The 72,089-nt window shown below is 34.8% G+C and overlaps 1 protein-coding gene across 1 annotated transcript; it reads right to left on the bottom strand.

The window, feature by feature from the left end:
• Nucleotides 1-21,302: 21,302 nt before the first annotated feature.
• Nucleotides 21,303-44,998, bottom strand: LOC149221558 (uncharacterized). Its single transcript, XM_089387410.1, has 3 exons — nucleotides 44,755-44,998; nucleotides 37,375-38,301; nucleotides 21,303-21,634 (listed from the first exon to the last, which is right to left on the bottom strand). The coding sequence occupies exons 1-3, from the start codon at nucleotides 44,996-44,998 to the stop codon at nucleotides 21,303-21,305; spliced, it is 1,503 nt and encodes a 500-aa protein (XP_089243536.1).
• Nucleotides 44,999-72,089: the final 27,091 nt, after the last annotated feature.

The following is a 72,089-nucleotide window of genomic DNA, read 5'->3' as shown; positions in this document are numbered from 1 at the left end:
TTAGTTTCATTCATTTCATTAAAGAATACTCCATCAAAATCTGTGATTGCAGCCCCTACCTCATGTCTCTCATGGTAGCATGAATAGAAGGATTTATAACCACATACCAAAAGCATTATGCTTATGATTTCTTGGAAGAATATTTGTGTTAGTACTATTATTTCTCAAGTGCTTGATGTATATTATGTGTTGGTTTATTTATTAGATCAAATTTTTGTGATATATTAGATAGAATTTAAATTCAACTCATCTTTTCCACTACTAGTTGTTTCATCCTATTGATAAAAAATGGATGTATGCATGTAATGATTTCAGGGTTGTTGAAATTTGTAGATAAGGGAACCTTCACCACCTCTATCTTGGACTCCCTCACCTTCTCTTATGAACCCCAAATTTTGTCCCAAAAATTATGTTTCATGAGATCATTTTGCTAGAGTCACCAAGAGCATCCCTTCTAGTGCAAAACATACCTTCAAAAGGCTTTGAGCTTGGCTAGGATCTTTGGCCACCCTTCACTCATTTACCTCAACCTCCATCCACATTTCCATACCCTTAAACCATCATTTTCACCTCTTAAACCTTATTAGCATCCCTCTTGTAGCATTACAGGCCCTCTTGTAGCAATACAGGGCTTTTGTAGCAGCCACCTGTAGCACACCTATAGGACCTCTTTCTTCTACTAGTTTTGATCCTTACTGCAACTTGGATGTAGTTTATAAGGTTTTTGACCCCCACATTTGATTTCATGATTAGGGGAAGCTCATAGGCCACTCCAAACCCTCCTTTTCCTTCACTGCAAAACATAATAGTATTAGTTTCCTTATAAAAAATTTAGCACAAATAGAACATTGATTTCCATGAAAGTGTGAGATAGCTAGATGGTACATAAAATCTTCAATTATGGATTCATATGTTATGCAAGAGAGATTAGATTCCTTTCTGCAAGTAGATTTGATAGCTTGATAAGTGTTGCAAGATAATGTAGTTTTCTTTCTACAAGTCACTTAGCTTTGGCTGTTTCATGAATTATTTCAATAGCATTTGCAAGTTGATGTTAAAAGCAATTTACTTTTCATAGTTAGAAGTAGTTTCTAAATTGTATCTTCATTAGCTAGCTTTCATTCTAATTCAGTAGGAGGAATGGTCCTAGAGCACTATTGATCATATGCCCTAGTTAAGGGTGGCATGAATAGAATCCCATATTCTGTACATATAGCACTGTCACCTTGAAGTTTGTACGAACCCCGAGTTGATAAATAGAGTTGAGGAGCCCTTGGTAGTTGCAGCACTCTTGGTGCAATACTATGGCTCACCACTAATAATGAAGTTTGGTTTTATTTTCATCTTCTAAGGTTTGGTTTCCTTCATAGGACTCTGAGTATCCTTGGGAATGACCATCTTAGGAGCCTTAGAGCCTTGTTATACATTTTCTTTGTCTTTTTTTTTTTTTTTGTTCACTTACATATCTTGTCCTTGCATTTGCTATTTCCGCATTTAGTAATCATGCTTCATTTGTTGTAGGTTATATTGGTTAAATGATTGAAGTGAATTTTTTTTTAGGTTTTTTATAGATTCAAAAGTATTATGCATCCCTAGAACAACTTTTCAAAGTCATATTCATCATTGAGGTACTTGGATTGGTTTACTAGTTCACAATTATGGAATTTCTGGAAGATTCCTATAGCAAAACAATAGTAAAAGTTTGTTGAATTTTAGCACATGATAATAAAGTCATTTCAAGTTCATTATACTTGGATCGAAGTCTAAAATTATTCAACTTAGTAAAAAGATTATTCCATAGAATTTCCACTTGATTAGCTTAGCCATTTGGTTACATAGATTGGCTTACTAGTTCATTTTTTTGAACTTTTTGGTTTTAGTAATAAATTTATGTTAAATTTTTGCATGTGTTAATGAGTTTATTTCAAGTTGATTCCACTTGGATTGAAGCCTGAAAACATCCAAATTAAGAAAAAAGTTACCCCATAGCATTTTCACTTGATTAGCTTAGGCATTTGGGTTCTTAGATAAGCTTACTAGTTCATTGTTCTACAAGCACAAAAATATATTATTTATTTTATGCCATAGTTAGAATCTAGTTTAAATTCAACTCATCCTTTCCTTTGCATTTTGATTTCCCGTAATTAGCCTTTTAGCACTCCTTTAAATCATGATGTCTTTGTTAGTTGACTAATCACTTTGTGTGAAGGTAAGATCTATTGGTTCATAGGACAAGAATAGAATCATATTCTGTCACCAACACCATCTCTTTCAACACCTTCCTTCCACTTGTTCCTCCAAACTATCTGTGCACAAAATTTACATTATAGGGTTACAAGTGACCATTAGTTTTACTTTTTCCCTTGTGAAAGATGGGCTATTGAGTAGATATAAGCTTGGAAAGGTCCTCTAAACTCTATCCCAACCTTCCACCATTTTTCCCACCTTTAAATCACTTCTAGAGTCCTTACAATTCTTCTGGATGCAATCCTGTAGCATCCTGTAACATCCTATAACACTTTGCAAAATTGCCAAAAATCGGTTAGAACTGCTTATTAAGCCTATTTTTCATCTACCATCACGTTAAAACATCCCCTAAGCCTTGGAATCCAAATGTAAGAGACTAGATACCCTTTGTGCATCATCCCTCCATCATTGTAGCTTTAAGTATGAAATTAGGGCTTACTGTTTTGATCATGAGTTAACTAGCATAGAAATTATTTTTATTGGTTTCTTTTGAGCACTTGATGTTTTCTGCAAATAGAATATACTCTATCTTGATTGCAATAGTATAAATTTGATTTCCTGCAAGATAGATTAGAATCTCTAATTCCATGCAATTAGTTAGGGTTTGCTTTCCTTTTATTTATCTTCTGCAAAACAAGTTTGGATTTCTTTTCTAGCCTTTCTTTCCATGCAAGTATATTAGTGTTTCCTTGATGCAGTAGGGAAAGAAATGCTTCAATTGTCTATTTTCTTGCAAATTTAAGTTCATTAATTTTCCTTCTTTGGAATTTTGCAAAATGGTATATATACATCTCAATTCACTTCATTGCATCATATCAACAAAGGAACGACACATTGCGTGCTACACACATAGTGCCGACACCTCTTATGTTTGGACAATAGATTGATAGTTAAAGTTGTAGCCTTGGGAATTGCAACACTCTTTTCGCAACACTGGGTTTCATCACTAGTACCTCTATTTTAATTCTTCTAGTTCTTTTCTTATGTGTGGTGCCATGACTCCATAATAAGACTTCAATTATCTCCGCCAATAAAATGACATAAAAAATAAATTTTAATACATCAATAAAAAAACTATATCTTAAATTTTGATATGTCATTCATCTATATCTATATCTATATTTATATATATATATATATATATATATATATATATATTACCATAGTGAATCATAAATGGTTGGATTAATTCAAGCAAGGTCCATGATCAAATCTTGTTGTTTCCACTATAACACCAAGAGTATATATGAGAATACAAAAGCTTGATACACTAGGAATTTATGACTTATAAAGAGTTAAGACTCCACTAAGGTTGGGGAGCTTCCTCCTTCATCCTTATCACAATGGCCAATTATGTCCCCGTCATATTTGAAATCAAGTGGAACGGATAATATCCCATTGTGCAATCATCCCACAAATAGTTTGCTTAATGTTTTGTGTTAACAAATAGATAAATATTTAGTTGAGGACATATACTATGACCTAAAACTATTTTTTGATTGATTAAAGGCTCATGATCCTCAAACATACATAGGAAAACAAATTAAAAGCCAAAACATTAAATTCATCTAGTAAGAGTGAAGTCTTCCCTTATGAACTACTAATGAGTTATTCGACACGACATAGTTTCACTTAAACAATAATGATGAATCAAAATGCATTCACTAATAACAATAAGTGACAATTATCCCATTACTAATTAAAAAAAATAAATTATAATAATTTTTTTCCATTAAAAATAAATAAATATTTATTTAATATATTAAATTTTTATTTAAATTATATCATCTATCCACAAATATATAAATTTTATATTATTATTACAAAAATTTTACTATATTGGTAGGGAATAAATTCAATTCCCCTGCGACCCTTATCTACGCAAAACAATCCTTATATCTTTTGGGTTTTGGGTGAGAGTGAACGAATGTGTTAAATCAACAAAACCATTAATCATATGATTTTAGTGTTAAATTATTTTATTTAAAATATAAATAAAAGTAAAAATATATATATTTATACTATTATTTAAAATAAAATATGGTGAATATTAAAATAAATCTTCTCATTGTACGAAAATACTAAAATTTATATAAAAATATAATGACATTTAACTTATTTAAAATTCTGTAGGGAATAAATTCAATTACCGTACCACCCTTCTTTCCACAAAACAATCCTAATATCTTTTGGGTGAGAGTGAACGAATGTGTTAAATCAACCAAACGATTAATCATGTGATTTTAGTTTTAAATTTTTTTATTTAAAATATAAATAAAAGCAAAAAAATTATATATTTATACTATTATTTAAAATAAAATATGGTGAATATTAAAATAAATCTTTTCATGGTATGAAAATACAAAAAAATTATATAAAAATATAATGACATTTAACTTATTTAAAATTCATTTGTTTAAGAAGTGTTTAAACTTTAGAATAACAATAAATTTGAAAAGGAAAGAAAAATCATAATTATATTTGGTTATGTTTAAATTACAATTATATTAACTATATAAGAATTAATTTATAAAAGTTGACAATTTTGGATGACCCAAAATTAAATTAATTTTGGGTAGGACTATATTTTCATCATGCCTAATATATCATTCTAATTGGAGTGAGTAATTGAATTGGTGACTTCACATCAAGGAGTGTTTTAATAGAGCACCTGATCACCGTCTATCCAAGGTCCCATGGACAAAATAATTCTATGTTAAAGTAAATTGCTTTTATTAATTAATAGTTCAAAATCAAAAAACAAGTCAATCAATAATCCTCACTTTCGTTATCCATGAGTAATTAAATTATAAAGCATTTTTCCACCTAAATAATAATGTCATTTCTTCCGATTATTACTTTCAATACATCATATGTTATCGCATTTTAAATTATCAAAATGCAAATTATACCCAAGAAATTTATCAATATAACTATAATTATGCGTGTGGTTCTTGTTTTAAGAGATTGCAATAAGGATATTTTAAAAATCAACAACAATCGTAAAATGGTTGGAAACTACATCAATTATATGTTAAGTTTGTTTTTTTGAATGAGGAACTAAAAGACGAAGTATACCATGTTTAGCAAGAACGGTTTGTTAAAAAGGCTTAAGGGAACCTTGTTTGCTGCAAATTAAAGAAAGCTTTAGATGGATTAAAATAGGCACCAGGATATTTCATTCGGAGAATTTTGAGGTCTAAAATGGGCCTTATAAGGAAAATAATAAAATAAGAGTTATGAGCTTTTAATGAAAAAGAAAGGAAACTACTTTTTTATTGTATTTTCAACTTATCTCCTTGTAGGTTTACTCAAATTTTGAGTGTAGGCAACCATTGGATGTGGAATTAAACACCACATCCAACGAGTACCCGCTCTGCACACTTTTGAGTAAATCCACATAGAAAATGAATGAAAATACATGGAAAAGTGTGTTCAATGTGCATTTTTCATGTATTTTCAATTTATTTTTTATGTGGGTATACTCAAAAGTATATAGAGAGGGTAGTTGTTAGATGTGGAATTTAATTTTGCGTCCAATGGGTGTCTACACTTGAAATTTGATAAACTTATAAGAGTTGAGTCAAGAATACAAATAAAAAAATAGTTTATTTCTTTTCCCTCCAAAATATTTACTTGAGGGGATGACATAATCATCTTGAATGATATTGGTTCTCTTAAAGTTAATTTTGTTTGTATACTTTTTGTTTTTTAGGCTCACTTTAGACCTAAAAATTCTCCCAATAGTATGTGAAGATCAATTCTTTGTTTCTTCAGATAGGTTTTATGAAAAGAAAGAGTGACACTAATTTGTATATTAAGTTATATCAAAAGGGGCATGTTAGTATGATTTCCATATATGATGATGATCTTATTATAATAGGAAATGCTTCTAAGTTTATTGATGAACTTAAAAGACAATTTTCACATGAGTTTGAAATGAAAGACCTTAGGGAATTGAAGTATTTCTTAGATCTTGAGATATGGAGAGAAGGTGGACATGCAATGGTTATAAAGTGTAAATATGTTATAGAGCTACTCATAAGATTCAAATTAATGGATTGTTTCATAGAAATATCAATACCTTTAGAACATAATGCCAAACTCTATAGTGATGATGAGACAACAAAGATGAATGGTACATTGTATCTTCAAAAAGTAAATTGTATATGGTACATTGTATCACTAGTACTTTTATTTTAATTCTTCTAGTTCTTTTCATATGTGTGGGGCCATGACTCCATAATAAGACTTCAATTATCTCCGCCATTCAAATGATATAAAAAATAAATTTTAATACATCAATAAAAAAAACTATATCTTAAATTTAGGTATGTCATATATATATATATATATATATATATATATATATATATATATATATATATATATATATATATATATATATATATATATATATATATATATATATATATACATATATATATATATATATATATATATACATATATATATATATATATATATATACATATATATATATATATATATATATATATACATATATATATATATATATATATATACATATATATATATATATATATATACATATATATATATATATATATATATATATATTACCATAGTGAATCATAAAATGTTGGATTAATTCAAACTAGTGAATCATAAAAGGTTGGATTAATTCAAGCGAGGCCCATGATCAAATCTTGTTGTTGCCACTATAACACCAATAGTATATATAAGAATACAGAAGCTTGATACACTAGGAATTTATGAATTATAAAGAGCTAAGACTCCACTAAGTTCGGGGAGCTTACTCCATCCTTATCACAATGGCCAATTGTGTCCCCGTCAGATTTGAAATCAAGTGGAACAGATAACATCCCATGGTGCAATCATCGCACAAATAGTATGCTTAATGTATTATGTTAACAAATAGATAAATATTTAGTTGAGGACTTATACTATGACCTAAAATTATTTTTTGATTGGTTAAGAGCTCATGTTCCTCAAACATACATAGGGAAACAAATTAAAGGCCAAAACATTAAATTCATCTAGTAAGAGTGAAGTCTTCCCTTAGGGACTACTAATAAGTTATTCCACATGGCATAATTTTACTTAAACAATAATGATGAATCAAAACACATTCACTAATAACAATAAGTAACAATTATCCCATTACTGATTTTGACAAATAAATTTTGATAATTTTTCTTCCATTAAAAATAAATAAATAATTATTTAATATATTAATTTTTTATTTAAATTATATCAAATATATACATTTTATTTTATTATTACAAAAATTTTACCATATTTATAGGGAATAAATTCATTTCCCCTGCAATCCTTCTTTACACAAAACAATCCTTATATCTTTTGGGTGAGAGTGAACAAATGTGTTAAATCAACAAACCCATTAGTTTTAAATAAAAGTATATATATATATATATATATATATATATATATATATATATATATATATATATATTACTATTATTTAAAAGGTGAATATTAAAATAAATATTCTCATTGTATAAAAATACTAAAAGTTTATATAAAAATATAATGACATTTAACTTATTTAAAATTCTGCAGGGAATAAATTCAATTCCCCTACAACCCTTCTTTACACAAAACAATCCTAATATCTTTTGGGTGAGAGTGAATGAATGTGTTAAATCAACAAAATCATTAATCATGTGATTTTAGTTTCATATTTTTTTTATTTACACAAAACTATCCTTATATCTTTTGGGTGAGAGTGAACGAATGTGTTAAATCAACAAAACCATTAAATAAATTTAGACTATTATTTAAAATAAAATAGGGTGAATATTAAAATAAATCTTCTCATGGTATGAAAATACAAAAAAATTATATAAAAATATAATGACATTTAACTTATTTAAAATTCATTTGCTTAAGAAGTGTTTAAACTTGAGAATAACAATAAATTTGAAAAGGAAAGAAAAATCATGGTTATGTTTAAATTACAATTATTATTAATTATATATAAGAATTAATTTATAAAAATTGACAATTTTGGATAACATAAAATTAAATTAATTTTGAGTAGGATTATATTTTCATCATGTTCAACATATCATTTCAATTGGAGTGAGGAATTAAACCGATGACTTCACATTAAGGAGTGTCTTAATAGAGCACCCTATCACCGTCTATCCAAAATCCCATGGACAAAATAATTCTATGTTAAAGTAAATCGCTTTTATTAATTAATAGTTCAAAATAAAAAAACAAGTTAGTCAATAATCCTCACTTTCGTTATCCATGAGTAATTAAATTATAAAGCATTTTTCCACCTAAATAATAATGACATTTCTTCCGATTATTACTTTCAACACATCATATATTATCGCATTTTAAATTTTCAAAATGCAAATTATACCTAAGAAATTTATCAATATAACTATAATTATGTGTGTGGTTATTGTTTTAAAAGATTGCAATAAGGATATTTTAAAAATCAATAACAATTGTGAAATGGTTGGAAACTACATCAATTATATGTTAAGTGTGCTTTTTTGAATGAGGAACTAGAAGATGAAGTATACCATGTTTAGTAAGAACAGTTTGTTAAAAAGGCTTAAGGGAACTTTCTTTGCTACAAATTAAAGAAAGCTTTATATGGATTAAAATAGGCACCAAGATATTTCATTAGGAGAATTTTGAGGTCTAAAATGGGCCTTATAAGGAAAATAATAAAATAAGAGTTATGAGTTTTTAATGCAAAAGAAAGGAAACTATTTTTTTATTGTATTTTCAACTTATCTCCTTGTAAGTTTACTCAAATTTTGAGTGTAGGCACCCATTGGATGTGGAATTAAACACCACGTCCAACGAGTACCCACTCTGCATACTTTTGAGTAAATCCACATCGAAAATGAATGAAAATACATGGAAAAGTGTGTTCAATGTGCATTTTTCATGTATGTTCAATTTATTTTTTATGTGGGTCTACTCAAAAGTATGTAGAGAGTGTAGTTGTTGGATGTGGAATTTAATTTTGTGTCCAATGGGTGTCTTCACTTGAAATTTGATAAACTTATAGGAATTGAGTCGAGAATACAAAAAAAAAATAGTTTATTTCTTTTCCCTCCAAAATATTTGCTTGAGGGAATGACATCATCATCTCGAATGATATTGGTTCTCTTAAAGTTAATTTTGTTTGTATAATTATTTTTTTTAGGCTCACTTTAGACCTAAAAATTCTCCCAATAGTATGTGAAGATAATTCTTTATTTCTTCAAATAGGTTTTATGAAAAGAAAGAGTGACACTAATTTGTATATTAAGTTAGATCAAAAGGGGCATGTTAGTATGATTTCCCTATATGTTAATGATATTATTATAATAGGAAATGCTTCTAAGTTTATTGATGAACTTAAAAGACATTTTTCACATGAGTTTGAAATGAAAGACCTTGGGGAATTGAAGTATTTCTTAGATCTTGAGATATGGAGAGAAAGGTGGACAGGCAATGGTTACAAAATATAAATATGCTACGGAGCTATTCATAAGATTCAAATTAATGGACTTCTGCATGGAAATATCAATACCTTCAGAACATAATGCCAAACTCTACAGTGATGATGAGACAAGAAAGATGAATGGTACATTGTATCTTCAAAAAGTACATTGTATATGGTACATTGTATCACGAGTACCTTTATTTTAATTCTTCTAGTTCTTTTCGTATGTGTGGGGCCATGACTCCATAATAAGACTTCAATTATCTCTGCTAATAAAATGATATAAAAAATAAATTTTAATACATCAATAAAAAAACTATATCTTATATTTTGGTGTGTCATTCATATATATATTACCATAGTGAATCATAAACGGTTGGATTAATTCAAGCAAGGCCCATGATCGAATCTTGTTGTTGCCACTATAACACCAAGAGTATATATGAGAATACAGAAGCTTGATACACTAGGAATTTATGAATTATAAAGAGTTAAGGTTCCACTATGGTAGTGGAGCTTACTCCTTCATCCTTATCACAATGGCCAATTATGTCCCATCAAATTTGAAATCAAGTGGAATGGATAACATCCCATTGTGCAATCATCCCACAAATAGTCTGCTTAATGTATTGTGTTAACAAATAGATAAATATTTAGTTGAGGACTTATACTATGACCTAAAACTAGTTTTTGATTGGTTAAGGGCTCATGTTCCTCAAACATACATTGGGAAACAAATTAAAGGCCAAAACATTGAATTCATCTAGTAAAAGTGAAGTCTTCCCTTAGGGACTACTAATGAGTTATTCGACACAGCATAGTTTTACTTAAATAATAATGATGAATCAAAACCCATTCACTAATAACAATAAGTAACAATTATCCCATTACTGATTTTGACAAATAAATTATAATAATTTTTCTTCCATTAAAAATAAATAAATAATTATTTAATATATTAAATTTTTATTTAAATTATATCATCTTCCCACAAATATATAAATTTTATATTATTATTACACAAATTTTACTATATTTGTAGGGAATAAATTCAATTAGCCTGCAACCCTTCTTTACACAAAAAAATCCTTATATCTTTTGGGTGAGAGTGAACGAATGAGTTAAATCAACAAAACAATTAATCATGTTATTTTAGTTTTAAATTTTTTTATTTACACAAAACAATCCTTATATCTATTTGGGGGAGAGTGAACGAATGTGTTAAATCAACAAAACCATTAATAATGTGATTTTAGCTTTAAATTTTTTATTTAAAATATAAATGAAAGTAAAAATATATATATTTATATTGTTATTTAAAATAAAAGTAAAATATGGTAAATATTAAAATAAATATTTTTATTGTATGAAAAATACTAAAATTTATCTAAAAATATAATGACATTTAACTTATTTAAACCACTTTCGGAAATAAATTCAATTCCCCTACAACCCTTCTTTACACAAAACAATCCTAATATCTTTTGGGTGAGAGTGAACGAATGTGTTAAATCAACAAAACCATTAATCATGTGACTTTAGTTTTAATTTTTTTATTTACACAAAACAATCCTTATATCTTTTGGGTGAAGTGAACGAATGTGTTAAATCAACCAAACCATTAATAATGTGATTTTAGTTTTAAATATTTTTATTTAAAATATAAATAAAAGTAAAAAATATATATTTATACTATTATTTAAAATAAAATATGGTGAATATTAAAATAAATCTTCACATGGTATGAAAATAGAAAAAAAATATATAAAAATATAATGAAATTTAATTTATTTTGAATTCATTTGCTTAAGAAGTGTTTAAAGTTTAGAATAACAATAAATTTGAAAAGAAAGAAAAATCTTAATTATATTTGGTTATGTTTAAATAACTATTGATATTAACTATATATAAGAATTAATTTATAAAAATTGACAATTTTGGATAACATAAAATTAAATTAATTTTGGGTAGGATTATATTTTCATTATGCCCAATATATCATTCTAATTAGAGTGAGGAATTGAACTGGTGGCTTCACATCAAGGAGTGTCTTAATAGAGCACCCGATCACCGTCTATCCAAGGTCCCATGGACAAAATAATTCTATGTTAAAGTAAATCACTGTTATTAATTAATAGTTGAAAATAAAAAAAAAAGTTAATAAATAGTCCTCACTTTCGTTATTCATGAGTACTTAAATTATAAATCATTTTTCCGCCTAAATAATAAGGACATTTCTTCCAATTATTACTTTCAATACATCATATGTTGTCGCATTTTAAATTTTCAAATGCAAATTATATGTAAGAAATTTATCAATATAACTATAATTATGTGTGTGGTTCTTGTTTTAAAAGATTGCAATAAGGATATTTTAAAAATCAACAACAATCGTGGAATGGTTGGAAGCTACATCAATTATATGTTAAGTCTGCTTTTTTGAATGAGGAACTAAAAGACGAAGTATACCATGTTTAGCAAGAACGGTTTGTTAAAAAGGCTTAAGGGAACCTTGTTTGCTGCAAATTAAAGAAAGCTTTATATGGATTAAAATAGGCAGCAAGATATTTCATTAGGAAAATTTTGAGGTCTAAAATGGGCCTTATAAGGAAAATAATAAAATAAGAGTTATGGTCTTTTAATGAAAAAGAAAGGAAACTACTTTTTTATTGTATTTTCAACTTATCTCCTTGTAGGTTTACTCAAATTTTGAGTGTAGGCACCCATTGGATGTGGAATTAAACACCACATCCAACGAGTACCCACTCTCCATACTTTTGAGTAAATCCACATCGAAAATGAATGAAAATACATGGAAAAGTGTGTTCAATGTGTATTTTTCATGTATTTTCAATTTATTTTTTTATGTGGGTCTACTCAAAAGTATGTAGAGAGGGTAGTTGTTGGATGTGGAATTTAATTTTGCATCCAATGGGTGTCTACACTTGAAATTTGATAAACTTATAGGAGTTGAGTCGAGAATACAAATAAAAAAATAGTTTATTTCTTTTCCCTCCAAAATATTTACTTGAGGGGATGACATCATCATCTTGAATGATATTGGTTCTCTTAAAGTTAATTTTGTTTGTATACTTTTTGTTTTTAGGCTCACTTTAGACCTAAAAATTCTCCCAATAGTATGTGAAGATCAATTCTTTGTTTCTTCAGATAGGTTTTATGAAAAGAAAGAGTGACACTAATTTGTATATAAAGTTAGATCAAAAGCGGCATGTTAGTATGATTTCCCTATATGTTGATGATCTTGTTATAATAGGAAATGCTTCTAAGTTTATTGATGAAATTAAAAGACAATTTTCACATGAGTTTGAAATGAAAGACCTTAGGGAATTGAAGTATTTCTTAGATCTTGAGATATGGGCAAAAGGTGGACAGGCAATAGTTACAAAATGTAAATATGCTACGGAGCTACTTATAAGATTCAAATTAATGGACTATTGCATGGAAATATCAATACCTTTAGAACATAATTCCAAACTCTACAGTGATGATGAGACAAGAAAGATGAATGGTACATTGTATCTTCAAAAAGTGGGAAGTCTAAACTATATCACTACAACCAAGCTAGACATAGAATATTCATTTGGCATCCTAAGTCAATTCATAGAATAGCCTTTTGAAATCCACTAAACAACTATGAAAAAATTCCTTCGGTATCTGAAAGGAAATGTTAACTTGGGTATTAAATATACTGATTATGTTAATGATGAGTTGGCAGGGTATTCTGATTCAGATTGGATCAGAAATCATGAAGAAAGATCAACTTGAGGATATGCATTTTGTCTAGGATCTAGGATTGTGCCATCTATTAGTAGGATATATTCGATTGTTTCTTTGTCATTCACTGAAGTTGAGTACAAGGTTTTGTGCACTACTACTTGTGAAGCAATTTGGTTGAGGTGAATTCTTGAAGATGTGAGAGAAGTACAAAGAACATCAACAATTATCAAGTGTGACCATAAATGCACCATAAAAGTAGCCAACATTCTTGTGTATCATCTGATATCAAAACACATTAGAACACATTATTTTGTGAGGGAAAGGATGCAATTTAAAGAAATTGATTTAGTCTATTGTAATACTAATGAAAATTTGCCTAGCATCTTAGTAAATCTTCTTCGAAAGGAAAAAATTGAAGTATGTAGAAATAATTAGGTGTGGAAGAAAACACATCTCTCCATTAAAGGGGTGTATTAGAATAATAATGGAGAAATCTAGAAGATTCTCCAAATCAAAGAATTTATGTAGAACTTGTTATCTTTGTTTGGGTCGTTTTCCTAATTAGTCCTTGATGAGTTGTTTAATCATATATTCTAGAAATTTGTTTAACTAGATTTCAATACCATATATGTAAGTCTTTTTCATCCTAGTGAATATAAGTGTGTGAATTGTGTTGTCTCTTGTGTGAGAGATTGTCTCACCAATGAGCGGCAACCCTTCTTCATATTTTGTCTTACATTTTCTAAGTTACCTTTTCCCATTTTCCTAATTCAATTATGAAATTACCATGTAGATTATCAAACAACAAATGGCATCATGTGAATACGTAGATTTATAGAACTAATGGTTTATCGAACTACTCGTTGTGCTAGAGCCATTAGTTTTAAACGAGGGAAAATAACTCATATTAATTGCATTTACTGACGTGGTTGTACTAATTTATTTATTTTTAATTATTGGGCATTGCATCATATATGATGGAACTTTACAGTCTAAAGAAAATGTGAAAAATAAATAGCAATTTTCATTTTCATATATATATATATATATATATGATTTTTTACCTTTTTCATATTAAACAAACTAAAATATAAAATAGAAACTATGTTTTAAACACACAAAAAAGACCTATATAAAAGGAGAAATTAAAATAATAGTCTTATTAGTCCCTTCCTAGGCAGGACTCTAGTAATCGATTGTATGAAAAACCACTATTGGTTTGAACACACTAAAGAGACTTATGTGAAAGGAAAAATTAAAATAATAGTCTTATTACTCTATGCCTAGACAGGACTCTAGTAATGAATTGTATAAAAAACCACTATTGGTTTTGCGGTGACCATGGCAAATTATAATTCTTAGCATTATAAACAATTAAAGTATATTTTATTTTAATTTCAAAAAATAATTTACTAGCATTTCATTGGCTTAAATCTCTATATCTTATTTCAGGGTTCCTCACATGTATACCTTCTTGCCCATTAAATTTGCTCACCAAAAAAACTTGCCAATTTTCAATTCTTAGCATTATAAACAATTAAAGTATATTTTATTTTAATTTCAAAAAATAATTTACCAGCATTTCATTGGCTTAAATCTCTATATCTTATTTCAGGGTTCCTCACATGTATACCTTCTTGCCCATTAAATTTGCTCACCAAAAAAACTTGCCAATTTTCACGAGATCTTATAATCTATAAGTAAACAAACTGATATGATATAATTCAATACATATGTAAACATATATTATTAACTTGAAAATTATAGTCTTCGAGAGTTTTGAATTTAATTGTATAGTTATTTAATTAATGTAACTAAAATCCTATTTTGATTTTATTTTTTACATGAGGTCATAGTGGCTGTGGTTGCACATTCCTACGAAAACAATTTCTTTATTTATTACCGCCAACGAGGCGGAGGAATTGTTCGGAAAGTTATGGAAATTCCGATCATATTTAAAGAAAATCTGACAAGGATTTTTGTAAATTCAAGTTATAGTTGTTAAACTTTAAAATTTAGGTGTTTTAGATGTTTTTGATGGTGCTGAATCGATTTCACCATCAAAAACACTATTCAAACTCTGGATTTACAAGATTTTTTGAAATTTTTTTATGCAGATTCCGGACACTTTTAACTGTAAACGCAATTCCTCGGCCTCATTAGAGGACTCCATTTATTATGCCACACTATATGCCCATTGCGTAACTTCGTTGTAGTCGATGAGGCACTTAAGTATTTAACTTGAAAGTTATAGTCTTCGAGAGTTTCGAATTGAATTGTACTAGAGATAGTTATTTCATTAATGTAACTAAAATCCTATTTTTTCATGTCAATCATGAGGTCAGCGTAGCTATGGTTGCACATTCCTCCGAGAACATTGCACATTGCACTATTTCGCGAAATTCCATTGCGTAACTTCGTTGTAGTCGATGAGGCACTTGAGTATTTTCGGGGCATCGTTGTGTGGGAAAGATGGAAACTTAATTCACGTTAAAAAGTTGCAATTTCTAAAGAGCATGAGGACCTTTCACCGATCTTTACATTTACCTTACAAAGCAGCTCTAAGCGTAAGTAATCCCTTTTAAGTGCAGATTTTGGGTACTCCAAAATAGGTTAATTGTTTGACCTAGTTAGAGTGTAGAATGATCCCAAATATTCAATCAAGTTAGGTTTAGCTCTCAAACTTTCTTTTCCGCAATCTTGTTAACTTCATTATGTGACAATAGGTGGTGTTGCTGAAAAACAAATATTCAGTGTAGTGAACGAAGTATTGTGTTGCAACTTCATGGAACGTTAAACTTTCTTTTACCCAATCTTGTTAACTTCATTATGTGACAATAGGTGGTGTTGCTGGAAAACAAATATTCAGTGTAGTGAACAAGTATTGTGTTGCAACTTCATGGAACGTTACAAATGGATGCTTTGAAGTTACAATAAAGCCATGTACTTATGAGTTTTATGAGCCCCACGTCTTCTTTCTGGAAGGTGGGGATGCGCTTAATTTGTTACTCAATGCATGATTATTCAGTTATATTTCTCAATACATAGTTTACCTCGTGAGTACTAACAGGTTTGACATAACAAGCACAGAAGGACTATTGAAAAAAGTTTTGGAGGAAGACATTATAGCGTTCAACATCGATGTCAAAAGCATTATTTAGGTTTGATTATTTTTCGGACGTTCACATCCTTTCAAGTGAGAAAGCTTGGAGCTGCAGCTCCTAGTTTTCAAATGTGATCAACATCTTCTATTTTATGGTATAAAACCGAAGCCTGCATAGGGATTTTAATGTTGTGATTCTGACTCAAGGTGAATAGTTGTACAGTTCAGCATAAAACTGAAGCCTGCATAGGGATTTTAATGTCGTGATTGTGATTCAAGGTGAATAGTTGTACAGTTCCATAGAATTAAATATTGGAACTGCATAGGGAATTTAATGTTGTGATTCTGATTCAAGGTGAATAGTTGTAGAGTTCCATAGAATTAAATATTGGAACTAATAATATTTATGGAATTAAAATGGGCGTGGTATGTAATTAATAATAATTATGGTATTAAGATGGGTGTGCTCTATTATTAAGCCATAATAATAATAATTTACGTAAGTTTTAAGATTTTCCTAATTTTAATAATGTGAAATATATCATCAAATAAATGTTTTTGATAAGGGTAAACGTTTACCAATTGTTTAATTTTTATAATTATCTAAATATTTAATTAGCAATCTCCCATCGATTTATATTAATTAATAAATTTTAATATTTTAAAAATAAATAAAATTAGCCAAATCAATTTGATGTACTACCATTCCAGATTAACTTGTAACAAATAACAGATTCCATTCTGTTTAACTTGTAGCAGACATTAGATTCCAATTTATAGGCCGATCTCTCCTTTCTCGTGTGAAAAATACTTAGTTTAATAAAGTTAAAAAGAATTGAACGAATCCCAAATTTAGCAAGGCCAATGTTTCTAACGTATAAATAATAACTCCATCGTAGGAACAGCTCTGCATTTCATGTTTCTTTTTTGCATTTTAGAAGATTTCGACCACGGCAGATCATTTTAACCTATGAATCCTTGTTTATTGAAGTGGAACCTAATTTAACAAGGGGAGCTGCGACGCAGCGAGTCCCTGCATCAAGTTAACATTTACAGCATTGTACTTTCAGTAGCTAGTCAGAAAGAAAACTGTTGAAAATTTAGATGCCAAAGAAAATTGCAAGTTGACATTTACAGCATTGTACTTTCAGTAGCTAGTCAGAAAGAAAACTGTTGAAAATTTAGATGACAAAGAAAATTGCAAAATTTTGAAAAACAATCCATATGATTAAGTTATATGACAAAAACATATAACTATTTATTGTGGTTGCGTAGAAAAACAGTGACAAAAACATATACCTAATTATTGTGGTTGCGTAGAAAAACAGGAAAACGAGAGAGTCAAACGCTATTTTAAAATAATTTGCTGCCGCGCATATGCAACAAATAAATGCAAATTATAAAACCCCAGTTGGACCGATAAATATGGTAAATATAACTTTATAAGGCTAGCTAGATAATCATGGAGAGCAGTAATTTATTAAGTTTACAGGTACATATTCTTTGTTTTCCATCTTATCTGACTTTAACGAAATCCATTTTTTTACTGCTTTATTTGACTTGCAGAAGAGACAGGCCAGTATGCAACAAATAAATGCAAATTATAAAACCCCAGTTGGACCGATAAATATGGTAAATATAACTTTATAAAATGCGGAGACTTGCATAATTTGAATTAGAGCATAATACAAGAGCACGTGTCAATTCATCCAGCATATATATATAAACATATCTTAGCTATATTTTAAATTGTTTTTGGAAAATAATTTTTGGTAGCGACAAATGTTACTCGAGGCTTGCATGCAAACCACCTGCCGGTTCTTCAGCGAGCTCAGCTTCAGCAGCTGGGTTCGAATCCAGCTATGGATATGTACAACAAATTGAAAGCTGGCTGGCAAGCTAGCTAGATTATTCATATAGCCCGTACTAATTTGCAAAGTTCACATTTTTATGATGGCGTAAGGAAATGAAATCAGATCCCTGTACAACGAATTGAAAGCTGGCTAGCTAGATAATCATGGAGAGCAGTAATTTATTAAGTTTACAGGTACATATTCTTTGTTTTCCATCTTATCTGACTTTAACGAAATCCATTTTTTTACTGCTTTATTTGACTTGCAGAAGAGACAGGCCAGTGCAACTGTTTCTGTGGTGGCCAACTGACCCAAATGCAAATAATTGCTGCTCGTGGGCCAGCTACATGTCAGACCCCATCTGGAAGGTACCTTTAGTTTGTCACAGACTAGCATGTCACGGATTTGGTCAGAAATTGAATTTTCATTAAGTATAAAAAACAATCGACAATTCCATGCATAATAACAAAATGAATAGGAGTATTGAGTGTTTTTTCTCCTCTGTACTGTGTGACTGTAGCCAGAAATGCAGAATTTCATTAAAGAGAAAACAACAGAAAACAACAGTTAAAGACCCACCGATTAAATTGTTATATAAACTCCATTCCTGGGAACAACCCACAGGAAGGATTCAGGTCTTAGTTTAGCAACAATATACATTATAGTTGAAACGATAAACCGGCGCGACCCAGTTTGGGTCTTGCAGCCAGAAGCTACCGTGAGGCAGCACGAACATTACAAGCAAAAAACCCAAATAGTTTGGCCTGTACTGTGTGACTCTAGCCAGAAATGCAGAATTTCATTAAAGAGAAAACAACAGTTAAAGACCCACCGATTAAATTGTTATATAAACTCCATTCCTGGGAACAACCCACAGGAAGGATTCAGCTCTTAGTTTAGCAACAATATACATTATAGTTGAAACGATAAACCGGCGCGACCCAGTTGGGTCTTGCAGCCAGAAGCTACCGTGAGGCAGCACGAAAATTACAAGCAAAAAACCCAAATAGTTTGGCCTGCGGCCTCATACTCTCTAATAATTCTCTCAAGAAGAACCAGACTCAGGCAAAAGCCTGCAAAAAGGAAAACCCAGTTCGGACATTCAACGGACCCAATCTTTCCATCTTAAAGTCATCCTTAGAGAAATTCTCTTACCCGGAAGGCGGCTCGGGTGATGAAGCCTGAAAGGGTTGCCCACCCGGTTTCGTTGCCATAGCGTAGCACCTGCGGCAGAAGAGAACAGCATATTAAAGATGGAATAAGTATCTGAATGAATTTTTGATGAACCACTGTGCAGTAAACACCAAAAGCACAAGGATGCGCAGGCTTACCGTGACCGCTCTCGGATGGCAGAGTCATAACCCAGCCAGGGAGCCCCTCGACCTGTTGTGGGACCGCGAACTGCTGAGGAGTAGAGACTCCAGAGGCCTGAAGCAGCCGAGACCAGTCCATAGAACAAATGATGTGATGGAAAGCAGGTACAGGCATTGCAGTAATGCATTCGCAGGTAAGAAATTTCATGATGTGAACAGCGACAGGATGTGGGCATCAGAACAACCGGATGGATGTGGGCAGGGTTCAGTATCGGGCCGAGATCAATTCAGTGAATGATACGGCAGAGTTTCACTGAGTTACCGGCAGGTTTCATCGGTCCACAAAATTCCAATGAAAACCGACTACTGGGCACTTCTGATATAGATAGCAGGGTAACAGTATACCAGAAAACACGTGTACCAGAAGATCCACCACATGTTAACTAACGCTACAGCAACGCTGACATTAGTCAATCTGAAATTGAGAGGCCTTAAGTTCCTATGTTATAAACCTTTCCGCCTCTTTCCGGCTCGAAAAAAGGCCAAATAATGCTAGCATTAATACGAAACCGTTAACGGTCAGGGATAATCAAACTGCGCGTAAATGGCAAGTTAACCTATGTTCGGGCCTCTTCCGCCTCGGGAAGAGGCCAAATAAGATGGCAGTCCTTCGGCATCCTGGCGGGGAGGGCAGACAGCCTTGAAACTTTGATATAAACTTGATCTAACCGCCGTATAACAGAGAATGGCAGGGGTGAAGTAATGTTAAGTAGGGGTCATACCGATTACTATAGTCCCTGCCGGATGCCAGATGGCAGGGACTAATAAAGCCAACTTTAATCCGGCCTATGATTTGTAATGTTCTTTTTGAAAAGCCCACCACACATAAATAACGTAATGTATATAGTAACCAGATATGCAAGCGCTAACAGGCATACTATAGTAATGTATATAGTAACCAGATATGCAAGCGCTAACTGGCATATTATAGGGCATTAAATGCCTGGTTATATGAGCCTTTGTCAGTTCTTTAACCTATGTATTTCTGCTAGCTTTTTAACACACGCATGTATTTTTTATTTATCTATCACTTCGCACGAGTTAAAGAGCTAACTAGACGCATATAGCCGGGCATTTAATGCCCTATAATATGCATGTATTTTTTATTTATCTATCACTTCGCACGAGTTAAAGCGCTAACAAGACGCATATAGCCCGGCATTTAATGCCCTATAATATGCCCGCTCTTGCCAGATAACCACATATACAAAATACCAAACCATTTGATCTAATCCGTTCTTTTTTAAACGACAGTGACATATATTAACGATAAAAAGGATTACAAAGCGTTGGCAAAGGTCCTCCGCTTGCAGCATTATTATCATCATCTAGGCGTTGGATACCATGATATTACTACTGAGCTGAAACCAAGACGTAACGAAATACAAAACCATAAATAGAAGTTTCCAGAACTTCATGCACACATAGCTTCATAAACACATCAACTTAGTCGCAGGAGGAGGGAAAAAAGATGCCGAAAACACCCCAACTCAAAATTGTTGCAGTCACGCGGATGGCTGTACGACTTCACTAAACTTAACAGCTTCATTGATGAGGGCAACGACATCAGTCTGAACAAGGGATTCCACATCCTCCCACCTGCTAGTGGCTGTGTCCGCAACTGGCGATCCGTAATTCGACTTGAACCATTTGCTGCTCAGCTTGCATTCCCATCTTTTATTCCCCACCATATTAATCCTGTCTCCTCCTGTCACCTGGGAAACGCGAAATTTGAAATCCTCCGTACAGTACGTTTCAGTGGTTTTATATCGGATATTAATGATCAGGAACCTTCCTGGCGGCGGAAAGACAAGTAACGGGTCAGGGATTCGATCCCCCACGCTTTGTTGGCAAGGGCTAACCAGCCATATATTGAGTCATAAATGCCCTTGCCATCTATGTATGTGGTGCACAAGCTTGGGATGGCATACATAACTCCGGCGGGCGACCTTGCGTTTCCGGTGACATACCCGGGACCCACCAACGAGGGCCCGCCCGCCCCGTCCCTCCGTTCCCGCCATCCACGTTAGCGCACCGGAACCCATTTTCATTTGAAACCCTTCCCTCGCGCCCATTTCATTAAAATTCATTTTCGAACGTGGATTCCTCTACAACCTGCTCTGCGCATCCGCTGCTAACAACCTCTGCATCCTGCTCTTCATATCCTCTGCAACCTGCTCTACGCCTGCTCTGCGCATCTGCTGCAACCATCCGCTGCATCCTCTGCGCTGGTTTCTGCGCAACATCTGCCTGCAAACGACTGCGCAAGAGCTGTGGGTACCTCCTGGTATATTCCTGGTGCCATATCCGTCTCTGCAAATGACAAATCGTGGTTTTAAACCATACTTATATCTGTATTTAGAGAATCTTCTGTACATAAAACATTCATTTTGTTTTAAATCTGTTTTAAAGATTTTGGATTTCAGGGGCACAGGAAAGTTGTAAACCCTACGTGAAACCCCCCAAGGAGCCTCACCTTTTAAGCAAAATATTAAATATGTTTTAAAGATTTTGGATTTCAGGGGCACAGGAAAGTTGTAAACCCTACGTGAAACCCCCCAAGGAGCCTCACCTTTTAAGCAAAATTAATGTTTACCTGAAAATTTGCACCGTCAAACATTTCTGCAGAGTCTACTGAACTCATAGTGGAAGGTATATCCGATCCGGGACTTGGTACCGTTTGCAGAGAAGCCTGCTTCAGTTGGTCCAAATGGAAGTATGTAGGAGACATTCCCTTGCTCGAGAAGCTTCCAGACATCTAAGAACAATTGAAAATTTTTCTTTAGCTTGAAATCAGAAACCCAGAAAAATACTTGTTTCACCAAATATATCACAACATTCTGGCTTATAAAAATTTTACCTCTTTGGCAAAGAAATTGTCGATGTTAAAGTCAAGTTTTGGATTGACTGTAGCCAATTTCATGGACAAGAACTGTATTCAGAGAAACAAATCAGAAGACAAAATATCAGAATTCGGGGTAAACAGTTGTTCTTTCCGTTAAATACTTGCAGTCTAGTCATCAAACATCCAAGAAGATAGTTGGGGACAAAACTATTGGCTAGGAAATAATGCTGTTGTCTACAAGGTCTAGTGAAAGTTTGGAAGAGTAGGCACTAGTATGAGTTCAGATGTCGTGAGAAATATATCAAGCTTAAATGCTAAAAAACTGATGGGAAGAGTTCCTAAAGCCACCTCCCTACTCATACAATATTGGTCCTGCAGATGATCCTCTAAAACCATTTGTGTCCATTGTCATGATTAATTGGAGCAGTAGATAGGGGGTGTCCAGCAATAGTGTTGTATACTTTTTGTAATCCCACCTAGTGGTACCAAGCGATAAATAAATGCTAAGTTTGCAACATAGACAGGGGTGTTCATGGTGCATAATTAGTTCCACTGTCAAGGTACCAAAGATTATTGGGAATTTACAAAGCTTACAGGCTACTGGTGTAATGAGAGCAGTTTATGGGTCAGTAATGACCAAAGCCAACAAGAAGAGAAAAGAGAGTCTTATTGCATCTGTTACCTCTACTTGGTGTTGAAGAGATTGAAGATAGTTGATGATCTCGTCAAGCATTACTGCTTTACCAGTTACCTGCATACAATTGAACCAAGTTATCTCAATTTTGATGATCTGAATAATGAGATTCCTTCAAACATGAAATCCAAAATGTCAATAGAGACTTAAACTTCTTTCATGAATATTCAAACATCTGAAATAAACTAACAAAATCCAAGGACGCAAAACACACTCGCTATATAGTTACATCTTTGTATGGTGTAGATTTTTCCCTCCATTAGGGATTTTCTGTAATCCTGTATTTCTATAATCTCCCATTTTTCAGAAGTTTTGAGTCTCATGCTTTGTGATATTTTTCTTATTAATGCAGGCAACTCTAAGCAGTGCACTCCCAGTCACATATACAATGCAAAGCCTTTTGTGGATCAACTGATTCCAACCTGCTAGCATTGCTCAGTGCCTTTGAGAACTCATATGCAAATTCATGATCATTTTAGTATTTCCTCTACAGGATAATGTGGATGTGTAAAGAGTGTAGTGTTTTGGGTCACAGGAAGAGGCTAGTTCCTACACCCGTATTGGGTCACAGGAAGAGGCACACATCCCCTTACACCCGTACCCACAAGCTAGCATAAAGCACTCAAGGGTTATCCTCAATCAAAACATTTCATTTGAATTGGGAGAGGAAATATGAGCTGAATCCAATGTGGATAATTGAGAACTTTTCAACTAAGATGAAGTAATTACAAATATTAAAGACTTAAAAAGTTACTTATTATTATGGTTACATACTTGAGGTTGCTCATTATTATGATGCAACATGTGATTGTTGGAATGTTGGGAAATGGAAAATATTCTTTAATGTAGATTAAAATCAATATTCTTTTTTGAACATTCATTTTTAATTTTCTATTATTATCATTGGAAAAATTCTTGTGGATGTTTGTCTATTTTCTACTAAGTCCTTGTTGAGTATTGACTTCTATGCTAGCAGACCTTTATTTTCTTATTGGTCATATGCACAATGAAAATAGGGTTATTTCCTTGTTGTTTGTAGTAGGCTTTTTAGTAGTTTACAAGTATTATACCCATAACAAAAACACTGCAAAAACGTTGGATTGATATGCCTGGTTGTGTATTCTATGTTATTTTGACAGGTTATTGAATTGCAGTATTTTTTAAAACCTATAATTTCTTTGTTTTTAATTTTTAATTTTTAAGATTATTTTTCATTTGTGATATGGTTGGATTTACATTTAAATATGGTGTATTTTTGCAATAAAAAACCAGTTATCTAGGAAAATGCATCCTCAGAATAATTGGATAGAGAATAGTGACAGGTAACTTGAAAGGACTTGATTGGATTTGAACCTCTAACCTATGGTATGGTCTCATTTGAACCTGTGACCTTGGGCAGATGGTTGAATACTACACCAATCTCTATTTCCACCCATATTCATTAAGATCGAAAGACATGCCTTCTTTGCGAGCATGTATCTGTGCCTGGATAGGCTTTTATCTATCTATTGGGGTGTTGGGTGTTTGGTTGCCTTGGGAACCCTTCAAACTTAGAAAAATGCATTTCTTATTAATTAAACGAATAAAAAATGCATCTAGCTGAACATCCCTGGGCTAAAAGTCTACATGGCCTTCTTTACCATCTTAAAGGAGAGGCACTACCATACTAGGCCTACCACTGTACTCTAATATATCAGGCTTTGTATGAAAAACAACTTATCTAGATGACCTGTGATCAGCTAAATTAGCTTTGAATGCCAACATTATTCTATACTGAACTTGGAAATGCTGCTACCGTAAGTAGTTCTGTATCTCTTTCTCCATACAAAGGAAAGGCTCGTCCAACAAATGGTAATCCATAAATCACTGTCATTATCCATAGAAATGAAAGGCTCATCTAACAAATAGTATTTCATAAATTTTTCCATGGTTTGTTATCATCATACTATATCTAAGGATAGCCACTAGCGGCCTTCCACCTCAAAGAATCCAGGAAGAGGAGTGGATTTATTTATTTATTTAATCAACCTCTAGATGACTTGAGACACTTTATATTGCAATGTATGCTTGATAGTTTCCTTTTTTATGACAAACTACACATAATCCCTATGTTATCCCTGATTGATGTATCTTAGGATTAATTTCCAGATGGTGATTAATCATCTGCCCTATCACTTGTGATTTGAAAGAACACTTGTTTTTCCAAACAGACCAACAAGACTTTCCTCAGCTTTCCTCAGGTTTTTGCAGTCCCCTTCTCTCTCTCTGTGCAATTGCAGTTCTTGGACTATAATGAAACATTTCCCTTCCTTTTGCAAACTTTTATTGATTGATATTTCCCTTCTTGCCAGTTGGTGCCTTAGCTTCCCGGCACTTCAAATGCTGAGCTTCTTTAGTTTCTATATATCTTGATGGATGTATTCTGTCCTTTGTTGTTGGCGACAAGGCTAGACTTCTTTGGTCCTTTCAGCATACAAATGTCCTCAAGGAGCCATGCAAAAAGCAAACAAGAGTCGACCATCGGTCCCATAATTAATAAGGCATTTGAGAATGAAATTATTTTCAGACTCAGGTTTCAGCATGTGGAGTCTGAAACAGGGCAGCCACTGAGAATGAACTTAGAGAACTTAGCAACAATCCTCATGAACAAACCAAGTTCCAGGAAAATATAATTTAACGCTGAAATGCAATTTACATAGAGTGCTGCGATGACTCCAGCATAACAAAGTGGAACAAACTGATTAAAGTTGTATAACAGTTTTTTCTTTGCAACAGATTTTGCATGTTATTATGTTTCTTTCAGCAATGTATTGATTATACCAAGATGAAGCATTTGAAAGTCTATAATATTGTTTTGTGCATGGGTAGGAAATATTGAAGGGAAGATAGGGAATTATGCTGTAAATGTGTTTATATCTGGTGGGGTCTTCAGTGTAAATTCTACACACTACAAAAAATTGCATTTCAAGTGGTGTTCAATATTCATAGTATGAACTGTTGCTCATATGTTTAGTCAATGTTCGTGTTCCCTCATTTGTATAGGGATTTGAAGAATGAGGAAGTGGGAATTGATCAATGAGTTGGAGGTTGAGGACCCAGAAGGGATGATAGAGTTTTCAGCGGAAGATTTGACATGGACAGAAGTAGCAGGAGACCAAGTCGCAATTATTCCATATTGTCGACTTGAGGATTTTATAAGGGGAGAGCAAATGAGGGAACCCGCACCTACTCAATTTGTTGCTAAAATTCGAAAAATTAAAGATGTGAAGGATATCAAGAGGACAAATTATTCAACATATCTAGAATATGTTGTGTGAGTCTCTCTCTCTCTCTCTCTCTCTATATATATATATATATATATATATATAATTTTGATTTTAAGTTCACTATGTCAAACATGCATAAATATTTTATTTAATTTTCGGTGAATTGTTGATCACAGATATAGGTGTGCCTATGGTCCAAATCGTGTACAATCCAGCAATGTGGCTGAACCTGGATCCACAACTAAGAAACGTCTTCCACGTCACAGCATCAAAGTTGGTTGTCAGTGTCACTTTATTATGCGACGTCTTGCTATTAGACCAAATGATGCCGTTCTAATATATACAGCATGCAGACATATTGATGACAAAAATGTGGTTTGTCATGGAAATGAGGCAAATGACATGCCCAAGAAATTCAATTTTGCGCCGCATTTAACACAACATATACGAACTATTGTTGAAGATTTGGTTCGTGATGGTTTTAATGCTACGATGATCTGGGAAAAAATTATTTTTGATTTAAGGTATGGATCTGGTGAGCTTTTCACAGGGGCACCTCGAGATTCTTTCATGACAAGAAAGGATGTGTCAAACATGTACAATAATATCAAGAGGCTAGAGTATGTGAAGCATGAAAATGATCCAATGAGTGTGGATTGTTGGGTTACTGAGTGCCCAGAGAGCTTTTTCTTCTACCAACAACAAGATGTTGTTAAAAACATTCCTTTCATTATAGGCATACAAACTAAGTGGATGCTTTCAATGATGGTGAGATACTCACACAACAACATGTTATCAATGGACTCCACTTTTAGCACTAACAAATATGGGGTAAACATATTTACCAAACCTTCATTTATTCTACTTTATTTCAATGTCGTCCTCTTATATGCTTATAATCTTGTTTTCTTATTGTAATGCAGTATCAACTGTACACCATAATGGCTTTTGATGATCATCACAATGGGATTCCAGTGGCATGGGTAATATCATCACGGAATGGTACTCCTGATATTTGTAAATGGATGTCGCAATTATTTGCAAATGGGAAAAAGGAAAACCCAGATTGGCATGTCCGAGCTGTCATCACAGATGATGCAGCAGCGGAAATCGAGGCATTAAGGTGAACCAGTTTTTTCTTTTTAGAAGAGCTAAAAAGCAATAATGTTCAAGGATATTCTCTTACAATGTTATATTATTTCAGGACTTGCACAAACTGTACACTATTGTTGTGTGTATGGCATGTCCGTAGAGCTTGGTTGAAAAATGTTGGAACGAAAGTCAGGGGAAAGGAAAATAAAGTCCGTATCTTCCGTGCTCTGGGATTAATCATGCATTCGTGTGAAGATGATGCATCTGTGCAACATGAAATTCAAAGTTTCTTTGATGAATTCAAAGAAGAAACTGTGTTTTTGGATTATTTTGCAACCAACTGGTTAAACAACAACAAGCTATGTAAGTTTCCTAAGGTTTCATTTTATCAATTTATTTTGTAGTTCACCATTTTCTATTGTTTTTTCGCATCTAATATATGTTTTTTTTCCAGATATGTGGGCAAAAGCATATAGGGACTTCCCACATTCCAACCAGGATACTAATAATGCTATCGAATCTTATCACCGGTATCTAAAGCAAAGGTACCTCTGTGAGAAGAATAATGCGTCCCATAGAAGGGTGGATTGGCTATTGCACCTTTTATTAAAAAAGGTTGAGTTGTATTACATTCACATGCAACGTCTAAAAAATGTTGGTTTTGTCCGAGCTTCAAAAATTGAGCAACAAATAAATTTAAGTAAGTGCAAAGCAAAGAATATCCCAGATGAAGATTGTATGGCTGATGGAAACAGGGAAAGTGAGTATTTGGTTCGTAGCCAAACTACGGCAACTCGTGATACATGGTATCATGTCATCTATAAAGGGCAGAACCTACACTTTTGTAATTGCAAATGGGCCCTAAATGGCAATATTTGCAAGCATATTCTAAAAGTTGAGATGGTAGTGACTAGCAAGGTTTCAAGTGGCAATGAATTGCCTAATGTCTATAGGTCTATTACAGAAAGACCTGGATATTTACTTGATTTAAATGAATCGTTTGCAATGAGCCCAGAAATTGAAATGAGCCTTCCAGCTTCTCCTTCCACTGATTCAACCATGGTAAGGCAAGATAGCGCCCTAACAATCGATGAGGAAATTGAACTTGTGATGTCATCAACTCATAAGATATTGAGGGGTTTATTACAAATAACACCCAAATCTTTGGAGCAGGCATATGCACTAAATGAATTGGTAAAAAATGTAAGCCAAGAGTACAATAATAAGAAATTTGATGTTCTAACTCCATCCAAGGTCACTACCAAGAGGCGACATAGTTTCTTGAGCCCAACAAAAAAAGGGGGGCAAAGTGTTCCTGCGTTGAAATCAAGAAAATGTGGACCACAGTTTCTAAAGTTTGGACGGTGTCATGGAAGGAAAAAAAGCCTGAATGAACAATTGGAGATTTCTTCTACAAAAGAAATCAATCTAGACCACACATCTAGAAGGGTACAAGGTTCTATTTTGCAAAATACTGGTATGGAAATATTAATTGATCTACCATTTAATGTGAAATTCAAAATATTATTATCTTCATTGCCTTCAATGCGATTGCATAACAACGTGTTTTTTTCCTTTTTGTTACAGCTGAAGCTCCTCCTGCTGCTTTGTTATTGCGTGAGGAGATCAGGGATCAACAGACCTTGGCTCAATCTACAGTTGCAACAGTTGCTCAATCTACAGGACTAGTATCTCTGTCTCAATCTACTGGGTTACCTGTTCCTCTATCTATGAGTTCACAGTCAGCCAACAATATAAATTTTCAAACGCCTTTGCAAGGAGTCAAATAGAGTGAGTTGAAATCAGCTTCATCAATTGCTAAATCCAGTGAAGTCAATCTGGCGGGTGCAAAATTTACCTCAGATGTATCCCAGTCAAAATTGCTTGAGATTGTCTCCAGAAGTAACCGACTTATGCAATGGGCATCTGCCAAACCAGCTGAACATGTGCAACCTGTTTCAAGTGTCCAGACGACAACTTCTGGCAGCACTGGTTTTGATAGAAGGTTGGATGGTAATTCCAATTGTGTGGCCAGGGAACCATATGGTGATACAAAACTATCAGGCATTTCTAGTAGTGTTCCTCAATTTATTCAACAGCAGGCACCCATGGACATGCCTCTGTATATGCGTTCACAGCTGAGCTGGATGCATCCTCAGAATCTGTCATCTCATGCCACTTCTCAGGGAGGTGTAAACTCGATGTTAGAATTGCCAAATTCAACCACACAGAGTCCTTTTAATTGCAGGCAGATACCAATGGGAGCTGATACATCCCAATCTCAAAAACAACTATGGAAGTCTTTACCTTCAAAACAGCCTTCTCAACAGACATCTGAATTTTCAAATTCGATTCCACCAGATTTGAATGTAGAAAAACAGTCTCCAAGGTCTCCAGTTAGGCAGTCTTCTGGAATGCTGGTTGATTCACAGCCTGATTTGGCCCTCCAGCTTTGATTTATTGAGCATTTAAAAGGTTGACAGGGAACATAATTCCTTTTAGAACCTGATTCAGTGAGAAATTATGTGTGAATCTCTTGGGACAGTTTTGAATAACTTGAACTTCTTAGTGGTTGGTGAAATTTGTTGGCAATGCTTTATGCTAACTTGCTGTCTGCACTTGCACCATTTGCCTTTAAGAAGTGTGGATTGATAATCACTGCAATGGAGCAAAGTTACATTGGTTGGTGGGAAAGGAATTACCTGATTCGGTGAACATATAATTTCAATTAAACAGTGGTTAAACAATCGATTATGATAATCACTGCAATGGATGCTCCATTGCAAATTATTTTAACCTTCATTTTATAGATTTTATTGCTGATCTCTTTGATCGTATTGTCAATATGTAATTGAAATTACTGTGTATGGTGCATTTTTTTCTATGTTTCTGCATGTTTAAGATTATAAAAGGAAGAATGATATACCATATCAATCATAAACCCGCTTTCAGTTGAAGCAAGAATATTTATGATCAACTGCTACTTAATTTAAACCAGTGAAAATATCAAAAAGAATTGCTTTAAGAGAAACAGGACATCATTAAATATGCACGCATTGCACCTTTATGCACTTACAGTCTTACACATTGCATCAATCTGAAATATGACAGATCGTGTGTGGGAAGAGAATTCTACAAGTCAAGGGTAAAAACCATTGCATCAATAAATATGTATTCCCTGAAAGGATAAAATAATGACAACACAAATATGTACATCTTGAAAGGGTAAACTGATGATATGCTGCTTGACTAACAAGAACATGATCAAGCAAAATGGATTCACTGCATGCAATTTTGATTGGCCAACTTGATCCACAGATCTGAGACTAGAAGGATTTGATTGGCCAACTTGATCCGCGGATCTGATTGGCCAATTTTGATTACATATAAATTAGAAGGCAGTTTGCTTTAGCTTGAAATACAGAAGAAAGATAGTTTTGTTCGTATCACTTACCTATCAAAGCATGTAACTAAACAAGATTAATACCAACAGAATTAAGGAGAAAACTTCTAGCTACTTGGGCAATGCCATCCAGCACATCAATAATATTATTGCAAGAGCTTCTAATTGATGATGCAAAAGAAGTGAGGAAGCTAAAAATTAAAGCCCAGCTAAAGCAGCTCAGCCTCAAAAAGAACCCAAACCCCATTATTTCATTCTTTGTCATTCTCAGCCTTTGGTGGCATGAATGGCTAATATTATTACTTTCAGTGTTGTGGCCTATTAGTTAGAACCATTACTAACAATTGTACACATTACAATTATGCATTTCTACAGTGTCTGCAAATCAACCAATCCCTTCACAGAGTTCCTGTCCTTTGTTCAGCTAGTTAGTTATTTAATAATGATTAAACTATAAAGATTGTAATAATTTCTCCTGCTCATAGGATTGCACTCATCATGAACAATCCTGATTAAATGTCATTTACTACTATTTGATTTATCATTTATACTTGAAATTAACATCGACTATCACATGCTGGAACCAACAGATTCAACCAGGGCAGCCACAACAAGAATTAGGAGTCATGGATTTTCTACTAAGTTTGCAAAATCATATTGACTAGTCTTTAAATGATACAAATTGAATTATAACATAATCATCAAAATGGTTGAATAGTGTATTACGTTACACAGTTGGTTTCACATTAATTTGATTGGATCCATGGGGTGCTTTGTCATTAAAATAACTATTAAGAATGGATTTTATTATATTTTGACGATTCATATTTTATGTAATCCATGAATGACCTCACACGGATCAGGGAAAATGGATTGCTGCTGGACTATTGTAACAAAGAAGCATCAAGAAATTAAACTAGAAAATCTGTGGTTACTATTGATATAACGTCATTTTATTATGGTTTTTGATTTAACATTGCACAATTTATGTACAGATTTATATTTCAGAATTATGTGTGGAATGATGGCATAGATAAATGTGATATACAATGGAAATAAGCATATAGTTTAATAGAGACACAAGTGGTGTGCACAGGACAATATAATAAAAACAACATCCTCTTCCAAAAACTTCAAGAAAAATAGCATCCAACATACCATAGCAGCATATTAACGAGTTTATATGTTACATCAGTGATAAAATAGTACATCTTTGAAGAGAGACATTAGAAATATGTACAAAACGATATACCTAAAATACAATAACCATACAAATATTTTACACAAGCATTGAATTATGGTTACCACTGCTCCAATTAAATGAAGCTTCTTTTGCTACAACTCATTCGCATCTAACAGATTCAATACATATTATGATTCTGCTTATGTTTTCAGGGTTTCTATTCATCAAGCACATCCATACGTAATGCTCTGCGCTTGCCTTGAAGACTGCTCATCTTTATAACTCAAAAAAATTCCTATCTTATTTCACAAAATAAGAGATAGTTGAATATAACTTTTATTTTGGCAGAGCATTTGAACATTCAAATTTATCTAATTTAGTGGGTAATGATAGTGTAAAATTAGGTCAGAAATAGGTAATGACATGAAGGAACTATGTAACTGCAATAAAGGTTATGAACATATTTCAACTATCTATAGGCTCTATTATTTGAAGACATAAATGCAATGCCCCTCTTTTCAGTTTTGGTGCTTACGATGTTTTTCAACGTGGTATTAGAGTAGATTGTGGGGCCTCTGCACAAGACATGACTCTGTGTTTGGACAGAGAAGGAAGCCTTTTCTGTTCTTTCTTACCTAAATTAGAATTCTGATTTAAGAGTTGACAATTTGTATGTTTTGGCCTCATCAATAGCTAATCCAATCCATTGTTTATCTCACTTGAGCATGAGCCTTTTCACAGGTTATCATGTATTTTATTATTATATGACACATACAAATTTATGATGCATTTTCATGCTTCTTTTGAGTGTGTAGTCTTACCCCTTTGGAAAACATTTCATGAAGAACCAGCAAGATCAGGGAAGATTGCCATTGAAGGTAAACAAACTATTACCATTTGGTTGCTGTTTCCCCACTTCTAGGAAAAACAAGTAAATTGACATGTTGAAAGGAAATAAGTGGACTCTTTGAGCTGAGTGAGTAGTCTCTATGTATGAAATGTATTCTTGCATAAATTTATTCTAACGAAGTTGTGGATCATTAATGCTATTCCATGATAATGTGAGCATCCATGCACTGAGAGTGTAGCGTAATTATGCATGGAGGTTGATTAACCTACAAGAAATAAGAGGTCTAACATGAATGTTACTAAAGTTCAGTTGTGACGGTTGTCTCACCCAAATGTCGAAGAATGGTTATCATCAGACGACCAGAGGTTTGCAAACATGCTTGAACCTGGCTATAAAACAGTTGTCCTTAAAGAAACAAAAAGAGAATTAATACTTACATGTTCCAAGTGATCAACATTCTAAGTTTATATGTAGGTGTTAAGGATTCCAACTTCGTGTCAAGCAACAAGTTGAAGGAAATAAATATGTGGTGAGTGCATATAGTATGGAAAGCAAGGAAAAGAAAGGATACATTACCTAGAATTGCTTGTGTGTTGCAAACCCTACTCAACAAAAATGCTTCAAATGAAGGAAATCAGATTGCTTGTGCAGATAGTTGTGTTGTTTTATGGAGCAGCTGCAAGTATGTGGATGGAATTAACAGGTGTAGATAACAAGGTAACTATGAGCCTTTGGTACCCTCCAAGTATTAATAGGCAATCATGAATGATGCTTGAAGAAGATTGTGCATACATATTATTAAGCCGAGGAGTTATAATTCCATGTCCAATAGTAGTCTAGTCAAGTTTGAAAAATATTAAATGGACATAATTAAAACCAATCAAACATTCGCATATTCATATGCACTGAAAGCAATGATCCACACATTTGCCAACTTGTGGATGGCCTTCAGAATCACCAGTAGGTTAAGAATAATTAGTTCACCTCAAATATAATGTACATAATTGGACACATGAATTCAGTTATAACATGATTGGACATCCAAGGTGAATGATATTACAAAACCAAAAAAAAGTACATTAACGAGTACTTTACTGAAAGAACCACGGTATGAGAATCCCAATAAAAATGACAACCATGGTGTATACACATAGTCGAGACCTATATTGATGCTGATCAATGTTTGCCGGTGGAATGAACGATGATCCTGAATCATCTCTGGCACCTGCATCTACACTTGAGATTGCTCCAACCATTAGATCAGTAGAGATTTTATGGATCTCCGCAACGTGCTTTATCGAAAAAGAATTAAATCGAGCACTCCAGATTTTTGCCTCTCTGTAGAGGGGCTTCAAATTGTCTGCGCGAACATTGTAGATGCCTTCCATGTGATTACAGATTAATTCTGAGTTTGTCAGCACTGTTATGTTATTCACCCCATTGTGTTTTGCCTCTTTTAAACCTGCAACAAGTGTAATGTAGTATGCTTCGTTATTGGTTGTCTTTCCCTGCACTTCCCATATTCTATAAATCACATGATTTTTTGCCCCATTGTGAAGGACAATTTTTAAAGATGCTGGACCCGGATTGGGGCGGCATGATACTTCAATGCACAGTGTCCACTTTTCCACCATTCTGTGGGCTTAGAATCACTGCATAGTGACAACAACAAAATAGATTCATGTTAGAATACTTTAACATGACAAAATATCCTGATTGAAATTGATTATTTTTATGCTACCTCAAGTCTGAATGCACATCCTTGAAAAATAACAGAAAATCAAATATCAGTGATAAGACTTAGAGGATGCACATCCTCAGCATCAGCAAGTGTCAGAGGATGAGTCCTCTACCACAATTTGGCTTGACAGCTCTTCAGGTTAATTTTGTTTGGTTTATCCTTCGGTAGATTAACTAATTTTTGCATGAAATGTGATGCAGTCTAAAGAGTGTTTGTCTCCCTGACTTTGGATGTTAGCCATGGTTTTGGATTCTCCTTAACTCATCAGTTAGCTCTGGTATTCTTCCTGATCCAAGAGATCTGCTGTTGAATAATTTCAGGTAGTATCTGATTTGAGTTTGAGTCATGATGGCAAAGGAGAGCTCTCACTCTATTAAGTACCGCATCAATATTTGTAATTTGTTTGTGCTGTTGTAAAACGTTGAGAAAACCCATACGAAACAGAGAAGTAGAGCAACAGATCTCCCGCCCGAGAAAAACAAAGATCAAACAAAGATCTCACCCTTCAAAACTTCTAACAGAGATATCACCATTCAAAACTTCTGCCAAACCGAAAAAAATAGAAAAATGGAAAAACGGAGATCAGTGGCAGACCCAGGGATGGAAACACCAAGTCCTTATGCCAAACCGAAAGGAGTTTATCTAAATTTCGACAGCCACAAAAGATGGCAAAACGGAGATCAGTTGCAGAACCAGGCATGGAAACACCAAGTCCTTACAGGTATTGTGAGGAGCATTCACAAAATGTCCTGTGTATTAGGCCTAGCTTAATGAGGTGATCTTTTTGGTTTTTTAAGCTGGAATTTGGTTACATAATTTTTGGTAAAATTATATATATATATTCAAGTTTAAATTGCTTTTTTAGTGTAAAAATAAATTTCACAATTTAGAAATTTTTTCTTAAAATAGTGATATTATATAAACTCAACCGCTTAAAATTATAATTTTTATAATTTTCTTATAATTTTCTTGATTTCAAATCATCAAATTTCTGATAGAATCTCAAACAAAATTCTCTTAGGGGTATTTTGACAGGGCAACTACAAAATCTCCCAATCGATGTGGAGAAAGAGGTATACAACTTTCAGGAATCTAAGTGATCTCCATTTTGATGGCAATAGTTCTAGGAGGAGTTGGAGACATCAGGCAATCTAGAAGACAGAGAAGTATTGATGTGAGACATTATTTTTTTGGGATTATCAAGGTAAAAATAGTTCATTAAGCATATCCATGTCCTTTTATGGACAAGCCATTTAAAATCAGATTTTCCGAAATATACTTTCATAACATCTGAGCACAACCAGAAAGCAGATTGTTTATCCAAACAAGCTTGCAGAAGAGATCCAAGCTCTGTCCATATGACAGTTTTCAGAGATGGGGATAAGGAGATCCTCAGATCTCCTGTGATTGCTGTGTAAGGTGTATACTGAACCCTTGTATAGGGTAGTTTTTCTCTTGTGATCCCCAGAACCGATGACTGTTCTGTGTTTCAATAGTTTTGTAATGTTTTGGAAAGTATTTTGCTGGCTAGCTTCTAAGCTGAATTTGTGCACCTTTGATTGTATGTTGAACTTGATTGTATGATGAACTATCATAAGCTGTCCTTTTATTTTCAGTCATGGAAAGGTTCAAGACTTTTTTCTCTGGGCAAAGAGATATAACCAAAAAAACAACAAAGGGAAAAAAAACTACCAGGTCTAATAAACTAACTGGGCAGAAGGAACATCAAATAATTCAATCCACCAATTCAATAACAAATAATATAGGCATGGTAACAATTTTCCATAACTGTGATTCATGATATATATATGTAATTTCCATACATTTGAGGTTCAATTCAAAGAAGTTTCTACTCTCTATCTGTTTGTGTATTGATTACAAAAAAGTCCTAACCAGGTAGGTATCAAAGCAAACATAAGTACAGAGACTTCCCTGATCTGTAGGACCTCTTCTCGAAAGCAAAACTTATATTGATCAAGGATGTATAAAATCAGCGTCTTTTTAAACAACAGTGTCTTATGGGCAGACTTAGATTGCAGAGAAATACCTGTGATCATTGGAATTCTGACAAAACTCGTCCTACAGATGAATACCCACAGCTCTTGCGCAGTCGTTTGCAGGCAGATGTTGCGCAGAAACCAGCGCAGAGGATGCAGCGGATGGTTGCAGCGAATGCGCAGATCTGGCGTAGAGCACGTTGCAGAGGATATGCAGAGCAGGATGCAGCGGATGCGCAGAGCAGGTTGCAGAGGAATCCACGTTCGAAAATGAATTTTAATGAAATGGGCGCGAGGGAAGAGTTTCATTTGAAAATGGGTCCCGTGCGCTGACGTGGATGGCGGGAACGGAGGGACGGGGCGGGCGGGCCCTCGTTGGTGGGTCCCGGGTATGTCACCGGAAACGCGAGGTCGCCCGCCGGAGTTATGTATGCCATCCCAAACTTGTGCACCACATACATAAATGGCAAGGGCATTTATGACTCAATATATGGCTGGTTAGCCCTTGCCCGCTTTGTTTACCCATTCCACCATGCCTGGGGGAATATCAATATCATTCAGATGTTCCATTTCGTAAGTCGCTACTCCCAGCCGAAAATCATTGGTTGTCTGGCCTTCTCTGGAGAAGGATACAAAACCATGTCTCGTTGGCAGCCTTCGAACTCTTGTAATCACAGGACCTGTCGTTGATTCGAATTCGTGAGAGGATGAGACATTGTGACCTTCCATACTCGTCTCATAACGGACGGACACATTATATCGCTGCAGCTCCCTTCCTACCAGATCTGCTACATGAATACTAACTTTCTTTCCACTGGCGATCTTCACGTACTGCAGCCGTTCTAAGTGAAGCTTCATATCTCTTGCGGCTGCATTAGAACATGCCGTAGAGAAGAAAGAATTCAACTTCTTTCCCACCTGGAGTTGCTGCAGGCGTGGGAGGGAAATGAAATCTCCTTTCCTTACTGAATTAGATAAATCGGGCCCAATGTCGAAAAGTAGCTTCCCAAATCGGATCACCAATTTAATCGTCCTGTATTCGGTATTTAATCGCAGAGACTTGAGGCACGAAAGCAGCGTGGTTTTATAGGCCGAAAAGTCCCAGTATGAAAGGATAACAGATTCCGAAATACCCATCTGACTGGAAAGCTGAGCAGATAATCTATCTATATCATGAGATGATTTATCGATCGATGACCCCGATCCCCTTCCCGATACCTCCTCACATATCGCTCCAGACTTGACACAGAAATGGGTTTTCTTGGCTTCCCTATGACTCGGACTGATTTCTCCAGCAAACTTTTCAAAGCAAATTTTGTTCACAGCCAAGAGCGGTTGTGCAAGAGACTTGCAGAAGCATGTGACAAAAAAGTCAGGATGGTATCCCTTACTTTTGGAAACAGCATGGCATAAAAGGCGTTCAATAGCCAGAACTGTTAAAAGTGTAATTTCAACGCAGCCGAAAACCACCAAACAAAACCATCTACCTTGTTCGCACCGCCTTTTGGCAAAGGCTGTTTTTCCTTGGAGCCCTCCGAACACATTCAGCATGAGACACGCGTCCAGTGTACGAACCCCCCAAAACCATTTTCCCCGGACAGTAAAGTTCGTTTGTTTTACCCGAGGTTGGTGTGCGAACCTCGTTGGATCAGCCAAGTGATCTGGGGATGAAATCTTCACCGTCGATCTCCGGAAAGTGCACAGGCCCACGTCAAATCAATTTTTACGTGGAGTAAAAGGTCTATGGTTTGACCGCCGTGTAAGAAAAGTCATGGCTTTTAATGCTGTTCGTAATTGTTTGGTGGAGGCCTGTTTTAAATGGTTATGGGCATACATCCCATTTGTATTTTTTTATATATGCATTTACGTAAGTTTAGGTGTAGGCCATTTAATATGGTTATGGGCCACGTTAGTTTTTTTTTATTATGTTTTTTATACATGGCTATGTGTGTTGATTTTTTTTGGTATGTATTGCGCACGGGAGTAAAGAGAAAACTGGTTTTTTACGGCAGTAAGAAGAACCAGAGGGTGTATGCACAGCAGTGCACAAATATGTTGTAATGTTTTTGTGTGGGCATTGAAAAACAGAGGTGAAGGAAAACCATGTGTGGTTTTGCAAGTGCATAAAGAAAATGGTGGAGCGTAAGTTGTTTTACACACCAGTGAATGTAAATTTTGTTTTACAGCAGTAAGCTCATGTAAACTTTTGTTACAGCAGTAAGTTGTTTTTCACAGCAGTGAATATGAAAATGATTTTACAGTGGTAAATCTCTCTCAGAAAAAGAGGATGTATTAGTTTTTTTTGTTTTAATGAATAGAAATATTTTATGGTGGTGAAATCCTCTGTTACTCAGTGAAATTTTTTTTAAGCTGTCTGTGTATAAAAATCCTGTGGAGGTAAAACAGAGCATTGCCTCTGTGTTTAGTTTGAATCTTGGTTTTGGTATTTTCCCCATCAAAAATACCCAACAGTGGTATCAGAGCAGGCCCAGGCTCTTTAAAAAGTTAAAGAAGCTGAAGGGAGAAGGTTGTTGCTGCAGCAAAACCTCTCAGGCAGACAGAAGACTCAGACAGCGAAGGATTCAGGTATTCCCCAAAAGCATTTCTCTTGTTATTGCTGAAGACAGTCAGTTGTTTTTTTAAAAAAAAAACACAGTCAAGGATTTAAAACCATAGTTCAAGATGCAAGGAATGGCAAGCACAAGCATGGGTATGTTCAACACCCAGCTCCCACACTTTAATGGGAAGAACTATGACTACTGGTCTATAACCATGAGAGCTTTGTTCATCGCTCAGGATATATGGGAACTAGTAGAATATGGGTTTGAGGAACCAGCAGATGAAAATGAGTTCAATGCACTAACTCAGGGAGAGAAGGATCAGCTGAAGCTCAATAGGAAGAAGGATGCAAAGGCCATTGTTTTGTTGTATCAAGCAGTGGACCAGAGTATATTCCCAAGGATAGCAGCAGCTACAACATCACACAATGCATGGCAAACCCTAAAAACTGCCTATCAAGGCATGGAGAGAGTGAAGACAGCAAAATTGCAAATGCTGAGAAAGGATTTTGAAAACTTGAAGATGAAGGAGTCAGACAACATTGAATCATTCTTCACTCATGTGATTGGTGTAATCACACAAATGAGAACTCATGGAGAAACAATTGAAGATAGAAGAATAGTGGAGAAAATATTGAGGGTCTTACCCTCAAGGTTTGATGCCATAGTCACCACCATTGAAGAGACAAAGGATCTCTCAAAATATTCAGTTGATGAGCTACATGCATCACTGATAACTCATGAGCAGAGGTTGAGTAGGAATGAAAACTCATCCCTTGAGCAAGCCTTCAAGACCCAGATGTCCTTTGGAAGAGGAAGAGGTCAAGGCAAAGGAAGCAAAAGAGGAAGAGGCAGAAGCCAGAACAGAGGAGGAAGGAACAGCCCATCAAATGCACAAGGAAGAGGCAGCAATCCAAATCAGAACCAAGGTCAAGGCAGCAACCAACAAAGAGAACAGTATCAGGCTCAAGGACAAAGGTATGATAAATCTAATGTTCAATGCTATTATTGCAAAAAGTATGGACATTATGCTAGTGATTGTAGAAAGAAACAGCATGATATGAACAGCAGACAAAATGCAAATGTTACAAGAGAAAACAGCAGTCAAGAAAATGTCCTGTTAGCTTGTAACATGGCTGAAACACATAGTGAGGACATATGGTTTTTAGACTCAGGTTGCAGCAACCATATGACAGGGAATGTAGCCCTCTTTTCAGCCTTAAATCAGAATTTGAAATCAGAGGTCACTCTAGGAACTGATAGTAAAGTGTCTGTTATGGGAAAAGGGGAGGTAAAAATATTCACAAAACAAGGAGAAAAGAAAACCATAGCAGATGTCTACTATGTCCCCGGAATGAGATGTAACCTATTGAGTGTTGGACAACTTATCCAAAAGGGTTACAATGTTTACTTTGAAAATGATGTGTGCACCATCATGGATATACCACCCAGCAAAAGATGCATTGCTGAAGTGAAGATGACAAGGAACAGGATGTTCCCTCTCCGGATCCGGGCAGACATGAAAAACAAAAGGGAAATGGCAGCAGTCACCCAAGAGGCCTTCCAAAGCGTGCCAAAGGATGAGAACTGGTTATGGCACTTGAGATTCGGGCATCTAAATTTTGGAGGTCTAAACTTATTGAGCAGAAAAGGAATGGTAAGAGGATTACCATTAATAGAGAAACCGGACAGCCTATGTGAAGGCTGCATTTTGGGAAAACAACACAGAGAAAGTTTTCCATCAGGGAAAAGTATAAGGGCAAAGGCACCCTTAGAGATTATCCACTCAGATTTGTGTGGACCAATGCAAGCTCCATCATTAGCTGACAGCCTATATTTCTTGACATTCATTGATGATTTTACAAGAAAGACTTGGATATATTTCCTCAAGAACAAAAGTGAAGTCTTTGAGAAATTCCAAAACTTCAAAGCACTTGTGGAGAACCAAAGCGGGCTGCACATAAAAGTATTGAGAACTGATAGAGGAGGTGAGTATATCTCAAATGAATTCCTAAAGTTTTGTAGAGAAAATGGAATACATAAACAGTTCACAACTCGGTACACCCCACAGCAAAATGGAGTTGCTGAAAGGAAGAACAGAACCATCATGGAGATGGCAAGGAGCATGTTGAAGGCAAAGCATTTGCCAAATGAATATTGGGCTGAAGCTGTACATTGTGCAGTTTATATTTTGAACAGGTGTCCTACAAAGGCAGTCATGAACAAAGTGCCAGAAGAGGCATGGAGTGGGAGAAAGCAAGGAGTCACCCACATGAGAGTTTTTGGGTGTGTGGCCTATGCACACATTCCGGATCAGCTAAGGAGGAAGTTGGACAGCAAAGGGGAGAAGTGTATCTTTATTGGATACAGTGATGAATCCAAAGCCTACAGGCTGTACATTCCATCTACCAAGAAGTTCTTTGTCAGCAGGGATGTTCAATTCATTGAAGAGGAAGCTTGGGATGGAAGCATAGAGAAAACAGTGAACATTAAAAGCTGTTTGCCTCATGATGAAGATGAAGAGGAGGTGGCTGAAATGAATCCCCAAACAGCAACACCAACACAAGGACAACAAGGGACACCATTGAGGATCAATGAGAGTGCTTCTCCAAGCACACCACAAGGAGGAAATTCAAGTGCATCTTCAAGCACTTGCACACCAAGTGAAAGAGGTAAGAAGTTTAGAAATCTAAGTGACATTTATGATGAAGGAATGAATTCCTTATTTGCCTTGTTTTGTCATGTTGATGATCCTATTCATTTTGAAGAAGCTATTAAAGATAGGAAATGGATAGAAGCTATGGATGAAGAGATGAATGCTATAGAGAGAAACAAAACATGGGATTTGGTTGAGCTACCGAAAGGCAAAGAAGTCATTGGTGTGAAATGGGTCTACAAGACCAAGAGCAATGCTGAAGGCAAGATTGAAAGGCATAAAGCAACGCTGGTTGTCAAAGGCTACAAGCAGCAGTATGGGAGAGATTATGAGGAGACTTTCGCCCCGGTTGCAAGAATGGAAACCGTGAGAGCAGTGCTGTCCATAGCAGCTCAAAACAAATGGAAAGTCTACCAAATGGATGTGAAATCAGCATTCCTAAATGGAGTGTTAATGGAAGAGGTCTATGTGGAACAGCCTCTCGGATATGAGAAGAAAGGGGAAGAGCACAAAGTGTGCAAATTGAAGAAAGCTCTTTATGGGCTGAAGCAAGCGCCAAGAGCATGGTACAGCAGGATAGATTCATATCTATTGGAGAATGAATTTGACAAATGTGAAGGAGAACCCACAGTCTACATCAAGGAAAAGGATGGTAAAATTTTAATTGTTGTCTTGTATGTAGATGATGTTATTTTCACTGGAAATGATATTTATCTTATTGAGAATTTTAAATCAGTCATGAAGAATGAATTTGAAATGACTGACATGGGGTTGTTGAGATACTTCTTAGGCATAGAAGTAGATCAAAATGAAAAAGGAATTTTTATATCTCAAGCAAGATATGTAAATCAAGTTTTGGGCAGATTTAAGATGGAAGAATGCAAGGCAGCAATCACTCCCACAGTAATGGGATTAAAGCTCAGCAGAGAGGACAGCAGCAAGGATTTTGATCCTAGCTTGTATAAAAGCATTGTGGGCAGTCTTATGTATTTAACAGCCACTAGGCCTGATTTAATGTATTCTGTTAGTTTGATTTCCAGATTTATGGAGAGGCCAAAGGAGGCACATTGGCAGGCAGCAAAGAGAATTTTGAGGTATGTCAAAGGTACCAAAATGTTTGGAATTCTATATCATGCCTCAGAACATTCAGATTTGGTTGGGTACACAGATAGCGATTGGGCTGGAAGTGTAGATGATCGGAAGAGCACTTCCGGTTATGTTTTTAACATGGGTTCAGGAGCCATTTCATGGGCTTCCAAGAAGCAGTCCATTGTAGCATTGTCTACAGCAGAGGCAGAATATGTGGCAGCGACAGCAGCAGCATGTCAGGCAGTATGGATGAGAAGGATGTTGAGAAGCTTAGGCCAAGAGCAGGCAAAAGCGACAGTGGTCTTTTGTGACAATAGCTCAGCTATTGCTTTGTCAAAGAATTCAGTGTTTCATAAGAGAACGAAACACATCGACACAAGGTTTCACTACATCAGAGAGTTAGTGAACAATGGAGAAATTGTCTTAGAACATTGCAGGACTCAGGAACAGGTAGCAGACATTTTGACAAAGCCACTGGACCAGAAAAGCTTTGAATTTTTGAGGAAGTGTCTGGGTATGACAGAATGCCCAGCTGTTGAAATTAAAGGGGAGTGTTAAAAGTGTAATTTCAACGCAGCCGAAAACCACCAAACAAAACCATCTACCTTGTTCGCACCGCCTTTTGGCAAAGACTGTTTTTCCTTGGAGCCCTCCGAACACATTCAGCATGAGACACGCGTCCAGTGTACGAACCCCCCAAAACCATTTTCCCCGGACAGTAAAGTTCGTTTGTTTTACCCGAGGTTGGTGTGCGAACCTCGTTGGATCAGCCAAGTGATCTGGGGATGAAATCTTCACCGTCGATCTCCGGAAAGTGCACAGGCCCACGTCAAATCAATTTTTACGTGGAGTAAAAGGTCTATGGTTTGACCGCCGTGTAAGAAAAGTCATGGCTTTTAATACTGTTCGTAATTGTTTGGTGGAGGCCTGTTTTAAATGGTTATGGGCATACATCCCATTTGTATTTTTTTATATATGCATTTACGTAAGTTTAGGTGTAGGCCATTTAATATGGTTATGGGCCACGTTAGTTTTTTTTTATTATGTTTTTTATACATGGCTATGTGTGTTGATTTTTTTTGGTATGTATTGCGCACGGGAGTAAAGAGAAAACTGGTTTTTTACGGCAGTAAGAAGAACCAGAGGGTGTATGCACAGCAGTGCACAAATATGTTGTAATGTTTTTGTGTGGGCATTGAAAAACAGAGGTGAAGGAAAACCATGTGTGGTTTTGCAAGTGCATAAAGAAAATGGTGGAGCGTAAGTTGTTTTACACACCAGTGAATGTAAATTTTGTTTTACAGCAGTAAGCTCATGTAAACTTTTGTTACAGCAGTAAGTTGTTTTTCACAGCAGTGAATATGAAAATGATTTTACAGTGGTAAATCTCTCTCAGAAAAAGAGGATGTATTAGTTTTTTTTGTTTTAATGAATAGAAATATTTTATGGTGGTGAAATCCTCTGTTACTCAGTGAAATTTTTTTTAAGCTGTCTGTGTATAAAAATCCTGTGGAGGTAAAACAGAGCATTGCCTCTGTGTTTAGTTTGAATCTTGGTTTTGGTATTTTCCCCATCAAAAATACCCAACAGAACAACACTCTGTACAGCTGCTTCTGATACCCCACGTATTTCAACTCTTCCAGAAGACAATTTCACAGAAGTGATCCCTCGAGTGTTTTGGAAACTCCGGATGGTGCTTCCCTTCTTCCCTATAATCATTCCAGTTACTCCACTAGGCACTGGCACCTGACTGTAAAACATGGATGAGGTTGAGGCTGAGGCCGAGGCCAACGCCTTGCTTGTTACGGATGAACACCTGAATCCCATGACGTGTTAGCTCTCTTCTGAGGTCGACGATATGTTCCACAAGCATTCACCGAATGCAAGAATGCAATTCAATTTATAGAGATGATGACCACAGCATCACGTTACACGTTGCGGATATGTGTGATATGTATGATGTGTATAATAAAAGCCGCTCTTCAGCTGAATTTAATGACAACGGCATAAAGAATGATATCGTCTATCAAAGGAGCATTGCCACTGAATAAGATTTTTATTCAATTTAATATTAACTTTCCAACGAATCCCCTTCGAACTCTTCCCGTAATCAATATAATATAAATGGTGCAAAGCGTGCCAAAAGAACCACAAGATCCATATTCCTCTCCACCACCAGATCGGCGGTGGCTTTGAATAAAGCTAATTCATGTAACAATAAGAATCACCCGATACACCAACTTAGTGCCTTTTTCTTTTTTGAGACAGCCGCTCTTTTCTTCGGCCCCGGCGACTTGCATTAAATTCGCAAAATCTACATCTGATCAGAATCTTCTGACCTCTAAAATCTTTAACGGTGTTTCTCATTATTACTAAAAAAATATATATATATTTAAAAAAAAAAATTATTGCCGCTTTATAATAATTATAATCATTTACTTTTAAGATTATGGTTAAATGAAACTCTAAATTATTATACAAGTTTTTTAATTTTCTTTTGAATATATATATATATATATATAAATATATTTATTTATTTTGAAAAATCATCCAATTACTTTGAAGGAGACATTATCCCCGCTCTTATATATATTAAATATTACTTATGTTGTATGAGTTTTTGGAAGTGGGAAGGTTGGGAACTTGAGTAAGGTTGTTGTTCATAACGGTTAGAAGTTTCTCCAAAATTTACACGAACAAAATTGGAGCGATTATATTATATAATAAAAAAATAAAAAATAAAAATTATTTTTTTAATTATGTAATTTATATAATAATCAAAATTAATGTTAAATAAAAAATATGCAAATACTAAATTAATTTAAATATATAAATAATAAATATATAATCTCTCTTATATATAAATATATTAGTTGGGTGTCTCTCTCCCTGAGTCTCACTTTTTATATATATAAAATATTAAAATGTCAAGTTCATTATGACACAATTCAAACAATCTGGCTTCAAAATACAAAGGAATAGTTTTACATATGTTTCTCTAGTTATTCTTGAGAAAAAAAGTAAAGCAACTCTAATGTTTAAGCATTGACTCCCATATACAATATGCACACACAATTTTCGCGATATATATACATAAACAACAAAAGAATTACTCATCTGCATGAAATCCTAGATATGGCCCTTACATCTAGGTGCCACACACTTCCTTAACCCATCGAGATATTGCTCCACTTTATCAATTAAGGATATCGGTGTTAAGGATGTCTTTGGCCTTTCTTCCTGCTAAGGTTTCAACTTAGGCAAATGTTTTGTGGTTAGTTCAACCTATTTCTCTAAAGACTTTGTATTCCCCAACCCTTGGGAACCTCGGAACTCCAAAAAAATAGCCTTCCTAAGCTCTCATTGTAGCTCCCATTGAAAAGGGAATGTTCCCATACAACTCCAAAGCTCCCGGGAACGCCAGAACCATTGAAACGAGTTTCCCAACTCTTAAAAACAGTTCCCTGTAACAGAAATATTACTAAAATTTTTATTTTAAAATATACAGTAATTCTGTAATATTTTATGGAAAGAATTCCAACCAAAATCTAAGTGGAATGGAAATATTGTGAGCAACGTGGATTGGAAACAATTTCACCTACATTTTTTTTTTGTCAAATGTAAATAGTGACCGAGGCCCGTGATATTTTACGTAACCTAGGTCTGCAATACTTTATGGAAAGAATTCCAACCAAAATCTACGTGGAATGGCAATATTGTGAGCAATGCCTTCAGAGCCTCGCAATATTGAAAAACAGGTTAAGTCCTTCACCGATCTCTTGTATTGAAAAACAGGTTAAGTCCTTCACCGATCTCTTGTATATGGAGATCCAAAAATCTGTTTTTTCCTGGACTCTTACGTGTGCCCTAAGAATTGTGCAACAAAACTGATAGCACTAGTCTATGAGTTTAACTCTGATCCAAAACAAAAGGATACCTATCATGCCCTAAATTGAGTTCGAGACACCTTGGGGCTAATTTGACAGTTTCTGTAAGGAACATCTGCCTCTCTGTGGCATAGGCGTGGTTCTCTATTTCACTCAAACTCATTTTATGTATTGCAGTATGCTCCAGGAAGGAGGTCAGATAATAAGGTTAAAAATGGTAGATGGTTTTTGCTCAAGCTAGCTAGAAAAAAATGGTTAGACAAACTTCAAGTGATAGGGATTCAAAACTGGTTATTTACTAGGCCAATCTCAAAAATTAAATAATAAATATCGGAGTTGAATCCCTTCTCAGTGACATTATAGAGGCTGCAAACTCCTTTGGAAAAATCTCTTTTTGTCATTATTGAGAAAGTAAATGTGGAAGTGTATGGTCTTTCAAACGAAGTTCTATCTCTTCCCATTGGATGCGTAAGTTTGTACAAATTTGTAGATGATAATTACATTGATTCTATGGTGACCATTCTCTCTTTTTAACTTATGTTCTTTCTTTAACTATATAATCACTCTAATACAGTTTGTGTGGGATTTCTAGATTTTCATATGCTCGATAAACCATCTAAGTTTTGAATGTAGTTTTCAGTTTTGATGATTATAAAGTTTCAAATATAACCGAATATGCTAAAATGAGTTCACAAAAGCCTATGTTTGAGATTGTCTAAACTATATATGCTTTACTTCATAAACATAAAACTATATATATCTTACTTCATAAATATAAATATTTTTTTACCATTCATTATTTATATTCTTATATTTATAATTAAAGAGTATATTATATTTATAATTAAAGAGTATATTTAATTTGATTAGTGAATATATTAATAAAAAATTTACTTCAAAAATATTATGAAAAATATTTTATAATTTAATAAATTACATGTAACTTAGTCATACATTTTAAAGTACAAAGGTCAATATGGATTTTTTATAACTCGTTAAAATTAAATAATATATATTTTATATTTAATTAAATACATTATTCTTTTTATAATCTTACATTTATAATCAAGTGTATATTTAATTTGTGAATATTTTAGTAAAAAATATACTTAAAAAAATAAAATATTATAAAATCATTTTATAATTTAATAAATTACATGTAACTTAGTCATACACTTTAAATCACAATATCAATACGTTGGTTAGAGCTACTTTGTACTTGCGGTTGTAATTTTGTAAAATGTTTGTCTTCTTACAAAATTCAATGATGATTTTAAAAAGGATGAAAAGTATTTTATTATTATTTTTTTCTTTTTAATAAGGATAAGAAGTATTTTTTTCCTTTTTTGAGAAATTAACTTAATTTGTCTTCTGACAAAATTTAATGAAGATTTTAAGAAAGATGAGAAGTATTTTATCATTTTTTTTCTTTTTAATAAGCATAAAAGTATTTTTTTTTGGAAACTAACTTATACTAAATACTAGCACAATCACATTTATATTAATACAAATGTGATTAATAAAAGCACATAGGCATATAATATAATAATTTATATTAATATTAATATTATTAATAATATGAGTAATATTAATAATAATAACAACTTAAAATAATTTTAGAAATTAATAATATCACATATATTATAAAAGATAATTTAACACAATTTAATAAAACAAAGCATGAAATTAAATAAAGTATATTAATAAAAATTAATAACTTAAATATATAATATTATTTATGATAGAAAAATATGATAAAATAAACAATTAAATTGACAATGAATATTAATAATAAAAATTAACAACAGAAATAGAAAGAGAAAACCATATCATTAACCGATGTGAAATGTTGCTAAAATGTTGGTAATTAAAAATATAAAATAAATTAACTTTTACTAAATAGTAGCACAACCACATTTATATTAATTTAAATGTGGTTGATAAATGCTGATAGGCATATAATATAATAATTAATATTAATATTAATATTAATATTAATGTTAATATTATTAATAATATGAATAATATTAATAATATTAACAACTTAAAATAATTTTATAAATTAATAATATGGCATATAAGAAAATATTATAAAAAATAATTAAACACAATTTAATAAAATAAAGCATGAAATTAAATAAAACATATTAACAAAAATTAATAACCTAAATACATAACATTATTTAAGACACAAAAATATGATAAAAATAAACAATTAAATTGACAAAGAAATATTAATAATAAAAAGTAATAACCAAATAGAAATAGAAAATCATATCATTAACCAATGTGAAATGTTGCTAAAATAATGTTGGTAATTAAAAATATAAAATAATGTTGCTAATTAAAAATCTAAAATAATGTACACTATTAAAAATAATACTATTTCTTAAAATGGAAAATATTATTATTGATAATGCTACTAATATAATAAAATATAAAACAATATAAATAAAATTAATATAATAAAAGATAAAACAATATAAATTAAAAAAAAATAAAAGTTTAATATAATTACACGAAAATAATCTTAGAAAAATTAAAAAAAAAAACAATATAAATACAAATACTGAAGAGTAACTATAAGCATAGGAAAAAGTAAATGCATTGAAGAAAACATAAATTTTCGCATCAACAACAATTGTTGTGAATCACTAACAAGCATTGACGATAGTTAAGAAAGGATGATTCTAACAATCTCAATAACAATGCGACAAAAAAATGAGATGGAATTTTAAACATTACAGGACCAATGACAACAACGCAAAGTTTAGTGACATCGAAAGAAATAACAATAACAATAACAATAACAATACATTCGACAAAAAAATTCAAGTCTCAACACTCGACGAGAACATAATTATTTGATAGCAACCTCTTCCAAAACACACCCAGAGCGGTGGCAAAAGCAACACCAATTCAAATCAACAGGATAATGATCACGATATTTCACACTTTCAAGCCAACCCCTTCTCGTCTTCCTCCCTGATTCTCTTTGGTGAAAATGATATAAAGTTTGAACATTTGATTTCATTCCACTCAAAACACGGATATGGTCATCGAGAAAATCAGGATGGAATCCATGTCTTCTATCAAACCTTGCATGAATAAAGGTAACAAAACTAATGGTTTTTGTAATAGAATTAATCGCTCTGATGTAATAATTACCATCATTGTTCTCCATATCTGTGAATCATTGACAAAAAGATACAATTAAAATCAGTACATTGAAAGAAAACAAATTAACAGAAACAAACTATTGATTTATCATTTTGGTTATTTCATATTCAAAAATAAATATAAAAAGATTCGAAAGAATGAGAGAAAAAAACGCAAACAACTACAATTCAAGCAATCAAACAACAATTGCTTTGAAATAGTCAATTTACTTACTTCAGTAATCAACAATTCTATTGAAATCAACAAAAAGGAAAACAAAGAACTTATGAAGGTGCATACAAATAATTGCAAAAAATAATAACAACTAAAGAGAAGTAATCTTCTTTTTTCTTAAACACATGCATACAAATAATTGGAACCAAGAAGAAAAAAAATAAATAATCATGAATAGTAAACTATATTCAAGATAAATACCCCAAAAATGATATTGACTTTAATCTCTCCTCTTTCTTTCTAAGTGTAACATATGTACTATATTTCATTTTTGCATAACGTTGAAAAGAAAAGGGTGCTAAAATCCGCAAACCATCTATTGATTTCACTCTCGATATCGTTGTAAATGCCAGACCCTACCTCTCTCTGTCTCCAATATCTGCAGTGGCTCATTGCAATGCCATCCCCTGTGATTTGTGTATTGCCAATGCCCATGCCATTTTCAAAGGTAGTTGCCTCATATTCCACCAAAGAATAGGCAGAATCGGTACAAGAATTGGAAAATCCTTATCAAATGGAACACCATAATACTTTTCAAACATAATTGTAACAAATTGTGGAAGCTGTGGCTTTGAACCAGGCACAAAGAAAATATTTTCAATATATCCAAGTGCACCATTAACCAGACCAACTTCAACCCACAAATTACACGTTAAAATCATGTGCTCTCCACGACATGGAAGTACTTCACGCTCCAATATATCATCATCGCTATCACTTATTTCTATTCTTCTTCTTCTTTCTACAACACATCTCACAATAGAAGAATTTAACGCTTTAAGGATTTTTCGATTGTTCAAGTTGATGAGATTATTCATCGCAAATAAGTGAACAGAAGAATAAAAAAAATACTTTCATGTCGATCCAAGAAAATATCAACAGAGGTTATAAGAAAATCCCAATCAACAAGAGAAGGCCCTGCATTTCTAATATTGGTTAAAATATTACGAAAATATGCTTGTCTCAGATCATCTCCTTGCTGCCTATAATTTTTTTCCAGAGCCACTACAATGTTGAAGCTTTCCCATAAAACTTTCCTAGCTATTCCACCTGCATACAGGGGTTTATCCTTAACAGGAGGCAGGTGGGCAAGGTCACCCACAAGAATGATGGACCTACCACCAAAAGGATAGTCCTTGTTTTTAGGGAAGGCTTCTCACAAATGAGAATCTATTTGTATGAATAGACTTGGACTTATAAATCTCATCTCATTAATCAATATATATCGAGCGTGTCTCATTTCTTCTTGGAACATGGCCAAAGCTTGCCCACACAGTGGCTTCATATCATTTCTAGGAATTTTTAAAGTAGAATGTATTGTTTTCCCATGTATGTTACAAGCAGTAATACCAGTTGGAGCAAGCAATAACAAAAGACTTTTTCCATTCGTTGTTGCACTAGAAAGAGCATGAGAAATACACCCATTGAAAGAAGACTTCCCTGTTCTAGAAGTACCTGGAATAATCATTTTCAAAGCACCATTATTTTCACCACTAGCAAAGTGTCAAAAAATAATTTCAAAAGAAGCTAGTTGTTTTTTTGATAGAAAGGAAGGGAACAAATATGTGTCCCTAACGAACCCACAATTCAAAACACCTGCAGACTGCGCATCTTTTACAAAATTTACCCCTTCTTCTAAAAAATCATTTGAAACCATCATTTCCTGCCAATTATAATCAACATCAAAGTCCCTTCTACCAAGATTATCAAGGTCTAAAATGTTTACACAGCTTGGAGGAACTAATCATGAAAAAACATGCCTCTCTTCAAAATCTCGATGAACATTTTCTTCATGTAGAAGCGGCTCCACATCGTATTCATCCCCTTCATTTGGAAAAGGGCCTCGATCAACATGCCACGTACGAGATCTCCAATTCCTCCAATTCTCAACAATAATTTCATTAGACAACCCAATATTTGAACCAACTTCACAAAATGGTTTGTATAAAATCATCTCACTCCAACAAAACGTTTCAAACTCTTCTGAACCCTCATCGGGAACATCATAAAATCGTAGCCAAACACGAATGATAGTATGCTTATCACGTGACCTCCATTTTTCCTGCCTATGGTTTTCCTCAAAACTCCATTATCTTGTTGTTTCTATCAAGCATAAATGTTCCAAAAAAATATTTCGCCTTTAATAAACCTGAATGAAATTTTTCCACACAAAACTTCATTAGAATGCAGTGAAACCCTTTGGTAGACTTTATTTCCAACATTCAAGGAGAGTAATTTCTGGATACAGAAAACAAGAGGTGACTTTAGCAACAAACGACATGTCTCTTGAGCTCCAATGCCATGCTCAACAAGCATCTCAGCGAGGAACCTTCTATATGTAGATAATACAAGAGCCTTAGACTGACTCCCACCAACAACTATGGTCAACATATCGTGATAGCTTTTAGATCTTCTCTCTGCCTTTGAATCATATTTTGCAATATCTTTCAAAACCTGATGTCGAAAAAGAACTGGCTGACAATCAACATTTGCTCATTACATCGTTAAAAATCACCGTTGTGAATATTTAAACGGTCATCATTTCGTGTTGGTTCATACTTTTTTCTCCCTTTTTCTCTACATTTTATTTGGACATCGAAAAAATCAAAGGACATTTATTTTCACAATTAAAGTTGTAAAATGAGTCTCTATATCAGGAGATACTTATTAGATCCAACTAAGGATATCATGGAATATTTTGTCCATTTTATTGAAGAATGTTCTATGTTTCATTCTTTTTATAAGGCTAGAATTCTTGAATTATATAGTCCTTGTTTTCGAAAGTTTTTTTGTTTAGAAGATTCACTAATTGGTGTTGAAATAGAAGAGGGAGATTATGGAATTTAACATTAGAAAATTATATTTTTTTAATTTTATAAGTGGGTTGAGTGAAAGATGATGTAGATTTCATTTTGAGCTCTATATGTTTGCATATGAACTTTTTCTAACTCTATTAATTTGACATACTAATATAATGGTTGATTGATTATTGAATCAACATGTTTCCTTGTTTTGTCTTCCCTTCCTTTGTGGTGGGGCAGTTTGTGTGGATGCATCTATGTATAAAGACAATGAAATATGTGTATATTGTGATGTCTTAAGTTTCTTATATGACTATAAAATATCATCTTCTCTTTACTTCTATATCAAGTTTTACCACAAAAATTAAGCTGCTTAAATTAAACATTACTGCTTATGTAGAAAAAATGAAATAGTAAATCCCATTTTTTTATATGTTGTGAAGAACCATGAGGAATAAATGGGACATAGTGCACATAAAATTTCATTGAATATTGTTCAATCCCTCTTGAGATTTCATCATATGTTGTTCACTCCTTGTGTTTGATAGATGCCATCTTTGATAATCATAAAGTGTTTATACCTTGTGTTAAGTGGTTTGTGTAATTATTCCTTAGCCAATTAAATCTCAGATCCAAGATTAGGCCCACAAAAACTGCGAACCCTAATCAATGATTTTCGGTTTTTTGAATTCTTTGTTACGTAGATTACATTAGTGAATTGAATTGAATTGTAAAGAGAGGAATGATATTTTATAGTCATAAAATAATTGTAAGCCATTATAAAATAGGCGATTCCTAAATCCAACACTATAGAAAATTTATTACGCCCTGACATGCGCCGGAGATAGGCAGATATAACACGCGCCCGGATGACTATAGGAAAAAAAAAAAAAAAAAAAGACGTGTTACAAGGGGCTATCTCGGGCGCATGTCAGGCGCAATAAATTTTCTATAGTGTTGGATTTAGGAATCGCCTTATAAAATATGTATAATATGTGTATTTTGTTGTTATTATTCACCTACACACATTTCCCATCTAGAATCAATTAACCAAAAGATTTAAGATTACATAAGAAGTAATCATTGTCTTTATTTATTATTCACACTTATCCGACCGTTAGGTAAATATAGTTGTTTAATTGCCTGGCAAGCTCTTACAATTGACCAGATTTTAATTAAATAATGAACAATATAAACAACGATTATTTGCCTACTGATTATTCATGGTTCACGCTTTAGATTTGATATACAGTTATATTAATGAAATAATCCAAGTATTAATTGCAATGTACTCTCTATAGTTAAGTTGTACTATTGAGCTACAATAAATCTATTTCATTTAGCTCACAAGCTTTCTAGCATTTAACCCTACCAGCTACCCAGGTATTGGTGTCCTCCATGTGCCATGTGGACCCAAAACTATAGTTGATCTAAATACCCTGCATCTGACGGTCTCTATCAATTGTAGGGCTTATGGATAACTATTCTGTGCTACCCCTGCCTCCGCAGTTCATTTGTTTGGTGTGAATTTGGGCGTTATGGCTTTGCAAAACACTAACTCATCTAGACTTGTCTCCTATGTGGATGATTCCCTTTTTTTGGCTACAGTTCTACAATGAAGAAACCATCACTATTGTTACCTTCTATAGCTCGCATGCATTTTGAAGTTTGTTTCGACAGTTTGCAGGTGAGTTGAATGTTTTGATGGCTATGAGTTTTTTTCCCTAACACAGAGCATTGGGTAACAATATATAGGTTTATCTGACGTTCTCTTTTTTCTTTGCCTATAGATATTGGGTTTGGCCCTTCAACTGAGGGTTTTCAAGTCTCGAAGGAAGCAGTAGACTTTTGTTCACACAGGTAATGTATTTGGTTATTTCCTGTAACTGATACTCTCCAAAACTCTCAGATATCTGCATAATTATTTTGCTAAGTTTTTGTTTGTCGTCTGTTGCAGAGTTTCCCCATGGTCCTTCTTCTAGCAACAGACTCGCATGGTGAGGGGAAGAAACCTAGGGGCCAGGTGAAAATCTGAATGGCTGACTTAGATAGCTAGCATGTGATTGAAAAGTTGTTTAAGTTTTTAACTCTCAAGGTTCAATATTCATTTTTCAGCTAAGTATTTTCTGAGTGACCTGTTTATAGTCGCGGCCTTAAGGGTCGTTTGTGCCTGAATTTTTAATGCGATTCACTGGTTATTTTGAGTTCAAAAAATTGTTAAAATAATAATTTCAACTGCAAGTTTATTTGTGATGCGATCCATCGCAGATCGCAGATCGCTGCCCCCTCCACTTCTTGTCCCATGCACTGCGATGACAAATGATGATGCGATGCGATTCTATCGCATATCGCAGATCGCAACATATGTGTGTGCCCCAATTTTGTGTTCCGACCAAATGGAATTCTGCGATGCGATTTAAATAAAGTCGATGGGTGAAGTATGGGCCAGCATTAAATGAAATTTTACGTGAAGTAAAAGTATTTTTACTTGCCGCCAGTAAATGTCAGTAAAACAGTAAATGCTATTTACTGTGGGTTGGTAAGTTTTGATGAAGTTTTTAATTTTGTTTTCAGCAGGAGTATGGGCACACGTAAATGCTGGTAAAAACATTTAATTCCTTTTACGGAAGCATGGGAAGTGAAAATGTGAAGTAAGTTCTTTTGTTTTTTTTGTTAACATATATAAGTAATGTTCTTGTATTCGTTTTAAGTGGTATTGTAATGCACAAAAGTGCGAAGAAAATAGAACGCAGCAGCGCGGGTGATGTTCAAAAAATACGCAGCAGCGTAGTATAGCAATGTGAGAGGAATGCACAGCAGTGCAGAAATGTTTTATGTTTGTGCAAATTTGTAACAGTTTGTATGTTTTGCTTTTGGAACTGCATTTGAAGCAGTCTCTTGGTGAATCCCTCTGAGTGTAAGAGGATGAATTTTGTATCAGTTTATTTTGAATACAAATCCTTTATATGTGTGTTCAATACTCTGTTCTCAGTAATTTGTTTTAAAGCTTCCCTGTGCTAAGATCCAATGTGTGAAAAACAGAGCTCTGTCTCTGTGTTCAGTTTGTTTGGTTGTTTTTGGGATTTTACCAAAAAAATCCCCAACAATGGTATCAGAGCTAGTTCAGGCTCTTTGAAGGTTCAAAGAAGCTGAAGGAAGGATTCTTACTGCAGCAACTTCTCCAGCAGTGTGAAGATTCAGGCAAAAGAATCCAAGGTATTTTTCAGTGATTTTTTAATACATAGTCAAGTATTGCAAAAATGGCTGGCACCAGCACCAGAAATAGCATGGGTATGCAGCTCTCACTATTTGATGGCAAAAACTATGACTATTGGGCAATAACAATGAAAGCCTTGTTTGCTTCCCAAGACTTATGGGAAATAGTTGAAGATGGTTTTGAACAACCAGCAGATGAAAATGAGTTTAATGCATTAACTCAAGGAGAGAAGGATCTGTTGAAGAGCTGCAAGAAGAAGGATTCAAAAGCCCTTTTCTTCTTGTATCAAGCAGTGCATGGAAGCGTGTTTCCAAGGTTAGCAGCAGCTAAGACATCTAATGAAGCATGGCAAACCCTCAAGACAGCCTATCAAGGCATGGATAGAGTGAAGACAACAAAACTGCAATTACTGAGGAAGGATTTTGAGAATCTGTGCATGAAGGAGTCAGACAACATTGACTCATTCTTCACACATGTAATTGGTTTGGTCACACAGATAAGGACTCATGGAGAAACCCTTGAAGATAGGAGGATTGTGGAGAAAATATTGAGGGTCTTACCCTCAAAGTTTGATGCGATTGTCACCACCATTGAAGAGACAAAGGATCTCTCAAAATTTTCAGTTGATGAGCTACATGCATCACTGATAACACATGAGCAGAGGTTGAGTAGGAATGAAAACTCATCTCTAGAGCAAGCCTTCAAGACCCAGATGTCCTTTGGAAGAGGAAGAGGTCAAGGCAGAGGAAACAAGAGAGGAAGAGGCAGAAGCCAGAACAGAGGCGGAAGGAACAGTCCAGCAAATGCTCAAGGAAGAGGCAGCAATCCAAATCAGAACCAAGGTCAAGGCAGCAGCCAACAAGGAGGACAACATCATGCTCAAGGACAAAGGTATGAAAAACCCAATGTCCAATGTTATTATTGTAAAAAATATGGGCATTATGCCAGTGAATGTAGGAAGAAGCAGCATGATGTGAATAATGGATCTAGTGCAAATATTACTAGAGAAAATCTCAGCCAAGATAATGTGTTGTTAGCTTGTAACATGGCTGAAACAAATAGCGAAGATATATGGTTTCTAGACTCCGGTTGCAGCGACCATATGACAGGAAACATAGCTTTGTTTTCTGCTTTAGATCAAAGTGTGAAGTCACAAGTCACACTTGGGACTGATAGCAAAATTTCTGTTATGGGTAAAGGAGAAGTTAAAATATTTACAAAGCAAGGAGAAAAGAAAACCATAGCAGATGTCTATTATGTTCCTGGAATGAGATGTAACCTCTTGAGTATTGGACAACTTGTTCAAAAGGGTTACAATGTTTTCTTTGAGAATGATGTATGCACCATCATGGATATCCCACCCAGCAAAAGATGCATTGCTGAAGTGAAGATGACGAGGAACAGAATGTTCCCTCTCAGAATAAGGGCAGATTTGAAAAACAAAGATGCAATGGCAGCAGTTACCCAAGAGGCTTTCCAAAGCCAACCAAAAGATGAAAATTGGTTGTGGCACTTGAGATTTGGACATCTCAACTTTGGAGGCCTTAACTTGTTGAGCAGAAAAGGAATGGTAAGAGGATTACCATTGATAGAGAAACCGGACAGCCTTTGTGAAGGCTGCATATTGGGAAAACAACACAGAGAAAGTTTTCCATCAGGGAAAAACATAAGGGCAAAGACACCCTTAGAAATTGTCCACTCAGATTTATGTGGACCAATGCAAACCCCATCTTTAGCTGGCAGCCAATATTTTCTAACATTCATTGATGATTTTACAAGAAAAACTTGGGTTTATTTCTTGAAGAACAAATCAGAAGTGTTTGAAAAATTCCGAAATTTCAAAGCACTTGTGGAAAATCAAAGTGGGCTGCGCATCAAAGTTTTGAGGACAGACAGAGGAGGTGAGTATATCTCCAAAGAATTTTTATGTTTTTGTAGAGAAAATGGAATTCACAAGCAATTCACAGCAAGGTACACCCCACAGCAAAATGGAGTTGCTGAAAGGAAGAACATGACCATTATGGATATGGCGAGGAGTATGTTGAAGGCAAAGCATTTTCCAAATGATTATTGGGCTGAAGCCGTAAACTGTGTTGTATATATCTTGAATAGGTGTCCTACAAAAGCTATAATGAACAAAGTGCCAGAAGAAGCATGGAGTGGGAGAAAGCAAGGAGTCACCCACATGAAAATTTTTGGATGTGTGGCCTATGCACACATTCCTGATCAGCTAAGGAGGAAGTTGGATAGCAAAGGGGAGAAATGTATCTTCATTGGATACAGTGAGGAATCCAAGGCTTACAGGTTGTATATCCCATCCACCAAGAAGTTCTTTGTGAGCAGAGATGTTCAATTTATTGAGGAGGAAGCTTGGGATGGAAGCATAGAGAAAACAGTTAATGTTAAAACCTGTTTGTCTCATGATGAAGATGATGAGGTCGCTGAAATACATCCCCAAACAGCAACGCCTACACAAGGACAGCAAGGAACACCCTTGAGGAGAAATGAGAGTGCTTCTCCAAGCACACCACAAGGAGGAAATTCAAGTGCATCTTCAAGCACTTGCACACCAAGTGAAAGAGGTAAGAAGTTCAGAAACTTAAGTGACATTTATAATGAAGGAATGAATTCCTTATTTGCCTTGTATTGTCATGTTGATGATCCTATTCATTTCGAAGATGCTATTAAAGATAAGAAATGGATAGAAGCTATGGATGAAGAAATGAAAGCCATAGAAAGAAACCAGACATGGGATTTGGTTGAGCTACCAAAAGGTAAAGAAGTTATTGGAGTCAAATGGGTCTATAAGACCAAGTGCAACGCTGAAGGCAAAATTGAAAGACACAAGGCAAGGCTGGTTGTCAAAGGATACAAGCAGCAGTATGGAAGAGACTATGAGGAGACTTTCGCACCGGTTGCAAGAATGGAAACCGTGAGAGCAGTGCTGTCCATAGCAGCACAAAACAAATGGAAAGTTTACGAAATGGATGTGAAGTCGGAATTCCTAAATGGAGTGTTAAAGGAGGAGGTTTACATTGAGCAACCTCTAGGCTATGAGAAGAAAGGCCAAGAACACAAAGTTTGCAGACTGAAGAAAGCTCTTTATGGGCTGAAGCAAGCACCAAGAGAGTGGTACAGTAGAATAGACTCCTATCTACTGGAAAATGAATTTGACAAATGTGAGGGAGAACCCACCGTCTACATCAAAGAAAAGGATGGCAAGATTTTAATTGTTGTCTTGTATGTTGATGATGTTATTTTTACAGGTAATGATGACTACCTCATTGAAAATTTCAAATCAGTCATGAAAGAGGAGTTTGAGATGACTGACATGGGTTTGCTGAGATACTTCTTAGGAATAGAAGTAGATCAAAATGAAAATGGGATTTTTATCTCTCAAGCAAGATATGTAAATGACGTGTTGGAAAGATTCCACATGCAAGAGTGCAAGGCAGCAAACACTCCCACAGTAATGGGATTAAAACTCAGCAAAGAGGACAGCAGCAAGGATTTTGATCCTAGCTTGTATAAGAGCATAGTTGGCAGCCTTATGTATTTAACTGCAACTAGGCCTGACATAATGTTTGCTGTTAGTTTGATTTCCAGATTCATGGAGAGGCCAAAAGAGGCACATTGGCAAGCAGCAAAAAGAATTTTGAGGTATGTCAAAGGTACAAAAGGATTTGGCATTTTATATACTTTTTCAAAAAGCTCAGACTTAGTTGGCTACACCGATAGCGATTGGGCTGGAAGTGTGGATGATCGGAAAAGCACATCCGGTTACGTTTTTCACATGGGTTCAGGAGCCATTTCATGGGCTTCCAAGAAACAGCCAATTGTGGCGTTGTCTACAGCAGAAGCAGAGTACGTGGCAGCTACAGCAGCAGCATGTCAAGCGGTTTGGATGAGAAGAATGTTGAGGAGCTTAGGCCAAGAGCAGGCAAAAGCAACAGTGATTTTCTGTGACAATAGCTCAGCTATTGCGTTGTCCAAGAATTCTGTGTTTCACAAGTGAACGAAACACATTGATACAAGGTTTCACTACATAAGAGAATTGGTGAACAATGGAGAAATTGTTCTACAACATTGCAGGACTCAGGAACAGGTAGCAGACATCCTGACAAAGCCATTGGATCAGAAGAGCTTTGAATTTTTGAGGAAGCGCCTGGGTATGATTGATAACCCAGCAGTTGAAATTAAAGGGGAGTGTTAAAATAATAATTTCAACTGCAAGTTTATTTGCGATGCGATCCATCGCAGATCGCTGCCCCCTCCACTTCTTGTCCCATGCGCTGCGATGACGAATGATGATGCGATGCGATTCTATCGCATATCGCAAATCGCAACATATGTGTGTGCCCCAATTTTGTGTTCCGACCAAATGGAATTCTGCGATGCGATTTAAATAAAGTCGATGGGTGAAGTATGGGCCAGCATTAAATGAAATTTTACGTGAAGTAAAAGTATTTTTACTTGCCGCCAGTAAATGTCAGTAAAACAGTAAATGCTATTTACTGTGGGTTGGTAAGTTTTGATGAAGTTTTTAATTTTGTTTTCAGCAGGAGTATGGGCACACGTAAATGCTGGTAAAAACATTTAATTCCTTTTACGGAAGCATGGGAAGTAAAGAAAATGTGAAGTAAGTTCTTTTGTTTTTTTTGTTAACATATATAAGTAATGTTCCTGTATTCGTTTTAAGTGGTATTGTAATGCACAGCAGTGCGAAGAAAATAGAACGCAGCAGCGCGGGTGATGTTCAAAAAAAAATACGCAGCAGCGTAGTATAGCAATGTGAGAAGAATGCACAGCAGTGCAGAAATGTTTTCTGTTTATGCAAATTTGTAACGGTTTGTATGTTATTGCTTTTGGAACTACATTTGAAGCAGCCTCTTGGTGAATCCCTCTGAGTGTAAGAGGAATAATTTTGTATCAGTTTATTTTGAATACAAATCCTTTATATGTGTGTTCAATACTCTGTTCTCAGTAATTTGTTTTAAAGCTTCCTTGTGCTAAGATCCAGTGTGTGAAAAACAGAGCTCTGTCTCTGTGTTCAGTTTGTTTGGCTGTTTTTGGGATTTTACCAGAAAAATCCCCAACAAAAATTCCTTCTTGGGTTCCACTTTTTATGTGGAACAAAGCTCGAACAAGGCAGTAATCCCCATTAGGTCACAGAGTTGCCTCATTCTCCTTCTTCTAGCAGCAGACATGCATGGTGATGGGAAGAATCCTAGGGGCCAAGTGCAAATCGGAACGGCTCATTTAGGTAGCTAGCATGTGAATGAAAATTCATTTAAGCTTTTCACTATGAGGGTTGAAGAGTCATTTTCCAGCTAAGTCTTTTCTGAGTGAGTTGATTATAGTTGCACCCTTAAGGCTTGTTTGTAACTGAATTTCTAATGTAATTCGGTGGTTATTTTGAGTTCGGAAAAACCCTTCTTAGGTTACACTTGTTATGTGGAACAAAGCTCCAACAGGGCAGTAATCCCCATTACTGTTGATTTATGATTATTCAATATAGTTTGCAATGAGAACATTCCTCATTTCTTTAGAAATTATGCATGTTATATTCTGATAATTTATTGTGGCTTAAATAGTTACAACCTCATATTTATTTTACAGTGCTCTTTCAGTCTTCAAGTTTATAATGTTTCTTTTATTAACTTCCCACGTGAACTCTTGCTTCCTCCTCACATTTCAGTGTCCTCGGGAGGGTTTCTTTGAAATATTTAATATTATCTGAGAAATGGATTGTTTTAGGAAAATCACAATTCATTGTCTGTAGAACTGTTTTTAGTGATTACGGATGTTTATATATATATATGTTTGTTAAGAAGATAATTCGTCATCTAGAACCGTTTCCTGGTTGTCACAAAAGAGACAAGGCCAAGGAAGTAAATCCAGGTCAAGTTTCATTCCATTAAACAACGATTCTAAATAGCTCCTAATCAGCTCAATTAAAGGTTTTGGCATCACTCCCAGCAAGTATTATCAATTTAGTTCAATTCAAATTAACAGATAAAAAACAATAATCATTGTCTCTATTTATTGTTCACATTTACCTGCCCCATAACATAAATAAATAAATAAATCATCTGACCATTAGGTAAATATACCTATTTAATTAAATAATGAACAATATAAACAATGATTATAATATTATCAATTATTCATGGTGCATGCTTTAGATTGGATCAACATTTATATTAATGTAATAATGCAAGTGTTAATCTCAGTGTACTTTCTATTGTTAAGTTTTACTCTAGAACTACTCTAAATCTATTTCATTTAGTTTAGAAGCTTGCCAACATTTAATCCTGCCAATTTCCCAGGTATCGGTGTCAATCATGTGCCATGTGGACTCAACACCACCATTGATGCAAACCCCCTACATCCGATTGTTTGCATCAATTGTAGGGCTTATGGGTAATTGGTCAGTGCTTCCCCTACCTCTATGGTTCATTTGTTCGATGCGAATTTAGGCATTATGGCTTTGCAAAGCCTAACTCATCTAGACTCACCTCCTACATGGCCTATTCCCTTTTATTAGCTACACTTCTACAATTAAGAAACCACCATTGTCATTACCTTTTGCAGCTTGCATGCATTTCGAAGTCTGTTTTGACAGTTTGCAGGTGAGTCGAATCTTTTGATGACTATTAGTTATTTTTCCTAACATAGAGCATTGGGTAACAATATACAAGTTTATATGATGTTATCTTTTGTCTCTACCTGTAGATATTGGGTTTGGCCCTTCAACTGAGGCTTTTTAAGTTTCAAAGGTAGCACTAGACTTCTGTTCACACAGGTAATGTATTTCGTTATTTAGTCTACCTGATACTATTCAGAACTCCTAGATATCTCCATATTATTTTGCTAAGTTTTCATTTGTCTTCAGTTGCAGAGTTTCCCCATGCTCTGTCTTCCAGCAGTAGACTTGCATGGTGACGAGAAGAATCCCAAGGGCTAGGTGCAAATCAGAATGGTTGACATAGATAACTAGCATGTGAATGAAAAGTCGTTTTAGTTTTTAACTCTCAGGGTTCAAGAGTAATTTTCTGGCTAAGTATTTTCTGAGTGACATGTTTATAGCTGCGCCCTTAAGGCTTGATTGTGCCTAAATTTTTAATGTAATTGAACGCTTGGTTCCTCCTGACATTTCATTGTCCTTAGGAGGGTTTCTTTGAAATACTTAATATTGTCTGAGCAATGGACTGTTTTAGCAAAATCACAATTCATTGTCTGTAGAACTATTTTCAGTGATTACAAATGCTCATCTATATATATATATATATCTATGTTAAGAAGGTAACTCGATTAAATGTTTTGGCGGCACTCACAACAAGTATTATTAGTTTAATTTAATTCACATTAACAGATAAAAGACAATAAGCATTGCCTTTATTTACTATTCACATCTACCCAACCCATAACATAAATAAAATAAAAAATTATCTGACCATTACGTAAATATACCTATTTAATTTCTTGGCAGGCTATTGTCATTTTTTTGTTGTAAATCATAACATGAGTTTTAAGACAGTAACGAGTGCTTTTCTATGACATGGTCAGTCTTCACTATATATTTATTTCCTAATGCCTCTGGTCAAGTTGACATGCTTGGTGAACCAGCTCGGTCGCATCCATACCAGGTTTTTAAATGCATCGCTCTTCCTGTAGAAAAGAACATCATTTCTTTATACCGGTCCATGTACAGTCTAAGATTCTATAGCTCACCATCTCATGTTATATCTTTAATTAAAACGTTACATATCATACTTTCAATACAAAATGTCATTTAGTTGTCTTACTCGATTGAAGAGAGACGACCACTTTAGTATTCCTTTGCAATTCTATTCTAGTATTCCTCTGCAATGACAACATTACGAAGCACAACCCACCCAAGCAATCTTATTGCAGCAACAAAGTCCAAGAAATAAGAACACAAGAAGTGAAGCTTCCATAAAATATGAAATTCCGCAAGCATGCAAGTGGCCTCATCATCCACGATGATGGGAACCATTTTCGAATCCACCCCACCCCACCCCACCCCACCACACCCCACTCCCCCACCCCACCACACTCATTTTAACATCCACTTCTACAAAGCATAATCACAAAAGACTTCTACCAGTAGTTATTTCAGTCGAAAAATGCGGAGGAGTGGAACAAATTTTTTTTCTTCAAATGATCTATTCTAGCAATAACCTTTCTTTTCATTAACCTTTATGATTTTTTTTTTAAACTTTTAATAACTTTTACGACTATAATTATTTTGGTGATTTTATAATTAGTTTTTCCATACAATTAAACAAATTAAAATATGTAAAAATGAAGAAGTTTTCTGAGTCTAGTATTAAGCTTTATTGCAGTGTAGTCCAGAAAAATTGTGGCTTGGAATAATTAAAAAGATTGTTTATTCAACTTTGATCATGTAATTCAGGGAAGCCAAATATAGTAAGATTTGTTTCAAAATAATCATATTTTTTATTTATTATAAATTAAAATTTAATTTTTACTTCTCTGATGTTCCTTATAAATTATAAATTAATTTTTTAAAGGCTCAATCTAGCTGGAATTCATGAAAGCAAAACATAGTAGGATTTGTTTCAAAATAACTTCTCTCGTTCACTTTTATAAATTATAAAAGTGAAATTAATTTTCATGAAAAATTCATCAACTAAATTTTAGAACATGTCTGATCTAGGTGGATATTGGTGGCCACCCGCCTATTCCACTTGAACCCCACCATTGTTTCTTTCAGTTTCTCAGTTTCCTTATTTGTAGCACAATTTATTACTTTTGGTAGTTTTTCAGGTCGTGAACTTCCGGAGCCATTTTGAGGCACTAAATCACATTTGTTTGGAAAAACTAGGACCAACATGGGTCTTTGACTAATGTTTGTCATTAAAAAGTTGTAGCCCTCAGATTGATATTTCTAACGAGGTATTGTGCGTCAAACGAAGATCGTATGCCAAAGTTATGACCTCGGGAAGTTGATGTACCAATTTACCCAAATGGGGCCCATAGTTTGGCGCTTCATCTCCTAGGGTTAGGTTTTTGGACGTTTGTGGTTTTCCATTATTTCTCAATAATAAATAGGCCTTTGAGCCTCATTGTAACACAGTTCAGAGGCATGTAGTCGCCACATCGCTTCTCAAAGATAAGCTACCATCGCCCAAGCTAGTTATATTAATAAAATGAAGAGTTATTTCTACTGCATCTCTATATTTATGGTTATATCTGTAATTTGTTGTGTTCTTGTTTAAATGTGGATCAATGTCAACACTGTTGGCAACACTTTCAAAGTCAATCCTTCCACGTGTTTCCTCCTTTTCTTTTCCCTTTTGTCAGTGGTTGATTAAACACTCAGACAAAGAATATGCTTGGAAGATTCACTCTTCATCAAATCCGCTTGTCAATTATCAATAAAATACAAAAGTCAACCAATCCTCTTCACATATATAGGCTTATTGGTGAAATATGGAGTGATTTTAAGGCATGATAAAATTTACATAAGAAGTAATTGCTCTCTTTATTTATTATTCACATTTATCTGACCATTAGGTAAATATAGGTATTTTATTGTCTAGCAGGCTCTTATCTTTGAGCAGATTTTAACTAAATAATGAACAATATAAACAATGATTATTCGCCTACCCATTATTCATGGTGCACAATTTAGATTGGATGTACAGTTATATTAATGCAATAATTCAAGTATTAACCTCACTATAATCTCTATAGTTAAGTTGTATTCAGCAATTACATTAAATCTATTTCATTTAGCTCACAAGTTGGCCAACATTTAATGATGCCAACAGTCGAGGTACCAGTGTCCTCCAGGATCCATGTGGACTCAACACTACTGGTGATCTGAACCCCCTGCATTTGATGGTCTCCATCGATTGTAGGGCTTATGGGTAACTTTTTTGTGCTTCCCCTGCCTCCGCGGTTCATTTGTTCGATGCAAATTTGGGCATTATGGCTCTGCAAAACCCAGACTTGTCTCCTCCGTGGTTGCTTCCATTTTCTTGGCTATAGTTCTACAATGAAGCAACCACCACTGTTGTTAGCTTTTGTAGCTCGGATGCATTTCGAAGTTTGTTTCGACAGTTTTCAGGTGATTCAAATCTTTTGATGGCTATCAATTTGTTTTTTGTAACACAGAGCATTAGCTAATAATATACAGGTTTATATGACGTTCTCTTTTCTCTTTGCTTGTAGATATCATGTTTGGCCCTTCAATGAGGGTTTTCAAGTCTCGAAAGTAGCATTAGAATTTTGTTCATAGAGGTAATGTATTTGGTTATTTCCTGTACCTAATACTCTCTGAAACTCTCAGATATTTGCATACTTTTTTTTCTAATTTTATGTTTGTCGTCCATTGCAGAGTTGCCCCATGCTTCTTCTTCTAGTAGTAGACTTGCATGACAATGGGAAGAATCCCACGGGCCAGGTGCAAATCGGAACGATTGACTTAGATAGCTAGCATATGAATGAAAAGTCATTTAAGTTCTTAATTCTCAAGGTTCAAGACTCATTTTCTGGCTAAGTCATTTCTGAGTGACCTGTTTATAGTTGTAGACTTAAGGGTTGTTTGTGCCTGAATTTTTAATGTAATTCGTTGGTTATTTTGATTTTTGAAAAACCCTTCTTGGGTTTCACTTCGTATGTGGAACAAAGTTCGAACAGGGCAGTAACCCCATTAGGTTTCAAAGTTGCACCATGCCCCTTCTTCCAATAGCAGACTCGCATGGCGACGAGAAGAATCCTAGGGGCCAGATGCAAATTAGAACGGTCGGCTTAGATAGATAGCATGTGAATGAAAATTCATTTTAGTTTTTAACTTTCACGGTTGAAGAGTCATTTTCCGGCTAAGTGCTTTTTGAGTGAGTTGTTTACAATTGCGCCCTTAAGGCTTCTTTGTGCCTGAACTTTTAATGTAATTCAGTGGTTATTTTGAGTTCAGAAAAACCCTTCTTGGGTTCCACTTGTTATGTGGAACAGAGCTCCAACACGGCAGTAATCCCCATTAGTGTTGATTTATGCTTATTTAGTACAGTCTGTAACGAGAGTGTTCCTCATTTAGTTAGACATTATGCATGTTACATTATGATAATTTATTGTGGGTTAATTAGTTACAACCTTAGATTTATTTTACAACGATCATTCGATATTCAAGTTTATAATGTTTCTTTTATTAACTTCCCGCGTGAATGCTTGCTTCCTCATATTTCACTGTGCGCAAGAGGGTTTCTTTGAAATATTTAATATTGTCTGAGCAATGGAACATTTTAGGAAAATCACAATTCATTGTATGTAGAACTATATATAGATAGATAGATATTTGTTAAGAAGGTAAGCCTTCATCTGGAACCGGTTCCTGGCTGTCACGAAAGCGACAAGGACAAGGAATTAAATCCAAGTCAATTTTTGTTCCAACCTATGGTTCTGTATAACTCTTAATCAACTCGATTTGTTGAAATCTAATTTCAACGCAGCTGCCAGAAACCGGTCAATAAACCTCGCCGGAAAGCTCTCGGGTTGATTTCAGGCAGAAGGGATTTTCCGATGATCGAACCCGAGAAATTTTGGAGCCGACACGTGGTTCAGCCCTGACGTAACGCAACGTAAGAATCTCGGGAGTTAATGTTCAGCATATGTTGGCCTTCCGATATCTTTCTCCACCGTCGGATCTACTCCCGTGTTCTCCGTCGTTGATCGATTGAAGCTGCATACCAGCAAACGTCAAATCAATGCATTGCGTGGAGTAAAAGACTTATGGTTTGACCGCCGAATGAAAGAATTTAATGAATTTATGTGCTATTCGTAGTTTTTAGGTAGATGCTTTTAATAATGTTATGGGCACGTTTCAATATTTTTTATATAGCACGTAAGTTTTGTATGTAAAAGGAATGGTACATTTAATGATAGGTATGGTCGTTTTTATGTAATGTAATATTTAAAAGAGGGAGGTCCTATATGTTTTTTTTGTGTGCTGACTTTTAATGTATGATGGCACACGGGAAGAAAAAAAAGTGTGTATTCGCAGCAGCGAGAGAACCAGAGATGTGTGCACAGCAGTGCGAGAAAATATAGGAAGAACAGAGTGGTAATGTTTTGGATGGCATTTTGAAAAACAGAGGAGCAAGAAAAACCATGTGTGGTTTTGCACAGTAGTGCATAAAGAAAATGGTCGAGCGAATTTTGTAAGCATGTGTAAGTTTTGCTTTTACAGCAGTATGTAAAATTGTTTTACACCAGTAAATGTGAATGGAGGTTTTACAGCAGTAAATGTTAATGGGAATTTTTCCAGAAGTGTAAATTCTCATATGGAGACAGAGTGAATGTTTTTTTTGTTTTAATGAATAGAAATATTTTATGGTGAAATACTCTGTTCCTCAGTGAAATTTTTTTTGTCTTCCTCTGCACAAAAAGATCTTGGAGTAAAGTGAAACAGAGCATTGCCTCTGTGTTTTATTTTCTTGGTTTTTGGTATTTTCTCCCATTGAAAAATACCCAACAGTGGTATCAGAGCTGGCTTAGGCTCTTTAAAGAAGTTAGAGAAGCTGAAGGGAGAAGGTTGTTGCTGCAGCAAAACTTCTCAGGCAGACAGAAGACTCAGACATCAAAGGATTCAGGTATTTCAAAAGTTTTTTTTGTGTTGCTGAAGAAGCAGTCAGTTGTTTTAAATACACAGTCTAGGAATGGCTAGCACAAGCACTGGTATGGGTATGTTTAATACCCAGCTCCCACAGTTTAATGGGAAGAACTATGACTACTGGTCAATAACTATGAAAGCCTTGCTTGCTTCCCAAGACTTATGGGAAATAGTTGAAGATGGTTTTGAAGAACCAGCAGATGAAACTGAGTTCAATGCATTAACTCAGGGAGAGAAGGATCTGCTGAAGAGCAATAGGAAGAAAGATTCAAAAGCCCGTGTGTTGTTGTATCTAGCAGTAGACCAGAGTATGTTTCCAAGGTTAGCAGCAGCTAAGACAACCAATGAAGCATGGGAAACCCTTAAGACAGCCTATCAAGGCATGGAGAGAGTGAAGACAACAAAACTACAATTGCTGAGAAAGGATTTTGAGAATCTGTGCATGAAGGAGTCAGATAACATTGACTCATTCTTCACTCATGTGATTGGTGTAATCACACAAATGAGAACCCATGGAGAAACCATCGAAGATAGGAGGATTGTGGAGAAAATATTGAGGGTCTTACCCTCAAAGTTTGATGCGATTGTCACCACCATTGAAGAGACAAAGGATCTCTCAAGCTATTCAGTTGATGAGCTACATGCATCACTGATAACACATGAGCAGAGGTTGAGTAGGAATGAAAACTCATCTCTTGAGCAAGCCTTCAAGACCCAGATGTCCTTTGGAAGAGGAAGAGGTCAAGGCAGAGGAAACAAGAGAGGAAGAGGCAGAAGCCAGAACAGAGGTGGAAGGAACAGCCCAGCAAATGCACAAGGAAGAGGCAGCAATCCAAATCAGAACCAAGGCCAAGGCAGCAGCCAACAAGGAGGACAATATCATGCTCAAGGACAAAGGTATGATAAATCTAATGTTCAATGCTATTATTGCAAAAAGTATGGACATTATGCAAGTGATTGTAGAAAGAAACAGCATGATAAGAACAGCAGACAAAATGCAAATGTTACAAGAGAAAACAGCAGTCAAGACAATGTCCTGTTAGCTTGTAACATGGCTGAAACACATAGTGAGGACATATGGTTTTTAGACTCAGGTTGCAGCAACCATATGACAGGAAACATTGCCCTCTTTTCAGCCTTAAATCAAAATTTGAAATCAGAGGTCACACTAGGAACTGATTGTAAAGTGTCTGTTATGGGAAAAGGGGAGGTAAAAATATTTACAAAACAAGGAGAAAGGAAAACCATAGCAGATGTCTACTATGTCCCCGGAATGAGATGTAACCTATTGAGTGTTGGACAGCTTATCCAAAAGGGCTACAATGTTTACTTTGTAAATGATGTGTGCACCATCATGGACATACCACCCAGCAAAAGATGCATTGCTGAAGTGAAGATGACAAGGAACAGGATGTTCCCTCTCCGGATCAGGGCAGACTTGAAGAACAAGAAGGAAATGGCAGCAGTCACCCAAGAGGCCTTCCAAAGCGTGCCAAAGGATGAGAACTGGTTATGGCACTTGAGATTCGGGCATCTAAATTTTGGAGGTCTAAACTTATTGAGCAGAAAAGGAATGGTAAGAGGATTACCATTGATAGAGAAACCGGATAGCCTATGTGAAGGCTGCATTTTGGGAAAACAACACAGAGAAAGTTTTCCATCAGGAAAGAGCATAAGGGCAAAGACACCCTTAGAGATTATCCACTCAGATTTGTGTGGACCAATGCAAGCTCCATCATTAGCTGGCAGCCTATATTTCTTGACATTCATTGATGATTTTACAAGAAAGACTTGGATATATTTCCTCAAGAACAAAAGTGAAGTCTTTGAGAAATTCCAAAACTTCAAAGCACTTGTGGAGAACCAAAGCGGGCTGCACATAAGAGTATTGAGAACTGATAGAGGAGGTGAGTATATCTCAAATGAATTCCTAAAGTTTTGTAGAGAAAATGGAATACATAAACAGTTCACAACTCGGTACACTCCGCAGCAAAATGGAGTTGCTAAAAGGAAAAACAGAACCATCATGGAGATGGCAAGGAGCATGTTGAAGGCAAAGCATTTGCCAAATGAGTATTGGGTTGAAGCTGTACATTGTGCAGTTTATATACTGAACAGGTGTCCTACAAAAGCAGTCTTGAACAAAGTGCCAGAAGAGGCATGGAGTGGGAGAAAGCAAGGAGTCACCCACATGAGAGTTTTTGGGTGTGTGGCCTATGCACACATTCCAGATCAGCTAAGGAGGAAGTTGGACAACAAAGGGGAGAAATGCATCTTCATTGGATACAGTGATGAATCCAAAGCCTACAGGCTGTACATCCCATCTACCAAGAAGTTCTTTGTCAGCAGGGATGTTCAATTCATTGAGGAAGAAGCTTGGGATGGAAGCATAGAGAAAACAGTGAATGTCAAGAACTGTTTGTCTCATGATGAAGATGAAGAGGAGGTGGCTGAAATGCATCCCCAAACAGCAGCGCCAACACAAGGACAGCAAGGGACACCATTGAGGATCAATGAGAGTGCTTCTCCAAGCACACCACAAGGAGGAAATTCAAGTGCATCTTCAAGCACTTGCACACCAAGTGAAAGAGGTAAGAAATTTAGAAATCTAAGTGATATTTATGATGAAGGAATGAATTCCTTATTTGCCTTGTATTGTCATGTTGATGATCCTATTCATTTCGAAGATGCAATTAAAGATAGGAAATGGATAGAAGCTATGGATGAGGAGATGAATGCCATAGAGAGAAACAAAACATGGGATTTGGTTGAGTTACCAAAAGGCAAAGAAGTCATTGGTGTGAAATGGGTCTATAAGACCAAGAGCAATGCTGAAGGCAAGATAGAAAGGCACAAGGCAAGGCTGGTTGTCAAAGGGTACAAGCAGCAGTATGGAAGAGATTATGAGGAGACTTTCGCACCGGTTGCAAGAATGGAAACAGTGAGAGCAGTGCTGTCC

Source organism: Pinus tabuliformis, chromosome Q (assembly GCF_031772625.1).
Source record: "Pinus tabuliformis cultivar Carrire ecotype Pingquan chromosome Q, CPIR1, whole genome shotgun sequence".
NCBI classification, from domain to species: domain Eukaryota; kingdom Viridiplantae; phylum Streptophyta; class Pinopsida; order Pinales; family Pinaceae; genus Pinus; species Pinus tabuliformis.
This window is presented reverse-complemented; position numbering and strand designations above follow the sequence as displayed.

What these genes read in the sequence shown, in the direction of transcription:
- LOC149221558 (XM_089387410.1), bottom strand. Translation starts at nt 44,998, where the DNA reads ATGGGATTCAGGTGTTCATCCGTAACAAGCAAGGCGTTGGCCTCGGCC. An exon ending in ACAGAGTGTTGTTCTGTTGG is followed by an intron (nt 38,302 to 44,754) that starts GTATTTTTGATG and finishes CACTTTTAACAG; the next exon opens with TTCTGGCTATTGAACGCCTT. An exon ending in ATGGGTAAACAAAGCGGGCA is followed by an intron (nt 21,635 to 37,374) that starts AGGGCTAACCAG and finishes AACAAAGCGTGG; the next exon opens with GGGATCGAATCCCTGACCCG.